The 55,354-nt window shown below is 43.0% G+C and overlaps 3 protein-coding genes across 9 annotated transcripts; 1 reads left to right on the top strand and 2 right to left on the bottom strand.

Moving 5' to 3' along the window:
- The first annotated feature begins 7,508 nt into the window (after positions 1-7,508).
- LOC146191337 (bifunctional peptidase and (3S)-lysyl hydroxylase Jmjd7-like) lies at positions 7,509-8,886 on the top strand. The gene is made up of 2 exons (XM_084601887.1): positions 7,509-8,367; positions 8,619-8,886. The coding sequence occupies exons 1-2, from the start codon at positions 7,686-7,688 to the stop codon at positions 8,879-8,881; spliced, it is 945 nt and encodes a 314-aa protein (XP_084458013.1). The 5' UTR covers positions 7,509-7,685; the 3' UTR covers positions 8,882-8,886.
- A 232-nt stretch (positions 8,887-9,118) lies between these two features.
- Positions 9,119-30,496, bottom strand: Nf-YA (nuclear factor Y-box A). Of its 3 annotated transcripts, none has more exons than XM_084601885.1 (10): positions 30,309-30,496; positions 30,060-30,124; positions 21,098-21,318; positions 18,309-18,446; positions 15,489-15,536; positions 15,087-15,198; positions 14,856-14,977; positions 13,845-14,081; positions 12,230-12,415; positions 9,119-11,050 (listed from the first exon to the last, which is right to left on the bottom strand). In XM_084601885.1, the coding sequence occupies exons 3-10, from the start codon at positions 21,260-21,262 to the stop codon at positions 10,958-10,960; spliced, it is 1,101 nt and encodes a 366-aa protein (XP_084458011.1). In that variant the 5' UTR covers positions 21,263-21,318; positions 30,060-30,124; positions 30,309-30,496; the 3' UTR covers positions 9,119-10,957. The 3 variants fall into 3 exon arrangements, with proteins under 3 accessions (XP_084458011.1, XP_084458010.1, XP_084458012.1); XM_084601884.1 differs by having other exon boundaries at positions 30,206-30,329; XM_084601886.1 differs by lacking the exons at positions 30,060-30,124; positions 30,309-30,496 and adding an exon at positions 22,809-23,620.
- A 722-nt stretch (positions 30,497-31,218) lies between these two features.
- Positions 31,219-54,991, bottom strand: LOC146191335 (choline/ethanolaminephosphotransferase 1-like). 5 transcript variants are annotated; one of them, XM_084601882.1, is made up of 10 exons: positions 54,847-54,991; positions 52,953-53,103; positions 51,890-52,019; positions 46,757-46,901; positions 44,061-44,202; positions 43,227-43,311; positions 39,882-40,022; positions 39,400-39,546; positions 38,393-38,527; positions 31,219-36,473 (listed from the first exon to the last, which is right to left on the bottom strand). In XM_084601882.1, the coding sequence occupies exons 2-10, from the start codon at positions 53,093-53,095 to the stop codon at positions 36,186-36,188; spliced, it is 1,356 nt and encodes a 451-aa protein (XP_084458008.1). In that variant the 5' UTR covers positions 53,096-53,103; positions 54,847-54,991; the 3' UTR covers positions 31,219-36,185. The 5 variants fall into 5 exon arrangements, with proteins under 5 accessions (XP_084458008.1, XP_084458007.1, XP_084458004.1 ...); XM_084601881.1 differs by having other exon boundaries at positions 54,779-54,986; XM_084601878.1 differs by having other exon boundaries at positions 54,700-54,984.
- Between the last annotated feature and the right edge of the window lie 363 nt (positions 54,992-55,354).

Here is a 55,354-nt window from a genome sequence, read left to right as displayed (position 1 = left end):
GTTCCAGAAACCCATCTACTTCTGCTTTATTGATTATGCGAAAGCGTTTGACTGCGTAGATCACAGCAGATTGTGGCAAGCTCTCCAAGAGATGGGTGTTCCAATTCACCTCATCTGTCTCCTCAGGAACCTGTATGAAGGACAAGAGGCCACAGTCAGAACTGGGCATGGTCTTACCGATTGGTTTCCGATTGAGAAAGGAGTGAGGCAAGGCTGAATGCTGTCGCCCTGCCTATTTAACCTATATGCAGAGTGCATCATGAGGAAGGCCGGTCTGGACGAGTCTTCAGCTGGAGTGAAGATTGCTGGAAAACGTATCAACAACATTAGATATGCGGATGATACCACTTTAATGGCAGAAAGTGAAGTGGAACTCAAGAGACTTCTGATCCGCGTACAAGAAGAAAGTGAGAAGTTTGGGCTTAAACTGAACATTAAAAAGACAAAGATCATGGCGTCTTGCCCTATCAAGTCCTGGAGCATCAATGGACAAGAAGTGGAAGCTGTGACAGATTTTCTCTTCTTGGGCTCCAAGATTACCTCGGAAGGAGACTGCAGCCATGAAATTAGGAGACGCCTGCTTCTGGGAAAGAGAGCAATGGTTAGCCTTGACCGCCTAGTAAAGAGCAGAGACATTAGTCTGCCAACCAAGATCCGTATAACTCGTGCTATGGTCTTTCCAGTTGTGATGTATGGATGCGAGAGTTGGACTGTGAAAAAGGCTGACCGCCGAAGAATTGACGCGTTTGAATTGTGGTGCTGGCGAAGACTCTTGAGAGTTCCTTGGACTGCCAGCAGATCAAATCAGTCGATATTGTCGACCATAAACCCTGACTGCTCATTGGAGGGTCAAATTCTAAAGTTAAAACTCAGCTACTTTGGTCATCTGATGAGAAGAGAGGAGTCGCTGGAGAAAGATTTGATGTTGGGAAAGGTTGAGGTTCACCGGAGAAGGGGTAGGCAGCGAACGCGATGGTTAGATGGCATCCTCGAGGCACTGCAGATGAAGTTATATGATGTTAGGAACATAGTGAGAGACCGGAAAGCGTGGCGTGAAATGGTCCATAGGGTCACGAAGAGTCGGACACGATTGAACGACTGAACTGAACTGATATATAGACAAGGGGAGGCCTAATCCAGAGGGAGACCTCCAGGTAAATCTTTCTCTGTAATGCGAAATTCCGATACGAGAGGAGAAAATGTTCTATAGATTCGACTTCTCCGCATGAGTCGTAAGTTCTGCAAACATTGCCGCAGGCCTGCTAAGGTTCTTAATAAATCGGAAGAGTGTCGCCTTCGAAGGCTGCAAACTGTCTCTTAATAATCCGGCTATGCTTCGCACCATTGAGTCGGATTCTTTTTCGGTGTAGTGCAAATTTTGTGGCAGGAAGGCAAACTTATTTCACATGGTATGAGCTTGACATAAAAATAGCAGTATTGGATAATAAATCAGCCAACTTAGGAGGGCTAGGAGGCGGCCCTGTCCAGCTCGGACCTCAAGTAAAGTGCACTAGAAGAGGGCAGTGGGCTCACTGGCGCCCGTTCACTGACGCCATTCATGTCAAGTACGAGAGGTGGCGCCACAAGTGACTTCACTGTAGCTTCTTGCTGGTCAGCCTACGGCGCAGCGCGGTAGCGCGCAGTTAGGTACGCGTTGCTTTAATTCTTGTACCTACTTTGATGGAGCGAATGGTTGACGGTCAGTACATGGTCGATCTGCAATGACATTCTTTGTTTAACGTTACTTGATGTCACAGGCAGGGCGAGATGTGGCGCGACAAGCGATCAGCGATATGTATGGCTTGATGGACGGACCTAGTATCACAATGTTGTTTTCTTGTTTTGTTTTTTTTTAGGTTCTTGCGTCGAATTCTGCTTGCTGCTAACTTCGTGGTTTTAAGTGGGACGATACCGATTACGAAGTTAGCCATAGCTCATCAAGCCTTTAATTTTTAACTTCTTGCACGTCAGTTAGAAATACAACGCGCGAGTAGGATGGTACTTTGAACCATCTACGACACTTTCATTGAAGGTTTTAGCTCTAACTGGATGACAAAACCTATGCTGTTTCTCGTTGTCAACGAAAATTTTTAGCACATGCAGCATTTCTTGAATGTTCTCTTGGATAACAAAATTTAAACAGGCGTCAACTAATCGAGTGTGCAGTGAACCTGAATGTGCATGCTTCTATTTTACCTTCTTTCACGCCCTCCTAGCATTGGTTTACCTGATTAATATGTGCACTGTGAAAAAAAAATGGGCCTAGCAAAAGTAATTCATTGCCAGACATCAAAACATTATTTCAGGCTATATCATGAGCAACGGGTCAGCTTAAGATCGATTTGCTTAACTCCCTTACCCATCTTCTAAGAATTTATCACTTTCACATAAAAGCGCAGCTGAGTGATTATATAAAAGCTGATTATCATGGCACAAAAATAGGTACGCGCGCACAAGCGAGCTAAGTAGCCAACCTCCTGCCCCAATCTTGCTTTCACAACTGTCAGCACATACTGGACGTTGCAGTCAGCAGTTAATGGCAACTCAAGCATTTAGTGAACATGTTTTAAATATTGCTGGTTAAGCCGACAGCAAACTCGACGGGCACAGCAGTCTCCCACTAAAGAAAATGTGTTAACAAAGCGAGTTGGAAGTCATATCCCCTAGTGATGGCATTGTGAGGAGTGCCTACAAACTTTGCTTCCTATTTTCATCACATATAGACATTTTCAAAAGTGATCGGGGGCGCTCCCATATTGAATATTGGGCTATACTGCTAGCACAGGAAAAGTTGAGGATTATTTCTCCCAAGAGAGAGAGAGAGAGCAGGACTTTTTATTTATTCCAGCGGATGAAGAGGCTCCGGCCCTCCGTCGCTTGGGATGGATCCCAAGCGACACCCAAACCTGCACCACAGCCCAGCCAAACCGGTTTCGCCGAGGCTCGTGAAAAGGTGTATTGACGCCCAAAATAATCTGAAATATGAACTATTACCTAGTATTAACTGCTAGCGACATGCTATGGTCAGACATAAATACTCGTGCAGGCAAAGATGTCTTTGCTACCGAGCTGGTTGCACAAAAGCTGGGAGGGTCAGGGTAACGTCAACTTGTATACTATTATTTGAGCCAATTTCTAGCAACTAGGAAAGCGGTGCATATTCTTCTCTCATTCTATCCGCAACTCCTCGTTTCTCAGGACTGCAAAAAATATATTTGGGGCACCCTTACAGTGTTGGCACCCTCAATGTGAACGTAACTCGTCCTCTTCCTTGACGCGTAAAAATGGCTCTTTCGACACTGAGTCATGCTAAACAAATTTGCGTGAAGTTTTCGTAACATTCGCTGCAAGCACCTTTTCTTTATTTTAATGGAAAGCAAAATTTCATAGACAAAACGTGATGACACCACGCGCAGACAGGTTTTAAAGCGGTCGGCATGGCCAAGTGCTACAGTGAACTTGACATCAGCGCCGCGACGCGGCCACTCGGAGAAACAAAATTCGTTAACATTTGTGGCGCCACCGCTAAAGTGGGCTCGACTGGGCAGTAAGCCCACTGCCACCTTCTAGTATACTTTACCTCAAGAAACAACAAGGCCTCGCCGAAAGACCATGGACAGCGGCTTTCACCAACGGTGTCCCGGACTAGAGACACGATCAGCCTTCTCCTAGTCTAAACTGTTGTGACTATAAATAAACGTTTTCATCATCATCATCATCATCCGCACGAGTCGTATAGGTTTTTCAGTGTCCACCCACATCTGCATAGATGTAAATTCAAACTGGGAATCCTGCACCGCAGCAACATCATTGATACCTCGCACAGGCTGGTTTTTCGTGATAGGACGTTCCAATTTTATGATAAGGGCTAAATATTGGTGGTATTTAGTAAGTGATTACGTAGCCTGGCTGATATAAGCTGGAACCGCTGACCTGAAGATCGCCAGCAAACTGAAGTTACAGGGACGGGATATGCCACTTACGCAAGAGCCGACCTTGGAATTGAGCCACCTCATTTGAATGAATACCTGCATGACCAGGGACCCAGTCAAAACGGACCTCTGTCAAAATACTTGGAACAACAAAAAAAAAAAAAGTCGAAGGAAACGGATCGAATAATATTTTTGTGAAGTTTCAAACCAGACTACAACTGACAAAAAATCAGACAAAAACATTGCCGTCACTGGCATATCGTACTGACATCACTAGCAGCAGAAAAGATAGTCCGCGATGCAGGTGTGCCTCGCATGGACCCTATTCTATCAGTCAAGTTTTTTCTCCAAGAAAAATCACATACGCGCTTCCGTACTGCATGCTTACTGTGGCAGGTGGGTAAGAGGCCATCAAGACCATTACAAGAACGGTATACAGAGCCGAAATCGGCCTCCTCTATTACCCCAAAACTGAAGAGGTGCTCAAGATTGGGCTTCATAATACCATGGGTGAGCTCATACAGGCCCATAAAGTTAAAAGCCAAAGAAGAAAACCTCTCCACGACAAATACTAATAGACTTTATCTGACCTCGACCTTCCAATTGGACAAAAGTGTATAAATTCTGCATCATATGAAGCCATCAAAATGAAACGCCTCTCCCAAAATATGCAACAAGGACAGCGTGATAGAAAAAGAGCGGCTATAGGACGAAAGTCATACAAAATTAATATCAAGGGTATCCTGCGGTGGCTTATGTAAATGCTTCTAAAATGCCTCTGTGATGCACGAGTCAGACATCGGGTCCCGGGCCACAGCGGAGGTAAACTCAACCTTAGTCGCAAAAAAAGTGGCAGTAGCACTTGCATCTCCCCAAAATCAATATATACGCAATCACCAGTGACCCAATAGCCATCTCGAATTACAACCAGAGTTCTGCGAGTGTGGCAACAACCCAAATCCTTAAAGGTTGCTAGCTTCATGCTACAGTTTTTTCCATTGCGTCAATCTGCGAATGAAATAAGGAATTTTAACGCAAAATCTTTGTTCTTCATGGCGTCGGCGTTGTCGGCGTTGTAAGCGAAAAATCACGGTCATGGCTTTATCTGATGGTGGCCAATACATTATCGGCCACTTATTTATAGTTTAGGGTTGTGCGACTTCACGCGACCAAGTGAAACGGCTGATTATCAGGATCTGCCAACTCGGGCTTCTAATTTCGGATGGCAGGCTGAAGGGAACCGAACCTTCCAGCACCATTGCATTCCCAGTCAGACATATATGCTCGCGCAAGCTTGTCAAGCGGGACTTTATATCTATGCCGGATGGCTATTCACATAATATGATACTGCATGCTGAGGAGTATGTCACATAAAAGAGGCCCAAATTAAGGGATTAGCGACACGAACGAGCATTCGCAAGGGAAGTCGCGGACGGGAGTATTACGTTACTCATTCATGTCATATCTTTACGGGCGGAGCTTAAGTATCCCCCCTCCCTCTTTTTTTTTTTTTTTATTTTCAATTCAGCTCAGTTCAAATTTTTTGCCGTGTCGTTTCGGTTGCGATACACTCGAAATGACACCAATGTAGTGAGTGCAAATTGAGAACTGCATTTGCTGCATGTGCGAATGCCGTCTCGGGTGGTCTGACAATTAAAAATACTGCCGCAAACTATTGTAATCTTTATTTGTTGATGCCAAATATCCGGAAAGGCGGCCTTATCACTTTTGCTTGTAATGAGCACAATGATCTATAAGCAATGCCTTGAACATTTTGTTCTGTTTGTGCACTCAAAGCCGCCGGGTGCGGCTCCATCTTTATGCGACGATATTTATCTCGAATGATTTCAGTCACTCGACACTGATTCTGCTTTATTTCAGGCTGTTATATAGTCTCATTTTGAGGTCTTATCTAGATGCTTCTTCGCAGACTTTAAATTGAGCACTAACGAGGGAAACGAGCATTCGAAGTTCGATGAGCGCTGAGCGCTGAGTCTGCCTGCAGATGTCGCAACCGCCGAGTTGCTTAGTTCTTTTGCGGGCGCAAGTCGGCAGTAGGATCAGTTGTACGCAACCGCAGTCTCTTCGTTTGTTTCCTTCGACATTGTCACCACCACGTGACAATTAATACTGCGTCAGCGCATATACCGGAGACGTCGCGGCAAGAGGCGGTGCGCGCTGTGGATGCGTGTCTCGATCCGTCTATTTTGCTTTTAACTTGGAAGGAATAGAGAATAATTTTGATAACGAGGAGTAAATAGGCGAGAGTTGACAACTGAAAAGACGTCATAGCCCATTAGAGTCCCATTTCAGATCGATTGATATGATTAAACCAAGCTAATTATGCTGCGTCACTGAAGGAAGAGTTATATTAGTGTTCGCAAACGGTGCTGGCGCGATGATGAATTGTGATGGGGAGGGGAGTAACAGCTGAACTCAAAGCAAAGCGCAGAATCTAAAGACCGGACAGGCCGGCTGCGCATTCTTCAGTAGTCCTAATAATAGGCATGCGTGAGTACGAGAAGGCAAATGAGCTTTATGAGCGACGCGGGTGGCTCGCACGGAAAAACATACGCGAGATTGATGCCAATACGGGCAAGTGCGAATTACACTAGTCCGCAGAACTAGAAATTCATGAATGTCGGCGATGTCAACGCACGGCCGCAAGTCCAAACAGTCCAAGTCGTCCGCGCATAGCGTCAACAGGCCCATATATAACGCACTGGACCCGAATATTACGCTACGATCACATTACCAAACTTAAAAAACTGTCACAAATCTCTCATAAACCGACCGGCTAGCCTCGCTGCTATTGGCCGATTCTGACCGGTAGACCTGTCGACCAATAGGAGCGGGGGCCGATTGACAGAAAGAGGACACCACGGGCGCTGAATACTCTGTTTCTTAATAATACGCCCATCCTTCCGGGCACAGCCTCGACGCTACGTTTTCGAGGAATCTGCCGACATCTTGCACGAGCGAAGAGGCAGCGAGCGAGAAACCGTGTGTATGCTTGCTTGGTGGATGTGGAGCACACTGTGACGTCTGCTGCCAACGACAACCACATGGCGATGGCGGACTATCCAGCATGCATTCCCTTCGTGCAAGCTCCCTTTTAGCAGCCCGAAGAAGAAACCTCAATTCTTGAAAACCATTCACAACACCGCGGCAGTAAAACTTTAGAACTTTCGGTCTCTTGTATTCGCCGGTTCCTCATTTTTTAAGCACCTGGTTAATGAGCTGCTGCGCTGTGCAAAGCGTTGCGCTATGCCAGGGCTGTTGGAAACAAGCGACAAAAAACTAGTTTTTTCTCATGTGTTTCTCATAATTCACTATCAAATAATAAATATCTGATTTAGCCTTCATGTCTCATATGATAGTCAACACAATAAAAAAACATTTGCAACAACCCGCACCTACTGCTACTACTGCTACATTGTCCATGGCCCATCCTTGCATTGTCTTCCATAATATGGCCAAGCGTACGGACGGTACGGACAGCCATAGACAGCCAAGCAAAGTAGCGCCAGTTTTATCGTCATAAGGCGGAGGCGCACGGAACTAGCGTCCTAGTGTTGCTAGCACACGCGTGAGTACACGGCCGGTCTCGAGAGTGGCTAGCGTTAATCAATGGGCATAGCAATGGGCTGGCATGGCGCGCTGGGCATGAGCTAGGTGTTTTTATGATCTACATCACGGTGATCTACATGATGAGCTATGAACTGAGCAAAGTAAGCGAGCGTGTAAAAGTAGATGATGGAGTCAGCAGCTCTATGTGATGCATTTGGACGTTTCAGCGAAAACTGCAAGGACTTATTTCACCAACAGTGGGTACCCGAAATGACTAAAGTTCCGACCCCGTTGGAGTTTCACAGGAGGTGGATTTCGCCGAATGTGCCTGTCATCATCCGCGGTGGTGTGTCTCATTGGGAAGCTGTTAAAAAGTGGACCCATGCCTATTTGAGAAATAAGATTGGAGATCTATCTGTCACCGTCGCTGTCACGCCGAATGGACTCGCAGACGCTGTTCACGAAGGGGTGTTTGTCACGCCTGAGGAACGTGTCATGAAATTCAGCGAGTTCTTAAACATTCTTGAAGGTCATAACCCGTCAAAAGCAGTCTTCTACATCCAGAAGCAGAATTCAAATTTCACCGATGAGTTTGAGGCGCTCACGGAGGACGTTGAGAGAGACGTACACTGGGCGACGGAGGCGTTCGGCAAGATGCCGGACGCTGTCAACTTTTGGATGGGTGATGAGCGTGCCGTTACTTCTATGCATCGCGACCATTACGAAAACATCTACTGTGTGGTTTCCGGTCATAAAGACTTCATCTTACTACCACCGACCGACTTGCCGTGGGTGCCTTACGAGAATTACAGACTGGGCAGATATTGCAAAGGTGCGACCGGCCAGTTCGACGTAATCATGTCAGGTAAGTCTTCATTTTGTTGCTTTACTTCATTTCACTGTGGTTTCCTCGCGAAATGTCGTGCCGGTGTGCATGTGCAATTTTTGTTATTTTTGTTTTTGCTTCCAGGGCTTAAAACAAGTTTAGTTTACTACCTCAGCATATCGCTAGCCAGTTTTCACTTCTTTGCAGCGTTTCAAAATTTCGATTACACCTTGTTTCTTTTTAATGTGCTCCACTATGAAATCCTTACCCGAAATCATCATCTTGCTCAGGGGATGATACATCAGTGCCATGGATTCCCTTGGATCCGGAGAATCCAGACTTCGACAAGTACCCCAGTTATCGACATGCATCACCTGTCAAATGTAGAATTAGTGCCGGTGACGTGCTGTACCTGCCTTCCCTGTGGTTCCACCATGTTCGACAGAGTCATGGATGTATTGCAATGAACTACTGGTATGACATGGAATTTGACATCAAGTACTGCTATTACAAGCTTTTAGAGGACTTAACCAGCTTAAGTAAAGTATATTGATACTTGACTAGTCTCTTCATTTAAAGCAGTTGTCCCTGGTATGCTGTGATTACATGCTGGATTTATGCGAGATGAATATACACTTCAGGGGCCAAATTATGCAATGATAAAATTACGAAAACTGTCGCAAACCTGTCAATTAGCCCCGTCCTATTGGTCGACCCTAACCAGAGGTCATATCGAACGACAGGAGCTGGGCTAACTGATGTTGCATACCTTGACCCCAGCAAAGAACAGTATTCTTAATAAGAAATTTAATTGTAACAAGCACACCATTTCAGGCAACTTCAATAGTATAATACAAATTAGGAGCGCCTCCATGCATCATGACCACTGCAAGGAACACAATTCTGTTTGTACAAAGTAGAAAAGTGCATATGTCATTGGAGGTGGCATTAACTCTGAAAGCTATCCACCATATAAACAGAGGCCACACACACACACACACACACCACGTCTGCAGACCAATTTTTCATGACATTCCGATTGAAACCAAGGCACCTGCCCATTCAGCTAGTGCATGTCCTTATGAAATGCACACTTATCCAGTACTTCGTTGTGTTAAGTACAAGCTTTGCTAGTGGGCTTATTATACATCAATAAGCACTAGCAACAAAAACTGGAAGGTTCCTTTTCTTGGAGAAATAAATTAACACACTGCTATTGAGAAAGCCAACACAAGTGAGCTTATTATGCAAAGCATGGAACAGCAGATTAAATGAAAGATGTTGATGAAGTACATACAATTTTCTGCACTGATGCACGAAGTGCCTTATGATCCGTGAGCTTTAAAAAGATGCAACAATCTGTCTGTTTGGCTCATACCACTTCTGCAAGAACAACGGACAAGCTTACATAGTGTTCTCACCTGAAAGGGGCAGTATCATGCATGTCACACAGGAAGGACAGACAAATAAAATGGACAATTTCCTCTCAATAATATTAATTTGTCTTTACAACTCCATTCTGACCATTCACAGTCACAGACCTCATCTTGAACAAATGTATTGGCCTCCCTTGGAGGATGTAAACATTTAAGCCACCACAGCTATTCCATGCCATAAAGACATCCAAATTACTAACAAACAACCAGCACTAAATTCCTGATATTCTAAACGATTACAAAGCAAAATGTAGATCGCAGGGGAGTAATTGTGTCCCTCTCCTTTCACGTGTCATTCATATGGTACTGCTCCACAAAACACATGAAAAACAAAAAAGATAAGTCGCTTTGGTTCTTGCGAGTTGGTATCATCCAATTGCAAAAAAATAGCCTGAACAACACGGTATACACATGCTGCCATGCGTTCAGGGGAAATGGTGAGGGTGCATGTACTTAGCTTAGTGCTGTAATAAAAAATTATGGCGATGGGCTAGCACATTAAGTGATTGCTTACACGTCCTCTTGTTAATTTTTCTGCTGCTGCTTTCATTCCCGGTCACAAAGATGACAAAGGTTTTGTGGAATAGTATAATTTAAATGACCATTTCAAGCAGACAGCCCTGCTCACAATTCTCAAAAATTACACACAAGACAGGGCATCGTCCTTTGCATGCACATTTACATTTGCAAGATTTCTATGTCAACAGGTTCATTGTGAGCAACAAGACAAAAGTTGCTTGAAAAGCACTGTTTCATTCAATAATGTGTAGTATGAGGTTTGGAGATATGTTTTCTGTGTGCCACAATTTATTTGCAGCATATGATAAAATCACACACATTAAGCAATTGAAACAAGTGTAGCCAGCAGAAAAAAAACCCTACTGTGCTGCACAAAAAAAAAAGAATGCACTTTTAATTAATGTAGAACCATGTCACATTCTTATCAACTGCATTCCACACAGACAATTCAAGAACGCTGGCAGCAAACTGAGCATAAGCAATTGCTGAGGCGTCACACATGCGGCAACATAAAGTGTGTCTTGCACCAGCAATATCTGTAGCTTCTGTCTCTGAGATATGTACATGTGGTTGGAGCACAATGTTCTTCACATTCTCAATGTAGGTGGGGTGTTCTTTGTACAGATGCAACGGGTGATGATGAGGGTTTGATGAGCACAGCTGGTCACAGGCTGTCAGTTTGAGTCGCCACTTGCCACCATAAGTTCTGAAGGCATGACATTGATAAGTCCATTCTGGACTGTGAAGGTGTACTTTGATGTCTGGCTCTGCAAAAAGAAAGATTTCACTTTCAGAAATGCAGCACAGACAGAGACTACTCTATGAAAGTATACCTTCGAAATGATCACTAGTCACATCAACCACCAGTGCAGCCTAAAAGCAATAAATTCCCCTAGAGGAAACGAAGTACTCTACAGAAGAACCGTGCTGTTCAATTCCCGGGTGTGTTTTCCTGGCTGCTACAATTTCATGAGATGGCCCCGCTCTAGCTCCCAGAGAAATGCATGCAGCGAAAGCTCAACCATTATGCCAGAATTATGACGGCATGTATGTCACGAATGTCAAATTGTGGCGGCATTCCCACATATGTATATCGCAACTGTCACTTTGAACTATCGATTTACTTCGTGCCGGCATTTTGGCCACTCTACATTCTATCAGCTTTGAGTGCCACCTCTGGCAGCTTTTGGCATACAGCCATGCCGAAGCTCCACATGCTAGTATATAGGGCAACATAGATTTTGTAGTGGCTGTAGGTGCAGTTCCATACTCCCTGTGACTAGAGGGCAATCAAATGAAAATGTGAAACAAAACCATGTCACAGCAAAAACCATGTCACAACAGACTACATGCAAGCAGCACTGTACGAGACTCTGTTGCGTGGGTTGAGTCCGAGCCTTTGAATTCAGTTGCCTGCTTTTCTTCTCGTCATCTGCAGCTCAAGAGTTGTAATTCTAGTTTTCAGTAAATAAGGATCATGCTGTAGCGAAAAGCACAAACGCATCCATTCCGCAACCTCACTCCACGTGCACACGCTTCCTCTTCCTTACTGTCTTCCTCCTAATCACAGCTATAAAGACAGGGAGTCATAGCAGAGTGCACTGAACACTTTGGGTGTGAGAGCTACAATGCATTACATATTCTAGAGAAAGATGTGTGTGCTCACATACAAAGACAAAAATAAAGTTGTAGGCAATGATGTATACTACAATCTACTACATTTTCCGGCTGGCGCACTTGGATTTCTGTGACGTGAAAAATGTAACAATAGGAATAAACAGCACTGCAAAGTGTTCCCCTAATCAGTGTAATATATTAGTAGTTTTAACTCACTAGTTTTGTCTGAAAACACTATGTCATCCTGCTTGCTTAATTGTTACGAGCAATTTCTGCAGCAGTTACCGTGACTGAATCTGGATCTTAGGAAATAAGTGAGTGATAAGCACCTCCAGGGAGTGCAGTCCATTGGAGACGTCGTCATGTTGAGAGGAACCATCGACCGAGTTGTGGTTGCTGCCAGGGTCAGGAGAGTTTTCTCCATGATCCTTGCGTGAGCTACCTGAGTGGAAGCGTCCACCCTCACCACGGATCCGGTTCATGGCGTGCCGGTGCCGGGACTCGTGCAGGTATTTCTGCAAAGTGTCAACGAGTGCCCCAGCTGTGAGAAAATCAACTCGAGCCACGTCAGCACGAGTTGTACAAACATCTGCACTGAAACTGCTTATAATCCAAAACACCCTGGCTCCTTCAGAATGCATAGGCCTACGCGTACATAAACCAAATCTTAATTCAAATGCCAATCAGTTCCACAACCAATGATTCAAACTGTGCAATGCCATAGCAGCTACTTTCTTAGTCCACTTGCACAGGCACATATTTGCCAGCTGAGTGATAGGTAGCATGACAGCATGCTCCTAGGCAGAGCGGAGTCAATTCCCGAGCACACATTATGTTTGAATCTGAAGGTATCTGAATGGAGGCGCTCTTCTGATTAGTCAAGTTCATTTGCCACAAAAGTTTGCTAATAGCGTTTAGGTTCGCTCGTGTTGTCCTCTGGTTTGGTCATGTTCTCCCCAGTGGCGCGCCAAGAACAGGCGCTAAAAGCATTTTATGCTTAAAAACCTGCCTAAGATGAACTCTTCATACGTGCCAGTCAGCAAGGATGAACTTCTACGGCTGACCACACCCCATCCGTGCTGCATTACTTGAGTGCCCGCACAGCACTTCTCACGAAAGAAACAAAAAGGCAACAAAAATGTAAATTTTTCGACACAGACAATTCAAGGAGACGTAGTCAACACAACATCAGTATCGGAAATATGCTTCTGCAAATGTAGAAGTGCCAATTAGGTTTGTGTTGCCGGCTGAGCAAGGATATTAGAGATTCAAAAGGTAGAATGCCATTAATAGTTCAACAAATTCTTAAACTCCAGTTATTTTTATTTTATTAAGTAAATTTAATTAATTTGTTCTCAATTAGGAGTTATTTGGAGACACTGTACCTGCTGACATCATTTTTGAAAGCACTCCTACGAAAAATGTTCAGGGTCCCTTGGAGTTCATCTTAAAGGCAGTCTACTGTATATTTTCTGGTTCATTTGACCCTTTTGAGCATCCTTGTAAAGTCTGGATTAACAAGCTTTCATTGTAGAAAAGTATGTAAAAAGCTGCTTTCCACCTTCCAAATCTATGTCATTAGGTGACTAATGTAAAAGAAGACCACAATATACAGAGACTGCCATGAATGCTTGTGTCACGATCCATTAATGCAACAAAACATATCTGCCCTCCTTCAAGAAGGGCACAAGCAGAAACAATTAAACCCTTTCAGAAACAATATACACAATCCTCACTGCCAAAGCACAGTGTATAAAAGAATCTTTTGAATAGTATTGAGCAATAAAACAAACTGTCGTGCACTTCCAGTGTAAAATAGACACCCTACTCTGAATGTATTTACAAGCCTATTTCTATCGTAATTTCTGAAATGATCGAGTAAGCTTGGATTTAACACCCAAAAAGTGGAGGACTGTCCTGTGCTCGTGACGGCAGTGAACTCACCCTGCGTTCCTTCGGTATGCGGCCCTCGGCCTCGAGCCGCGCCCTGGCCTGGCGCCTCTTGAGGATACGGTGGTACTGCTTGGCATTGACATACAGGGGTTCTTCCTCCACCATGTCAGCAGGAGCAGCAGTCGTGGTGGCCGCGCCCGGCAGCGGAATGCGCTGAACGGCCTGCAGGGTCGCAGCCCCAGCACTGGCCGCCTGGGCTGCCGCCACAGCGTTGTGATTGGGCACCACCTGTCCCAAGATTTCCCACACGTCATCCAAAGGCCTCCCAAAATGCTGCTCTTGGCTGGTGCAAGCCACTTCAACTGCTCACCGTACTTCCTTTGTAACATACGTATCGTTACAAAAAAAGCGTTTTTCTAGTACCACCTTCGAAACATTTTGAAAGTGCACATTGCTAGAACCACATGGCCTGCTTGTGCTGCATAAGCCTGCCCCCTCGAATACAACACTTTCAAGTACAGTAAGAGCGTTCCTTTGCTTATTGGCACGTCGTCAATTCATGGGATTTCTCAACTTACATAACCAGAATTGCAGACAACAAAAAATGTGCCATACAGCCACGCTATTTTCCTTTCACTTGACTCGTTACCAGATAACACGAATGGCCAGCTACTGCATTCAAAATTCTGCCAAACTGTAGCCGTGCAATATGTTTGGTGACCAACTAAACACATAAGTATGGGCCAAATCTGAGGCACACGAAATGAGCCTGGAATGCTGTGGCAGTCACCCACAACAATAGCTTTGCTGCAGTGCCTTGGTGCAAGGCGACAAAGCATGAAAATTTTTTAAATTCAGTGCATTTACAAACGGGCAGTTTTGCAAGTCACAGTATGCAGAGGAGAAACGCAGCGGTTTCTTTAAAGTGCGCAGAGCTAGGAGGCAATGCATTTGAGAAGTACAAAAAAGGAAAGGGAGGAAGGGGGGGGGGGGGGGGGGGGGGGACAAGCTGCTGCAGTGGCCTCTCCGCAGTATAAATGTCAAGCAAGACACATCACCCACCATGACAATGTTCCCTCCACCAACGGAAGAATTGAGGGTGATGGTCTGCGGTGCTGCTGCCTGTGCTGCCTGCACCATCTGTGGAGCGCCTGCCGATGCCACCTGAGGAATCTGGATTATGCCTGGGAATCAGGAAGAGCACAGTAAATTCAATCTCAGCGTGCCCAAAGAACAACACGGTCCCCACAAAACTTCAACAAAGAGCCACAATGTCCTCAATTTGGTGCATACCTCCTGGTCCTTGCACAAAGTTGGTGCCGTCGACTGTGACAGGCTGGTACACAAGCGTCTGGCCATCCGACGTTTGCAGAATTTGGCCCTGCTGCGGTTGCTGGATAATGATCTGTTGATGAAAAGGGATTTGCATAAGCCACACAACCCGCAAAGCCACATTCACTCTGCGATGCTGCCAAGGCATTTTCATAACTTTTCACAACCCTAAGAGCAAATCTGAAATGTGGGCTTATCTGGAAACTGGCCTTTGACAATAACAGCTAGGGCTGGTGCGATACAAAAATAAAGGCAATCCTTGCGTCACAAGGAATGTTTTAATTTTCTTATGCTCGCTTTCACGTCAATGATGGTGCAATGTAGCATAACCGGTTTAACTTGTAGAGCTATGAGGCAACATACCTGCTGCCCCTGCTGCCCTTGGAGCTGGCTGATGGGTATCACTTGAAGCTGCAAAAAGAAGAATTTATTTGCAGTAGCAAACTACCAGGGACTATGGTTATACAGTTGCACCTCTGCACAAAGTGCCGCATAACAGGCAATGCCCTCGCACTTCACAAAATAAGCTCCAGGAAGAATCCCCTACGGACAAGGCACTTTTCTCTGAGCACAATGATCATGTTCTGCAAGGGGTTAAAAGAAAAATTGTGGACTGTGGCAGAGTAAATGAAGTGCAGTAGAACTCCTCTATATTAAAGTCTCTCGCATCAACGAAAGTATTTAGTTCTATATTGGTTGTTGGTGATGGCAGGGATGTGTATGGATGCTGTCTGATAATGTGGTGATGTACTAGATACATGCAGTGTTGATTTATAAAAGATAGAAGTGCCTTTTATCCTCACCTTATTATCTCTTTATATGATAATTGTTTATTTTCTGTTATGACGCTTTATGTTATCACGTTTTGCCATGTATGTCTTGCGAATACAACGCGGCTCCGAATATAACGACAAATCAATTCTAATTCAAGTGAAAACCAAAGCTTTGTGTGAATATGGCACCATCTTCTGTAGCCTCCACGTCATTTAGGAAGTAATAGTTAGGAAAATTGCAATAAATCAAGTGCTGAAAAGGTTCACCCCTTTTTTATATCTCCTACTCCTCACTGTACTTTTGCTGTAATTACCTTCTCTGCAGTGCATGCCACCTTCTTCCATAGTCAGTTTTTCCCCTTCCCTGCATATAGCACACTTTGCCATGTGACCCCGAGGCCTTCAAAAAGTTCACTTCTCCTCACAGCTAATTAGCCTGGTTGATAAACCACCTCAAAGAACAACATTTTATCATCTTCAGGATCTATTCACCCCCGAATGCTGCTCTCATGATCCTAGATGGCGCAAGTGCCCTGATTCCGCATTCTGCAAGAAGTATGTCGTCACGACAGGACAATTTGTACTGTGACTATATATTTACCTTACCTTTTTTTTTATTGAACATGTCTTTACCACAAAAGAAAAAAAAAAAAAGAAAGAAAGAAAGAAAGAAAAAGGAAGCCAAATGGGACCGCACTTTATCGGTGTTTTCACCAACGTATCTGAGGCACCATAACCCTGGTGCGAACAAATTTGTGTTTTGTTACCCCCAGCCAAAAAACCGCTAAAGCAAAGTACTTTGTGACTGCAAGCTGCATTACCAGACTGATACATAAGAAATAAAAAAACACTGAAACAAAGACAGGTGTAAGCCTAACACAATTCTCTTGGCATCAGTGGAATTGGTAATGTTGTATGCGCTGCTACCAATGTCTGATGCCACCCTTTGAACAGTAAACACGTGTCACGCACCACTTGCTGCTGAAGCATGTGCACATAAAACAAGAAAGCTCAGCAGCAGCGCAAATGACAAGCACGGTTATCAATAGCTGCACCTGGAGAGTCGAACTTATTACGCCAGCTCGAGAAAATTATACTAGTTTTGAGCCTTCTAAACTATCCAGAACATAGGCATGCAGGAAGCCAACAGATCTGCATAACGTAAAAAGCAAGCAAGCACAACTCTTGTTACTATTCATATATACTCTCGCAAATCTTCTTGCAGTCTGCAGGCTACACATATAAAAGTGCAATACTATCGCACAATGCACACTGAGCATGAGCGTATCTGACAAATTGGTGATATATAAAATCGGGTTTTATTCGTGCCAACATAGGAAAAGGGGGGCATGGAAAACCGTGTTTGGTGTCTGGGAGGCAAGGGGAGAGGGCGAAAGAGGCAGAATCCAAACAGTCCGTTTGCAGCAGGGACTTTGCAGTCTATGCCAGCGCCGCGGCAGCTGGTTCAGGAGCCTCATGAGTACCAAGGAGAATGCCTCCTTTTCCACTGCAAAGCCCTCTAGAATGCTGTTACAGCAAACAAGCCGCAACCACTTTGGCTTGATGTGGATTTGATTGGCTGCTTATCACATGGCCTCAGCGCGGTCTTGAGGCTAATGCTGGCGACTGCGCTGTAGCTGCAGGTTCTTTGGCGAGGTTTTCGCAAGAAGTATTCAGCATGCATAGACAATACTTCAGGAGATATAGGCCAGTGTTCATAAAATCATAAACTGCAGTGAAAATTCGGAACCTCCAGAGCGAAGGTATGCAGGAACATTTATTGTGAACAAATAGGCTTACTGTGACTGCTAAAGACGCACTTTCGTATCATATGCAAGCCTGAAGAAGGCACCACACCTATGACCTTTGCCGTGGCAAACCACACAGCAAAATCAGTCTAGCAATGATCTTTCCTTTCCGCAAGCAACATTTTCAGCTGATACTGCTAGTTCCTCTGATATGCAGGATACTCGCAGTGCTGCAAATTTAGGAGCATGGTGTGCAAACATTATCACTCACTAAAAATCTATAAATAATACCGGCATGAGTATGCACTGCAGGAATGATGTAGTCTTGTAAAAAGTTATAAGACAATCAACACGAAAAGCGGTCAGGGAATCTTTTACAGAAGATACATCAAGTACACATCAAGTTGAAACACCCAGCAGCCAAGAAATCTGATGGCCACAGCACGAACAATAAAAAAAAACGAAAAGCACCAGAATAAGGGTCCCAAATAGGTGGTTTAATTGCCACACATAAAACAGCACCTGAAAGTAGTTTTTGCTAGCCGATTATAAACAAAGTGCATAATATCTAAAAAACATATTTTTAAATTACGATTTTCAGCTGGACAATGCCCCCACAGATCATGCAGGCACTTGCTGTTCCTAGTTCTGCATTGACCTACCTGTGGTATCTGCTGGCCTGGCTGTCCTTGTATTTGGATGGCAGCAGTTTGTCCATTTGGCAGTGTCTGTACCATGATCTGTTGGCCACCGGCTTGCAGGATCTGTGCTTGGCCGTTGCCTTGGGAGACTTGTAGCACCTGAGAAGCCAGAAAAGCCACTCATCTAGTGGATGCCTTACAAACAAATGACCAAACACCTCTGGGACACTAGACATGTGGTGTGAGCACAAAACGTGTACAAGACCAGCTCTCCCTCTCCCTATCTCTGGCAACAAACTTGTAGCATCCAAAGGTGCACATCAAATAATGACACTGCATTTAAGTTAGTACAGTCGCTAGCAGACTGGCAAACTGTCAGCAAAACAAGGCTTATGTATGCACATGAAAGCACAAAAGAAATGAAAAAATGCACACAAGAAGAAGATGTGATGCTTTTGTGCTTTCCTTCTGAAGTGGACATTTATTTCAAGACCTTAAAGAATTTTTCCTTGTATTCTGAAGGGACACTAGTGACAATTCCATCACATCTTTGTGTTTCATAAAATTCTATTAACCATTTTTGTGGCTCTCTGCTGACAATTATTTGGTAAGAAGAATATTTGGAAATTAAATATTTTTTCTGCCACTTGATTCAAACTTGTGGCACTGGTGAAGATGATTGCATAACTATTTTTCTGTCATCCCTGTCCAAACATGTGGACGGTAGTGTGGTCTGCCATCCAGATCATCCAGATTAAGGGAAAAAAAAAGCATTGGCATCATCAGAGTATATATGCATGCACAAACAGCCGGTGACGGCAATAACAATGTTTCATTTTTCGTCCATTCCCAGAAAAAAACTATTTATTTCAGCAGGTCATCATCAATTTGTCCATTTTGTCCCTTTTAAATCTTTTATTGCCCAGTGTATTGAATAGTTGTGACACACCATTTTGCATGATATGAACTCATTACCAGGGGTTCCAGAAATATTACTTTATTGAGAGAGAGGAGGGGGGAGGAGAGAACTTGACTGCTTGATTTATTGCTTCTGTTGGATGGCTATGATTTCGTTTTGTTTATATATTTCTTACCTTGAACTGTTCAGAGGTGGCATTTGTTGATCCATGTAAAACTTAAAAACTTAAATGGATAGGTTCACAAAGGTGTCCGAATGCATTAAAAGCATTTGCAGCATGTGTTGATCATGGTAATGAGCAGACGCCAGTGAATAAACAGCTTCTGTTGGGACACAATTAGTACAGGTTACTAAAACAAAGTGACTTACAAAACTAACAAGCTGTAAAGCCAAATTGCTCAGCCTTACTGTGGTTTACATTAAAGGTATACTGAATAAAAAAATTGCCACCGAGATTTCCAGTGCAGATGGTAGCTATCGCATTGGAAGTGATCAAAACAATCCACTTTATGAACAGAAATGAGCGGAAAGTAAGTATTTTAATGAATATTTCTCAAATCGCCACACCTAGCGGGCCCCTGTGAAAGCTCTGACAAAACCGGATATGATGTCACAACTACCCCCATCGTGGCTGGTCCACCTGTTCATTTTTCCTTTTCCCCGCGGCACTCACAAAGCGCAGGGACGGACGTGCTGCTTTTTTTTTTTTTTGCTGCTCGTGTTCCTGCGCACAATTCATCGTTCCCTCCCAGCGCGCAAACAATATGCGTCCCCCTCGATCTCCCTCTTTTGCAGCATTCCACACTTCGCAGCATTGTGCACGGCACGACGTGGGGGAACCGACACTGCGTGTAGCCGGTCAACCAACTTCAGGTGCGGGGGCAGCGGTGACAAGATCGCGGGGCCATGACGTTACTGTGGGTAGTTGTGACGTCACACCCGCCGGCTCACAGTCGGGAGCGCGCTGCCTCTGATCCGGCGGCCGCTCAGAAAACATCAAAAATACAGCCATCCGCTCAAAACTAACCCGAATTATGTGTCTGTACTAGTGTAATCGTGTCTTAAGAATGCAATTGTGGTACTTTCTCAATATTCTTGGATATTTGTTCAGTATACCTTTAATGACATCCTAGAAACTGGAGAGTTAGTGGAAAATTTTAGTGCAACGAACCAGTCACTGCCCCCTCTAAAAAATGTTAGGGGAGCGACCACCCCTCCTCCTCCTTGTTCCAAGATCTCTGCTGATAACAATGGGCTTTCACACAAAGTCTGATGTGAACATGATTCATAGCAAAGGCAAGCAGTGCTTTCCAATAAGAAGGCCGCATTATCAAGCTGTGTGACTGTGTTGAGCAAAAGCGAGACGTGAATGTCCAGCCTCCAGCCAGTGTTCAGCAATTCCTCCCCTCTCATTTTCTGACATACATTGCAAGAAAAATAAGAGCCCATTTGTTCCAGCATAAAGTTGCCTACCGTCTCTGGGCATTCGTGTCTGTTTTAGGCCTGCAATTTAGTATTTCATACAATCTGGGCGAGCTGTACACAACAGACAGACCATACTCTAACTGTTGTCAACTGATTTCTCAAATTTCAAAATAGCAGTGGCGACAATTTTTTTCTTTTGTTTGTAGGTATGCTAACCAATGTCATGTGGCAGTAATCATTTCCTTCTTTGAATTGTCTATAATTTGAACACTAATGAATTTAAGACCCTCCTCCACTAGAGCCAAAATCTAAATGTGCTTAGACTACAGGTCGCATCACCAAGCCACTGCCTTCAGTCAAAAAGGCCAGTTAAGTTAATGCCTGCTTGCACTGACAGTCTGCTGGGGCTAACCTTAGCGCAAGCAGCCACCCAGCATAACCAAGGTGCGGAGCACTGGGTACTCACCTGGGGCTGTGCAGTGGCCACGTGGGTGATGGGCGTCCCCGAGAGCGACTGCATGACGGCCACCTGCTGCTGCTGCTGCTGGTCAGTGGTGGCCACAGCCAGGGGTTGCCCCTGTGAGGGGCTTGCCCCCACCGAGCTCACCACCTGGTACTGTTCCATTTGCATGACTGCCCCTGACTCCCTTCAGACCCGTGTATGGATCTCTACCTCACCCTACAAATCTGGAAGGATGAAAAAAAAGAACTGTAATTGTTCCCCCGTGCCAAACTCGTAACAAAGAAGAAATAAAGTAAGGCACCACTCAAGGTCGCCACTGTCCTATCTGCCCCTAGCATTTCTCCCACACATCACAGAACACTTGTGGCAGCTGGCCCAGTTGTCAATCCTAGCTCTGCCACCATATTTTTCCATTCTGCTTCAGGCAGGAAGCGCTGTTGATATTTTTTCAAACCAAGCAACATTCTGCATTCCAAATTTTTTTAACACAAACTGTAAGAAGGTCCTTGTGTATAGTTTATCCCTCCTTCCATTTCCAGCCAAATCTACAGTGAAGCAATTCCAATGATGCCACACTGATGTCTATAAATTTCTTTCATTTCATTCGTTTCTATGCCAACTACGATTCCTCTCCCTTTTGCATCACGCATTCAATAGTTTTGCCCTCTCTTCCAAATTAGCCTGTTCACTTATAGTGAGAGTGACATAAAAACAAAAGAGACTGCTACCAATCACAAGGCACAATCAATGTTTGTTTACTTCCAAAGGAAAAGTGGCGGTAAAATAGAACCTTTGCACAATGCTCAAACCAAATCTTTATTTTCACACCTTCTAAGGAGCACAATCCATGTGCCTCCAATAAACACGCCTGACACCTGTCTTTCTTTAATGCATCAACCTTTGCAGCACAGACAGTAGCACCACTTGTCCACTCCATACAACCACAAATAGCATGAAGGGACACTTTAGAGGGCTTCATCCATACCCTTGATCTGAAATTTCTATTTTTGCATACAATGAGACTATCTTAGCATGTGCAGCATATAAGCAGTATTATTTAGAAGAATAACTCTTTCTAGAAATGGGGGCCACAAGCCAAAACAGGGCTGTGTTCTATATAGTACCTTTAACATAACTCCATTCTAATGTCAGACATCTCCTGTTGCCATTAAAATATATATATCTCTCTCTCCATTCTAATGCATATTCCCATCTATGCAATTCCATGCTGTTTTGAGTGCTGTTATACTGGATCATGACATAAATATGTTTATGACATTTAGAGCAAACGTCATAGTATGCAAACCCACAATAAAAAGTTCAAGACTGCCAAGCAATATATCTGCACTTTAGAATTCAAGCATAGATTTTATGGACTCGCCATACCCTTTGATATATTTTGAGATACTAAACACGTTTCATGATCTCACTCTTATAACATGTCATGACTACTGTGCTATGTCCTATGGCCTGCCTACCGAGTCATTTAGTGCAGAGCCAGAAACCAATATCAGAAACATTTTCATCCTTTACCAAACCTAGTGTGTGGTATAGATCACTGGCTCCAACATAGCACTTTTACTACCATTAAATTCAGCATTTTTAAGGAATAAAGGTAGAACTGTCCCTTAATATCTCAAACCCTAAGAACCCTTAGGATAGTGTGTCATTTCGATTTCTTAATAAATTCATTTCAAAATGCAAATAGTTTCACCATTTTCTTTTCAGTGAGACGAATTCTTGGGTCTCTTTTTGCAAACTCTGGCAACAATTTCTTCATCGCGACTCGAAACAGCCAATCCGATATAGATTACAAGCATTGAATGGAATCAACATGTCACATAATGGCATAATTGATGAGCAGCAGTTTCCAGCACCAGCACTCAACTCTGTGGCGTGCATCGGTAGTTGAGGGGCTGCTTTGCTGCTAGCGAATGAGAGCTTCGGTAACCTTTTGACTTTTTCAATAAAGCACATTGTGTGAAGAAGCGTTCCTGAAACAGTTCACAATGTTCAATCCATCAGAAATATATCAACGAAATGTGTGACCATAAGTGCGTCCTCTCACGTCAGTCACGAGATGCAAAACCGCCTTTCATAATGTATTTATCGTAGCTGTGTATCCAATGAAAAAGAAACATGCGCTGCCACATGCCGAAGACACGCACACAGCAAGCAGCAGATCACGTCTGCAGAAATAAGCGGCCGAAAGCAGCGCCTGGCAGTCCGCACGGCAATGAAGAGGAGGTTAAAAAAAAAAGAAAAAAAAAGCAACGTTGATTCCGAAAGTTACGTGTCGTGAAACCTACAGGTGCCGGCCGTCTCCGATTATTTATTCGCCACGCCACAGTAACACCAGCCGTTAGCCAAAGGTGTATCGGCGCACTACACGATGCACACCAATTTGTCTCCGACACACAACTGCAGAGGAAAAATAGTACTCGCGAGTTAGCGGGAAGCGTGCCACCTCTGCTCGATTACTTCAAAACTGTGCCATGCCAATCACAGCTGATCGCTTTCCTCCAGCATTTTTTTTTTCTCAGGCAGCGAAATCCAAGGACAAAAAAAAAAAAAAACTATTTTACTATACGAAGTGTCTAAAGGTACGTCCGACGTATCCATTCGATTCTCGTAAAGATACGGCGGACGTCGATATACAGGCTCATGGCTATATGCACGTCGAACGCGGCCACATTCCGCTTGCTACGCGTGAATGATTTTATCCTCTATGATATCAGCTAGCCGGACTCTCGATGAGGTGCTACGAAGAGTGCATCCGTTCTAACATAGAATACGGTCTTCACTTAGGGTTGTGTACGGCAAGCATCGCTGTCACGCGCATAGCTGCAGGCGATGCTACGTACTGCACCAGCTCCACCAGCTGGCATCGAGATACGCACATTCACGAGCAGCTTTCGCTTCGCACTAAACTATCACCTCGATCTGCCCGTAATGCGAGCGAGCTATTCCTAGCATTTACGCTGTCTTAGGTCGTGCATCGACCTCCGAAGATCTAGCGCTGGCACAACACACACGCACCTCGCCGTGCAGAACATTCAGCAGTCCTAAGTATGTATGTGAAATGGCATTATGCTTGTTCCTCACATGCAGACCGAGGAAACAGGATGTTTCTAGCTAAATTCTTCGTTTAAATTCTACCTCAGAGTCGTGGCAGAAGACATGCCGAATCTACTAGAGGCCTGCGCTGCTACTGCGGCGAGCTGCACATCGACTCGTCGAGGCGAAGACCTACTGCACCGCACCACAAGAGTGCACAACCGGAAAGACGGAAGTGCGAATGATCCGATTTCCATGTGAACAGCAATGTTCTTTGTGCTTAGCCTGCATCTTTTTCTTGTCGTTGAATTTTGCGTACATGTAGTTTAAACCTCCGCATGCTCGAGGTTAGCGTGACCCGACTGAACGGCCGCGCAGCTTTGAAACGATCGGGATCGATATGCATGCATCGCCGGACTTAGGTACACGGTAGAAAATGTGCGCTGCACATTTCGTTGCAGAAGCTGACTCTTGGAATTTTGCAGAGTGTGCCATGCAAGTGATCGTTGCTACAACCACGCATCCATGTTCCAACGGCTGGCCTACCCCGAGGCGCATAAATGTTCAACCGTGGACGTATCAATGATCGAAGAGAGGACAGATTTTCACAATATTGGGCGCGAAATCGATAGCTACCAGTGCTCAGTGTTAGAGAAATTCTGCCTTGATCATGTGCAATTCAGTGTTTCAGGTGTGGTCTGTAGCTATAAGTTTGAACAGTTCGCCTGTCAAGTCAGCGGCGCCAGCGATGGACCGGCGGAGCGATTTTCCACGTTACACCGCTGTCTAGCTAGAAAGCCTACCTAGGCGGCGTTTGACATTCAGCTGCTTTTTGTGGTCCCCGTAATTTAAAGCAACGCCTTCAGAAACGCGTTAAATGTTAAAAAATGTATTCTCTTCAACAGTTTCACTCCAGGCTGTCAAAGCAGGCGGACGTTGATAAAACAGTTGAGCACTCGTCTTTAGAAATCTGTAGAATCGCCTTCAGTTTGTAGAATTATTGGAATAGGTCACTTTCCGATCGCTGGGACATAGACCCGCATGACAGCGCTGTCACGTGAATAAGGACCACACCAGACCGAAAGCTTGTCTCATATAACATAGCTAACCAAGGTATACCTTACAGCATTGTATTGATTTTTATGGTACATAAGCAACTAATTCTGCCATGCACCAAGAACAAGGTGTAATGTATTTATTTTGTGTGTAATGACTAAAATGTTCTTTAGGATGTAGCTTGTTTAGGAACATTTTAGGAAACCAAAAATGCAGGAAATTTGCACGTCTCTCCTAGAATCATGCTGGTATGGAAAAGGATCTGTTGCAAAATTGTACAAAATGTTTCCTCTTATTTTCTCGACTCTGGCGCACGTGTAAGATATGGTTTATTGTTAGTTCATCTCCACACTCCTTGCATATTGGTTTGTCCTCTTCCATAAGTACAAAGCTGTGTGTGAGGTGTGGATATGTGTTTTGTGAAGATGACCTAAAATGGCCTCCATGTTGTGTTTTTGATTACTGCATGATTTCCATTCCTTAATGACAGGTTTGACAAGTATAGTTTGTAGTTTATTTCATTGTTTCAAAAATCCTGCCATTTCACTCTCACTTTTCTTCGTACAAGCTTCTTGGTATCTTCATGCAGCATATTCACCCTCTGTAATTTAGCATTGCGTCAAGGTAACCTAGTTATTTCTTTTCATCACCTTTCAAGACAACTGTCCCGATTTCATAAAGTGTAGGGTTTCTGACGACAGGAACTCCTTGGAAGTCGTAGAAATAAATGAGATCCACAATCATGAGCTATCTAGGTAGATAGGTGTGCATATACATGTCCATCGCTCAGTGGAATGGTGTCAGTACGCTGTTAGAACAGGTCTTGTGGTAACAACAACCATTGTCTGAGGTGGTCCTTTAATGGGCATTGAAATGCTATGTAACTACAGGTACTGATAGAACTCTTGATCATGTTATGTGATGGTGCGATCCTTGCATGCATATTAGGTATACATTTCAGAATTTGCAGTGCACCACTTGACCATTTGCCACCAGTTTGTGTGAAAATGTATTTGTCATGCATGTTAACCAGTATTTAACAGATGACCCCTGTGCACAAGCCAAAAGTGCCATGAGCCAAATGTCACGAGGCCACACGACATGGCAGGAGCTGTTAAGTCAAGCTTACAAAGTTATATTTGAAATATGTTCTGCAACGTTTCAGCTCCAATTAAGAAAGGTTGAGGCTTACAGAGGTCTATGCCAGGTTGTCTATCACCTAACAGGGCAGCCTACGACCGTATGCTAATGAGTATATCTGAGATAACAGAGACATGAATTAAGGAATTAGTAATTATGTTTGTAGCAAAGGGCATGTAAATTAACGGGAATCCACAGTGGGATCTGCAGACAAGAACCATTAATGCTGGCACACCATACCCTTAAAGGTGGAGATTAGGAGTCTCCCTAATTTTTTTTCTGCTCAACGCTTGTCATTTCCTTCGTTCTTCCAGATGAGGAAGATGTGAAAATGATAGCATCGAAAATTCCAGAGACCATCGTTAACAAGGATGCTGATCCCAACAGCGTAAAAAAGGAATTTCAGAAAAGATGGGTAACTAGTAATGCTGGCAACAGTTGAAGCAAAGTGGAAAGGCATGAAATTGAAATGTAACATATGCAGAGATATGTTGCGAGACGACCAGTCTGTGGTGTGCGACATCTGTCTCCGTTAGTTTCATCAAGTGATTGGCCAAAGCAGATGGGGCTTGTGGTTTTGTAATAAGTGCAGTGTAGTAGCATAGATGCAACCTTGCCCATTAATAATTGGAGTTGAGTAAGTGCATTGTTTTGTTTTTGTAAGATGTTCATGGTTTCCATGCAAACATTATGAGAAATTTTTTCCTAGAGAATGTTTGCTGAAATGTGAATATAATGTGCAATAAAACTAATGTTTTATTGCTATTTACTTTTTCTTGTATACATTAATTCTGTGAAGAAAACCACAGGCTAGAAGGAAATGTAATGGCATGCATTTTGATACTTGGCCCCGTTGTGCTGGCTCAGTAGTTAGAGTGCTTGGCTGCTGAACCCAAAGATGCAGATTTGGTTCCAGCCACAGCAGAGGCATTTCAATAGAGGCGAAACAATAGGCTGTCATGCACCGTGCGGTGTCAGTGCATGTAAAAGAACCCCAGGTGGTCGAAATTATACCGGAGCCCTCAACTATTGTGTTCCTCATAGCCGTAGTTATTTTGGGATGCTAAACCAGATATATAACACATCATACTCTGAGTAAGATGCTATTCATGGTCAGTTAATCATACACTAAATGATCAATTTTTTTCTGCATGGTACAGCAGCTGTTGTACAATTTTACTTTAGCCTTCATGAAGAATATCACACTGGCTCCACATGGCTTTCTGTTGACCCTTGATATGCGTCACAATCACACACCCGAGTATGTATTTGTCTAAAGGCACCTATGCATGCAAGGAGGGGACCATTACTTTCCACTTGTCAGAACTGAAATGCATGATCCACATCATTTCTGTAATTCAACTGCTTGCTTTTTGAACTGTCCAGCATTGATGCAAGTTTCAAAGAACTGCAATTAGAAAATTAATCTAAGCAGCAAACCATGCCATGAACTGCTTCGGTTTCATCTTTAGCAACTGTTTGGGAACTAAAATTAGCCAAATGTTGCAAAACATAGATGAGAGGTTACAAAACCTAAAAAACAATGCAGCCTACCTGTGGCATGTAGCGTTTCACATCCTAAAGTGACATATGTAGCTATGAAGAATACCGTAGTGGAGAGCTCCAGACTAATTTGACTGCCCAGGCTTTCTACTTTGCATTGACATCTTGCAGAAAACAGAAGCATTTGCATTTCACCTGCACCAAAGTGCGACTGCCATCACTGGTATTAAACATCACGACCTTGGGGCAAGTAGCCGAACGTGCCACTAAGATGTCGCAGCGTGTACATACATGCTATACATGTCAACCTTTCTAGCATTAAAGCTGTCACATGCATGGCAGATATTCATGTTCAGCTTTGGACTGACAAGTTTAAAAGTGTACTATTTGTGTTTTTCTAGCATGAAAAACAAAGGAAATTAAGGAAAAGCGAAAAAAAATGAACATAATATGTTGAAAAAACACTAGTCATTAACACATAAAGCATATTCGTTCCTTTATTAATGATAAAGTGGCCTTCAACAATAGTATAAAGCCTGAAAATTTCGAAAGGTGCTGTGCCAGGCACCTATTTTACAGAAACCTGAACCATTTCACCTGTAGGAATGCGCATCCCGGCGGTGTGGGCTGGGCACTTATTTTTCGGTCCACTCCAACATGCGAAAACTGCATCATGTGCATTCCCATTTTCCGAGTTTTGAGCTCTGTAGTACAGGCTAACAAATTGTCGATGACTTATTTTCGTCTGATTGTTGCACAGCGCGTGTAAATAAATTACTACTGCACCTAATAAACACTGACATGCACGTGCAACATCGCCGATCATAAACGGACACACTGATGTCCGTCCGGGCATCGGCGCACTCATCACAGCACTCTTCGTAGTCTCACACAGCACTCTAGTAGGACGTAATCCGTAATCACAGCATCTCACGGTAAGCACAAACCACACCTCCAGTTGTACAACAAACACGAATGACGCGATGCTTGGGCTAGAGACACGCCGGCGGTGCCCAGCTTTTTCAGCGCCGCTTGTACTACGTAGAACTTGCAGCACCAAACCTCAATGCGAGCAGAAAGCGATGCGTTACGTGACGCATCTCATCACATATGGAAGTGAGGAAACTTTGAAGAATCAAAACTACATAATTACATAACGACCGTCGTAGACGTTAATCCACATGATAACGAGGACCAAATGAGCGGGCGTGAGGGCCGCGGGCTGGCAGTCAACACCGCGATTACATGCGCTTGCGCTCTGGTCGTGCTTGCCACCCTGCCGCGGTCCAACTCACGTAAACCTATCATCATGCCATCACGTAGTATATCACCCATTCTAGGCACTATTCTTGCCACTGTACTATTCTTTGTGATTTCACATTTCACGCATGCAGTATGTATACATACTTCTTGCACCTCGTACGTATGTACACCATGCGTACACCTCATACCAACTTCGATTTGGCTACATATGGCTGCCATGTTGTTGCTACAACCACATCTGGGGATCTCGGACTCGGATCCGTCCGGCTTTCCCGACGGATCCCAAGGCCCATATCGGAGAAAAATGCGTTGGGTCCGTCGGAAGAACCCTACCGATCGGGTCCGTCCGCCGTACCTCTGAAAAATATTTCCCGGATCCGTCCGACGGATCCCGAAGAAAAACGCACCGGGTCCGTCGGACGTACCTTTAAGACCACTGATCGGGTCCGTCGGACGTACCTTTAGCCACAGCCTTTACTATAGGCTAAACGACAGCTGCTCAAGGAAGCACAGAAGGATTCACTTGTCACGAAGAGGAAATATCCAAAGGCGCGGTAGGCCTAACATGCAAATGGATAAAACCTCAGGCGACGACGGAGTTCGCAGCGATAACCTTTCGCACAAATGTGGTGGCAGGTGCTGCACGCTTGCAACTCTTTGGCCCCCGCCAACCTTCACATGTGCACTCAAGAAGTCACAAGATCGCGCAAGCAATAAGTAGGAGGATGAGACGAAGTGTCTGCAGAAAGTGAATTCCTCGCATGCTTTGTCCCGAAGGGGAAAACAACGCGCCAACGCCATTGCCTCGGCAGCCACCTCCATTCGAATTTTCTGGGTGCAAAATATTCGTCCAGACAGAAAAACACGGGCCAAAAGGCAGACACCGCGCCAGCGAATCCCGAGCGAAGTACCCGCGGTCTAAATCGAAGATAATTTGCCAACTTACATTCGCAGAAGCGCACTGGTTCAGCAGGAGGTTCTCTTGATTGGCTCCGCTTGACTATGGAAAACCTGCGCCAATGGACAACGAAATCATTCGTCATAAAAACAAGAAGCTTCGTCTTTATTGGCGACCAACTTGCCGGCCCTTACCATTTGTGTTCGACGTAGTAAACTACTTCTGTGTTAAAAATGCAACGTGAGATGCTGCTTTTAAAGCGAAAGTGCTAAATAACGTGTTTGAAGTATAACTTACAGTCGCATTAGAGGGGTGAACAACGCGTCTGAGAAGAGCCATAAAGATGGCGGCGCGCACGGCGGCGGTACACTGTAGCTACAGTGTACTGTAGCGGCGGGGTCAACGTTATTAGATTTTAGTTTACACCACACGGCCGTCATTTGCCTGGTAGCCTCCGTCGAAACGCGGGCCGCCTCCGCGTTCACGATTTGATATTTGATCCCGATGCCACCATAGCTCCCGGAACCGCTCGGTCTGCAGGAAGCCGGGAATCCGGTGCCTCTGCCTGCCTCTTCGCTGTTTACAAGACGGGCATACTTACGTACAAAGCCAGCAAAACAGAGGAAAGCAGAGGAATTTGTTTAATTGGCGATTTTGATCGATGTAAAATTTTGTGGCTGAAAATAACTGAATAGAAGCTTGAAAAATAAATGAAACCTTCGCCTCCGGTAGGATTCGAACCTACGATCGGATCACAGAAGATGTCAAATATGCTAACGGCGGCGTGTGGTTTTCAGCCATAAAATCATTCAACTATGATTTCACTTTGGCCAACACCACACATTAAGTTCCCCCTTGCTTTCTTCTCTAAGTGGTTGTTGGCTTCCATCTTATGTGCTTAGCATTCAGGTTATAATGCTTTATGTCGGCACAGCACAGCGTAGGCAAAGATAACTGTGGAATGATGGGATGCGACGCTGGAGTGAAAATTAAAAATGTGCCCACCAAGGTAGTTCAAGGTCATCTGGCTCGGGGTCTTCCGGCTTGGACCCTGAAGACATCCTCCTCCATGTTGTTTCGAAACGTTACACCCCAGAATTCACAGTAGTGCAATGTATATAGTGCGTAACAAAGGAACAGTCGCACCAATATTTCTTGGCAAAAGTGGTGGTCCAGGGCTCGCTGGCAAAGGAAAATCAAACAGCAGTAAACAGTAATATATGTAATTTTATTGAAACAAGTAACAAACGCATTTTGCCCCGTGGTGGTCGTGTTGAATGCTTGATACAACAGTACACGTTGATATGAAAGAAAAACTACACATTCGTACACACATAAGCAATGTAAAAAAGGATAGCATGGTGCTCATTTGAATTCTTATCATACAAAATATGCACAATATCGCTAGGTGTCCATCCGGCATCTATCACAATACTTCTCTTCTTTATTTGCATATCACACATGAGCAACGTCCTGGTGTAACATATCTCAGGCGCATAACCAGGCTAACATCTCCAAAGCACTCAAGAGTGCCTTTTTTGAATCAGTTCACAAGTTTAGTACACACACCTAAACTAGAAAATGTGACCAGGTTCTATGATGAACATTAAGTGTGTTTATACTGGCACTAAAGTTTGCTTTTTCAACATCAAACTTCAGCGGTTTGGTCACTGCAATGAAGAAATACTAAAAAGAATATATATTTAATGGCATTTGGCACTTACTGGTTATGAGCAAAAAGTAACCATTATTTTATTTGTATGGTGCCACAGTACTTCGTTCAAGTGAAAATACAGCTCATTCATTTGGATGCTGGGCTAAATAAATATTGCTAAAACAGCAAACACTATTTTTGTTAGCAACTTGTGCATCAGAAAATGTGGCGGCTCAGGTACCTTGGATATCACCATTTTCATCATTTCAAACTGAGCGCTTGTATGAATGGTCTTTTCTTGGCTAATGAGACAAACTAGCATGTATTAAAGACACTACAAGCACATCTTGATACTGGCCACCGTCACGAGGTTTTGAGATGATAAGAAAATTACATAAATAAGATTAGCCTGATCAGAGTTGCAAGCATAAGCTAAAACACTTGAGCAAGAGTGAAAAGCATAACTTGTGATATGTCAACTCAGAGTGCCACCATGAAAGAAAGACCAAAATGAATTATGCACACTTCTGCCTTGAAGGTCACTCAAGAGAAATAATGATACTGTAAATTACACAGTTCTCACTGCCATCACTTATCTATAGATGTTGCAGCAGAGCATTGGGCGCTTTCTCTCTACATAGCAACCTTGATTTGCTTCCCACAAGTTTATCACTTCTCCGTACTGGTGACAAATAACTGGTGACAAATACCAACTCACTGTACCAAGTCCTCATATAAGAATCTCCCGATCTTTAATGTTATGACACATCTATTGAGCCTACAAAGATCTTGCTTTTGTTGCTTCTACAGCTGCATGCCAGAAATTCTAGGGGGCATCTTGGACCCCTAAAGGGTGATGAGGCAAAAGCTTTTATAGCACAGTGGTTCCCAGCCCCCCACTACGGCACCTCTTTCTTCTTTCACTCCCACCTTCCTCGCTTCCCTTACCTCAGTTAAGGTGTCCGCGGAGAATTGCAACAGATACTGCGCCTTTTCTTTCCTGTAAACCAATTTGAAATGCCCCTGATTCCTGTTTGACTGCGTCTGCTTCTGTATACTGTGTGGTGCGGTGTTCAAGGAAGCGCCAAATGAAAGGCGCCGCACGGACGCCTGAACTGGGTACCCAGCAGGGTCAGCTTTGTATCTATGTGAATCGGAATCTCATGGTATCCCGCGGAATCTTGCGAAGGAGTGTGACACTTCTCGTGGACACACGCACGGATAGACACACATGAGCCTATAAAGGCTTTTGCCTTAAAACTAACGATGCAGAATATACTCATTCTAGTACAATTTAGAAACTGAACTATGCCCACTTGGGAACTTGTGAAATTCAAGGTCAGTTGGTTAAAAGCTCAGTGTTTTAACTTAGTATAGCAAGCAAAAATGATGAGACCACTTAAAAACAAACTTATGAGGGGATGCAACAATATTCAAGTTCTGAGCTGCATTTCTTTTCTGCATTTGAATTGATATCATTGCTGCATTTGTCTGCACATCACCTTACACTCACTGCTCGTTGAGGTCGGACCTCAAATTTTTCAGGTGGGCCAAAGGGGCCGTTTTTGAATTTGGCACCTGTGATTGGTCCTTCCTGTGACCTCTGCAACATTATCACCATCTCTGCCAATTAAAATTAGGAGCCATTTTTTAATTTGACTTCCTGCAGGTGGTGCTCTGTGATTGGTCTTCCATGGTCGCTTGACCTCTATGATGTCACCACTGCCTCAACCAATGAGGGAATTTCGTCTTTCTCAGCAGCAGGGTTTTGATGTAATCAAAACTCGAAAGTTGTGGCAAAAGAATGGAACCGATTCTATACTTGTCACACTGCTCTTTTTCTCATATCATAAGAGAAATTTAATCCATAATCTTATATAGTTGCACAATCTATGTCTCTGGTTAGCTTTTTGCATTTTACTATGACTTTCTCGGTGATCCCTTCACTGGCATTCAAACACATCTTGAGGCCCATTCACACTTGCAAGTCGCGAAAAGCATGCGACTGGCTGTCGCATGCAACCAGGATGCCACTCAACACAATATATGTTGACACTTGGCAAGGCAGCCCCCGGGTCGCTTTGCTGTATTGTTCCAATTCGGAACGAGAATTGTCGTTCTTGATTGTTCACCGGTAATAAGAATCTGGATGTATAACCAACATCCGTTCTCTTCAGCTATGCTGCTCCACCAGAATTCACAAAGCTGGAAAATCGAGCAGTGCTCAAATGCTTAAATGGCCTGCGACTGTCGCTTTTCGACCAAAACAGTCGCAAAATCTCTTAGTCGCAAGTGTGAACAGGCCTTGACACGTTCAGAGTTGGCAGCCAGCCACTGGTCCATACACTCAGTACTAACCAACTGCAATTGATGGCTTCAAACTACTAAAAATTTTTGGGCAGAGGACAAATAAAACATGACAGCAAAACTACAGAATTAAAATTTCTCAGCACTCAATCACCAATTTAAATTTAAGCCTGTGCATCCTGCAATCGTGGCAATCTTTTTACTTGACCCATATTATTTTCCTCATTTAAAATTAAAAAAGTAAGAACAATGCAGTACACATGCATGTTAAAACACAAAAAGCCATGCTTAATAAAAAATATAGCAGCCTTTCCTTGGGAAAGAAAACAGAACTGACGCTCCTACCAGGCTGATGGAATGAAACATTGTACACAAAAGCACTGTTTGCAAACAAGCCAGCATATCTAAAAACTACACTGCTGCAACCTCCTGACTAGTATGTCTAACGCACCTTCCGACCAGTTTGAATTTTTCAACAGCAAAATTCCATAACTGGTAAAAACAAACAAAAAGCCCACTATCAAAGCAGCCCTTAGTTACAACACTATCTACCTCACGCCTGGTTCAATGGTGCATAGACAACAAGCACAGGTTATGTTGATCTTGTCCGCAGCTTGACAGCTGCAGTCTGTACCAAACTGCAGCTCATTCAGCTGCTGCTCAACTGTGGCTAGCATCATGCTACAGCCATCCAAGGCATATTGCTAATCCAATCCAAGCTATCCAGCAATCCAAGGCTAAGTCAAGGATTATTGGGCTACCGTCACAATGATTATTCCGAAGAATTGGGAAAATAACCTTCAAAGATAACCTTCAAAAGCCATTCAAAACACAGCATTAGCAACAAAATGTGCCAAAAGAAAAAATAAACACAATGGCAACTGACAACACATTCAGAGTGTGGTTCACAATGCACGGCATAACTCAAGCATTGCTTGTTTTGCACGTGTGTGGAGAACATAGTAAAATTCCAAACGCTGGACCTGCACATATGCCAACAGATCTGATTACCTGAGGGCAATGAGATCCACAGATTTATACAGACACCATCGAAAATTACATATACGACACCGTAGTGCAGCTGGCTTTACACACAACTTCAAGTGTTCGAAAATAAGGCTGCATACCTGCACGGAATCGAGGCCCACTGTATGAAAAAAAATTACAAAAACTCTCAAAAAAAAGATAGAATGGTAAAAAAAGCATAATCACTACACTATTATGCATAGGTGCGGTAGACTGAATGGGCTGAGTCTCTTTCAATGCTGAAACAAAAAAGCAGAAAGAAAGCAAGAACATATGCAAATGATGCAAAGTTCTGGGGCAGTGTGCACAGTCCAATGAAGCAATAATTCAGCTTTCGCTGACAGCTGCATTGCAAATCCAAGTGGCAGCATGTTTCCATTTCCTGCGGCCCATCTTTGTGGGTACCTTCCGACTCATCCAAAACTGATGCTCAATGCACCTTTTGTTGGTGCAGCCTCGGGCAATTTTTCTGACAAAAAACACCCTTTTCAGTAAATGCACTCCTGTTGCATAATATGTACTTTTTAACATTTCTCTGCATTTCAATTCAAGGGCCTCCAAACTAGACATGTGAGCCTCCTTTTATGCTAGTATATAAAACTCCCGCATGCACACTTAACGCTGATGCAAATACTTTTCAAAACATTGCCTTTAGTATTTGGATTGAACTTGGATGAGCCAGGCTCGTCTTTAATTAAATTGACTGTCATTTCCAGCTCGTTGTGTGTTTTCCAGCACTCTTGAGTACGGTAAAGGGCTCATCTAAAGCATTTTGTTTGGTTTGGCAACAGATGGCAGCATAGGCAGTGAATGATTACTTGCTACCCTTTTTAAAAGGAATATTGCCAGTAGGGGGGTGAAAAACTGGTAGTCTTTGACTGGTCTAAACCTGCCACTGGCTCTGCCTGTACATTAACTGCAAAGCACTGCAATAATTTTCGTATCCCGAAAACACAGATGTCAGTGTGATTTCTTCCACTTGCTTTTACAAAGCGTCTTCAACCTCTTATTTCGCTTGTCCAGTGAGCAGCTGCTTTTGCCTGGCGACTGGCTACTTGATGCCTTGCTGTTCCCACGTCGCCATAGCAGCTAGCTACGCAGCACGAGGCTTCTAGGCACCCAATAACTGCAGCAATGGACTTCCATTCTCACCCTTGGCTCTTCTCCAGCAAATCTGAGGTCCCACATTAGTTAAGGCATCCTTCGCCCAGGTCATGTTTGAGATACTTTTGGAGCCTCGTCTTTCCATCCTGCTTTGTGCTGGACGGAGCAACACTGGCACAAGAAGCAGACGACGAGAGGGCCTTAATCAGCTCTTCATTGTTCAAGCCAGTGAGATACACACCATCCTGGCCACTGCGGCATCGCGGATCTCCGACAGGATATTTGAGGGAAAACACCCAAACATCCAATGCGTCTCGCATGTCCCAGCTGGCGTAAGTGAAGTAACGTGCGAAGTCCATCATGCTATACACCTGTAAGAGGCAGAGAGTAAAGTAAAGGTGAGAGGAAAGTACCTTGACGACTTGTATTACTAAAGACTTGTAAAGCGTGAAAGGCGTTAGCGATTAGTCTGTGTTACAAAAGAAAGATTCGATTTGTTTCACATTTACTTAGTGATAAACTTTGCAATTTTCTGGCCTTTAAATGCGAAACTAACAACTCGTCCGGTATACAATGGTAAAATGATTTAAAAAGCCACCATCATCATCAGCACTGGGAACATGACCTCATCAGCAATTTGCAACCGCTAGCACCGAGGCTGTAGCTCGCTAAGAAAAAAAAAAAAAAGAAAGAAAGAAAGAACAATGCCACACTACATTTTAAATCATCACTTTCTGGCCAAGGTGGCATTTTTCATGGCAAACAGCAGCCAAGGGCTTGGTGTGCTCTATTAGTGTGAACATATATATTTAGACATGCAGCACTGCATGTGTGTGTGTCGCTAAAATGCAAGATGGCAATAAGCAGGACTCAACGCCAGGTTCAATTTAGGCTGCATTTTACATGAGATCTTGATAGCAACATAGCAATTCAATGCTTTATCTAGCCTACAGATCAGTGTGACAAGCAAAGTACTAGCGAAACCTGACTTGAGAGCACATATGCGTCGGTGATGGATTTTAAATGACAGGTTAATAATAAAGGTACACCAACCAGCAATCACTTGCCATAACTGTTCAGCTGAGATGTTTGGGAGACTGCACTTATATTTTAGAGCTCCTGTATCATGCAGGTTTTTAGCTTCATCATACCTGTACCTCACTTAAGCTGTTACTCTTGTATTACGAGTGGCAGTTAGCGCCTATGAGGTACTTTGACTAATCGCATTTCAAGTGAATGCTGAATGACCATAGCGATCGGCGCAGCATCTTTGCCTTTCGTGCACTGTGATTTTGTTTCTCTCTCTGATTAATGTTGCTAAGCATTGCTATCACCTCAAAAAATACAACTAAAAACAGCTCAACTCTTGAACAAGCACAACAAATAGTGCATCAGAAAAAAAAAGGCAGAATAATTGAAATCGCTAAGCGAAACATTTCTTTTCATGTGCACGATGCACCTACCTAGCTAGGAAGAGGCCCAGCCATCTCACTCTGGCTTTGTGACGTTCTAGTAAAAGAGAGCCCTCAGTGCTCATGTCCAAAGTAGCATCTGCGCCACTGAGGTGGTGCAGTCTTTAGGCCGCTTGACTGCTGTGCCCAAGGATAAGGGATTGAATCCTGGCTGCAGCAGCTGCTTTTCGATGAAAGCGAAAAGCAAAGTGCCTGTGAGCTGTGTGACATCAGTGCACATTAAATAACCCTGAGAAGTCTAAATTTCCAGAGCCCTTCACTACGACGTCTCTCATAGCCTGATTCGCTTTGGGACGTTAAACCCCATACACCTAACCAAACCAAAGTGCCACCTGATCGAGTGTGAGCTGCGTATAGACATATAGTGAAGAGTAAAACACAAGCTGAGGTATGTAGGGCTCCCTGCCCTAAAGCTCCACAAAGGACGGGTCAGTAGAGAATTCCCAAATCAATGTTAACCACCAGGTGTTCTTTAACATGCAATCGTGCATTAACATTGCACAGCAAATGGGCATTTTTTCATCCATTAAAATGACTCGTTATGTGAGGGTAACCAATACATAAAAACGAGATCCCAAGCCTAATAATCAGGTAGCCCACTGTTTGCATGATCCTGATAATCTCCACCTTAGTGCACGCTCATGCAACTTTGTTTAGTTGGCACAAAGGACATTGTGCAGCCTTAGAAATTTGTTGCCAGCAGCATGATAATGCACACACCACTCACGAAGCTGTATGAATTTCCTTCCTTTTTTTTTTTAAACATAATCCGCACACCTTTCTGGCCTACTTTTGCAAGGGGAGTACATCACGCTCACCATGGAACACATAAGTGCCGACGAGATGGGCAGAGAGAGAGGAGTCGCGCTGAGAAGAGCGTTGAGGCAGAGGAAGAGTGGTGCCACAAGGCTGCTGTCCCAGAGATCCAGTTCACCATAGGACACTGTTGTCATCTGCACACATCGTCAAGGAACAACGAACGGCTCAATGCCTCATAGGCTAACACCACAGAACGCGAAGCACAGCAATCAGCAGATAAAAATACACAGCCTAATTTTCAGAAGCCACACAGCAATGAAGAAGTATATAGGAAGGCCTCCAAATGGCTCGTACATGCATGGCAAAAATATCAAACACCGATACAAAGGGGATTTAGAAAAAACAAGGGCTAATGAAGGTGTGTGTGTTCAGGCAGCTGCTAGAGGTAGAGACACATTTTCTGCATCATGCTAAATATAGCATTATACTTTGTTTTTCAGCAGCAAAGCAGACCAGTGAGTGTGTGGACTTAATATGTATGAGCACAAATCAAATGTCTTCACAAAAAAATTAGCACTGAATAAAAAAAAAGAGAAATTAACTACAATAGATATATTTTAATTCCAGCCAATAGAAGCCACCAGTATGCTAGCAGCTTCGTGCCAATTCAAGCATTCATGACAGTACTGCATCATAAACAACTGGCGTTTCTACAGCTGAACAAGAGAGAAAATAGAATAGAAAGGCAGGGAGGTTAGCCAGGCGATGCCCAGTAGGGTACCCTACAAATTTTTCCACTATGGAAGCCACCGACCAAGCACCTTCAGCCACAATTTCTGTAAGCCAAAGACAACACAATTCGGAACTGTGCAGCATCCTGAACAATAACAAATGAAAAATATTGACAAAATTTCACGCAGCATTCCCACAAAAACTGAATTGCAACTAACATACGCGCATAGCACATTATTCTAGCCCAAATCAGACATGCTCCCTACATGAAGCCACTCCGATGAAAAGTCACTGATACATAAAGAAAAAAAAATATGTCAGCAAGTAGGCTTACCACTAGCCTGATAGTAATCTTTGCATAAGCAAAGCCGTATGTGAGTAGAAACATCACTGGATGGGCAACCATGAGACCAGCATTGAAGGTGGCCCACAAGCAGGCGGAGAGGCTCAGAAGGGCTGCCAATGGGTATAGTGTACGCTCCTGAAGCAAATACAGACGCAACAAGATTACACAACGAATACAACAGATGGAGAGATTGCATTCACAAACAGCGCTGTATTATGATAATTCCCTACTTCCAAAAGGAGAGCATACAACTGTAGCAGAACCAACATGCTTGCAAAAAAAGAAAATGTTTTAGGCAAATGCAAAGAGTACATGAAGTGGCTGTTGACACAAACAGTGCACCACGTGGGAGACGATTCTCGTAGTCAATGTTTCATACACTCCTAAAGCAAGTTGGCTAATTGCATAGTAAACATGGTAGATGTAATCCTCTTTCAGTAGTATATGAACATAGAATTGAAACTACATACTGTACGACGTGGAATCTTGACAAATCTGTCAAGGGGGGTCTTGCCGCCAAGGACAATGCGAATGTTACCCAGGATTGCGAAGGCCAAGCAACAGAAAGACAGCAGCATCATGATTTCTCGCAGCTGGATGCCATAAAATATCTGTGCAAATAACAAAAGAAAAGCAAGGGTTAAGAATTAGCACAGCTAGCTTGTAACCATACAGCACTATCCAAAAAGAGAAAAAGAGGCTTGTACAGACACTATCTGCCACTCTTCTTAGTAGTAGTTCGGAGTTTTGATGGTACCTGCCAGAGGATTTGATCACCAAATAGAGTCCATTATCTATCATTTTACAACTACAACTACTTACTAAAGCCCTTTATTATAGAGCAAATGACTACTTAAATGTGTGTCTCATGACAGACAATTTTTCTTCAGAATTTTTTCTAAGCCAGCGAAGTAGTCAAGTACCTGTCACACAAAATTTTTCCTAGTGTAATATTACTTTCGCACAATGCGCATGCCATTAGTAAACATGGATCACTACATGGACTTTGCCAGCACTGAATAGTTTATTACTGAATATTTTTATCTTCCAGATAAAATATAAATGTATACTGATTTATACAAAAGAAGTAGTGATTGTCAACACTCCTCTGTGGACACCCGAATCGCATCGAAGGGAAGAGAGGAAGGTGGGAGTGAAGGAAGAAATAGAGAAAGAGGTGCCATGATGGAGTTCCAGTTTTGGTTTCGGGTTGCTGAACGAAGGTCGACATCGTAACTGAGCATGAGATCAAGTGATGCATATAAAAACTGCTATATACATTCATTGCTTTGTAGTTTTAATTTGAGCAAACTCTTACTGTTGCGTAAGCCAGAATGACAGCAACAGCGCAGAAAGCTATTATACTGCAGTTTTTGTAAGCCTCACACGATCTCATACTCACTTGTTACTGAAACTGAAAATGTGCGGTAGGAGAAATTCTACTGCATATTATTCACTGAGCATTGGCAAATTTCGCGCAGTGATTAATTCTTACTTACGTCATGCGCATAATTCCAAAGCAGAAATGTACTAAGGGAAAGTCAGAGTCTCTACCCCTTTAAGAAGGGGCAGAAAGTGTCTTTCAGACATTCATGCTGTGAGAAAGAGGGCAGAAGGCAGATCACACAAAGGCGCTAGGCTGAATGTGACAGACCAGATTTAGTGCTTTATCTTGCAGCTTAAGTAAAAAACTGCTTTATCCAAATGCAAGCCTTCTTATGGATGATATTTTTTGTTGCACAGGTTCTTTTTGGCAAGGCTATTCATTAATTTCATGTGATATATATATTTGCACAGCCATCCAGTAATTTTAAGGGGAACCAAGCAAAAGCTTCAACTTACATAATTGTGCAGTTTTGCTGTATTTATGTCACAGAGCAAACAAAAGAAATAGAGTGCTTATAGTACAAGAGTTGATTAGCGAAGTATATAGTCACAAACACTGATGATGATGATGATGAAAACGTTTATTGAAAGCCACATTGGCTTAGAAAAGTTTGCCCATTGTTTAACGTCTGGATGCACTTTCTGTGTGTAAAATGGCTACTAATGGAAAAAAGCAAGCAGTATGAATGTAGTGTAATGTTGAGCACGGATTTCCTAATGCGACATGCTTGACAAGGCATAGCTACCATGTAAAAGATTTCGACTGAATGTCATGGAAATGTACTCCAATGAAGAAAACTTCGTTTCTTCCTAGTGTCAAGTCTTGTTTAGCGAAAAGTTTTCTTCGTAACGCTGATTCACCACATGGCCCAACAATCTACACGGCTAAGTTCTAATGAAAGAAACGCTAAGCACCAGGGTTGTTTACCAAGTCAAACTAGGGAATTGGTACTTTGCTGAGGCAAAGAACAGGACCTATCACTTAAAAAAAGAAATTTAAAAGGGCTGTCGCTCTTCTGGGCTGTATTACTCCCGAGCTACAAAACCAAATTGATGCTGTCTTAACTCAAGTTTCTCAGTACATTTTGAGGGTAGCTTAGCTCGGCTCAAAGTACATAGAGTGAAGTGTATCACATAGAGACCTTGCGAGATGCTTCATTTCCGACACTTTTGACAGACAGACTAACATTCGTGGCAACGAATTGGTCATGGCTACATGAAAACCATTAATCTACCGGTCAGTGAAAATGGGCTTGAACTGTCACACTGTGATTTATAGAGCCAATAAGGTAGTGGCATTAGTTATGGAAAACACAAGACCAGCGACATATAAGCAGCCTTTGGTACTGTCGCAAGTAATTTGTGCATATCATATGCACTGGATATGCAACTCACGGTCTCAGCTTGCTAATGCATAATCTAGTAAACCTAAGTTATTATTGATATTTGTGCTTTTTAGAATTCAAAATAACCCACACTCTAGCCGCATGTTTAGTTTTTGCCAAAATTTCAAATTTTTCATAAAGACAGCTGAAAAAAAATATATATTGAAAGTATCCAGATATTTTGCATCTCTACGGCTCAGGTTGCTACTCTTCTGCGCATTTTGTGAGTTGTCTTGTTGCGGCAGTTCCTTACCTCACCATTAATCAACCATGGACGCCAGTCCTCCAGTAAGGAAAGATCCATCTTACAATGCTTCGTGACGGCATTCAGTGAACTCCCTTTTTCATATGTGCAACAGTCAAGCTATAATATTAGACTTGTTTTTTTTTTCCACTAGCATCAATCATTATCAAACAGTTGAAAAACAAGATATTACTGCAATATTCCTGCCTGGTGGGCCTTGCAGGCATAAATAATGCTGATAACGGACACAAACAGTTCCTTCATAATATTTTTTTTTTCACAGCTGTAATTTGCGTAAAGGCACTCCTTTTTATTTTCAACCAACTGCAAAAATTTTGGTATTATTCAGAAATTTTGTATTTGTGTCTGTTTTATTCGCATTTGCTTTGCACCCAAATATATGTTATTGGCACCCACTAATGAATTTGTCCTTTCTTTTTTTTTTGCCTTGGTTCATAGAAGAGTTTCTATGTATAGTCTAACTTGGCAGCATTGAAGAATATGTGAAGATTGTTTGATTCGATTCGCACTTATGCATTGCTTAAGAATGCTGCAGAGGACAAATGTGCATTATGCGGGGTGAGGCAAATATGTGCAGCAGCGTGCCATGAGAGACGCAATTCTACAAGGAATACCAAAGGTGTCCCTTCATTCGCGGGAGGAAGAATTTGCCCGAATTTCGCATCTAGTCTCCAAGAAGTACACAATAGAGTTTAACTCTGTGAAATAGATGAAATCGTAAAGCATGAACACTCTCATGCCACAGTTATGCACATAATGCAGACAAAGCGCTCCCTTACATTTTGCATCCATAGACTCTGGCCATAGATTGCTGTTAACAGATGTGTAGCCATCATGGAACATTGGCATTCGGAGACGTCAACCCTAGCAGGAGAGAGAAAAAGCACAATGTCAGCACTGCACAAAGATCTGCTTAGCCCACAATTTTTATAATGAAGTGTCAAAAAAATGCTTCACACATACACAGTTGATTCTCATTAATCAGATGTCGCTGTAGGCCCATAGCCAAAGTATCATCTAACGTATGCAGATATCCTGCTTGTTGCTCATACAGGACGCTGGGCCTTTGAGACTCTTGAGCTGATGCAAAGTAAAGTTTATCCATGCTAACATCTCCACATTCCCACAATGGTGCAGATTGGCGTCTTCATTTCTGGTTGCACACATCCAGCACCGTTGCCACTCGTACAGATTGGATTTGTGCCGACCGTTACACAACCAAAAGATGTAGCATTTGTTTTGCTTGTACTAGCACAAACAGTGGTTTGCACACTCGAAGTATGTGCACCGAGCGCCAATTATCGCCCCGTTATGGGCAAAGGGAGGACATAAAAAAAGCAGTAAGGCTAGTCCCTGCTTGAGTCACACTTGTGCGACCATGTTAACTTAAATTTGCCCTGTTACAACCAATAGCGGATCAAAACACACTGTAGTACCCGCGATGCTGAACCTACAAGAAAGTTTTGTGACACGTCGGACTTTGAAAACCGATATACTAGAGCAAACAAAAATGCGCCATCTGACGTACCTTCAGACACCGCCTTACTAGCTACAATGAAAAACTAAGCAAAAGTGAATGTTGGAAAGAATCTGAGAACATGAAAGCAACTCACTTGCCAAAGACCATAACATGAGTAATGTAGTCCTGCCAGTGAGTGGAGTAAAATGCCACAGCAGATAGAAAAAAGAAAGTGACCAGGAGGACAGGAGAATCACCCAACTGCATGGCTATTGAGATGGATGTGGTGACAAAGACTGGAGAGACAGAAAAGAAAAAAATAACGCTATATCAGAGTCACAACACATACTATATCACCACCTTAACAACCAAGCAGCAAGCAGTGTGAGCCAAATTCTGAATGCTGTGTAGCTTAAAAGACACTGATGCAGCTGACGCAATTCCTCTGTGACCTTCCTGACATGCATCCAAACAGAGAAACTAAGAGGTCAGCTTCAGGTCACTGATTGAAAACAAACATTAAAATGTAATGTTAAATTATCTCCCACCCTCATGAGTAAAAGACACTTCTTTATTCTTTGAGACTGCAAAAGTTTAACCTTATGTGTAATGCTTCCAGTTAACTATTACTCCTGTTACTCCTTGCAGGTATTGGCAGTGCCTTCGTGTGAACAGTGAGAGGTTTGCACAACTATTATAACAAAAAACTAGTATTGAATTTACACATATACAGGTTAACAGTCCATTTTAAGTAAGCATAATAGCATAATGCTTCCAAGATAACGCAATCCAAAGTGTATTACTTTGAGCTGAAAATTGAGAACTATGGATTTGCAATGGCCTGAACTAGGCAAAATAGACACATTCCAGAAGAAAGGGGGGACTATTCACCTCAGCCTTGTGGAGGAACAAGCTCAGAAAAGCCTTTTTGCCAGACTGAAAATGCCACGCAGCCAAGTGAGGCACATGCAAGGCAACAGCAATAATAAATGTGCAAAGGAGCTTCCCAACAGCTTACGTGCTTCAATGGTAGACCCTAAACAGTGGGCTAATCTTCATCCTAAAGCTGCCAATACGGTACCACATTCCCCACATGGCAGCACAGAGGCAGCAGATGGCCACTGTTAAAAGGTCCATACCTCATTTTTCATTCTCTACATTCTTCAGAAGGAAGCAATCCTAGCTGCTACACTATATCATTATAAGATGCAAAAATGAGCAATGTAATCTGTTTTCAATTCACAAACACTCAGCTCAAAAACAAATAATTTCTTATTGCAGGGAGACGTTAAGGAAGCTTTACTAAAAATGCTTACTCTTATTTCAGGCCAAATGATAATAATTGAAGTGCCACATTGGGTAAGATCAAAAGCTGTATGAAAAACATGATTTAAATTAAATAAGCACAAAAAATAAGTTAGCTGTTTAAGATCACACACAAAATAGGGCAAGGTGAACATATTTTATGAATATAAGCTTAAGAAAAACAAATATCTGATCTAACAATGTTTAACCACAAAATTATGTGAAGGCACATGAGACAAAATATGCCCGGCCTTTTCAAACTCTCATGTTGCACTGTATTCTCACAAGTCTCATTACAATTATGACATCTTTTTGTGCTTCTGCAACCGTAAGAGTTTCTTTTTAATATAGTAAATAATACCCTGCACAAAATCAAATGCAACTGTCTAATGCAAAGAGTATATATATATATACCAGATGTTTCAGCGAACATTTTCAATAAGTCCTGAACATAAAGAGTTCAAAATAGAAAATAATGGTACTTGCAGGAAGAAACTCAGCCGGGGTGGGCACAATATGGTGCAAAACCCTTAATTATAGAGAAAATTAACAAAATCCTAGTAATTAACCTTTTATTACTGCATTTGGGTGGTTAGTCCAAAAGAGGAGCTTGAAGCTGTGAACAAGACGATGGCATATCAGTTTTTGGTTGGTTTGTTTTATGTAGTTAAACGTCCCACAAAGACTCAAATTATGAAAGACGCCGTAAAGAGGACTTCAGAAATTTTAACCACATGAGGTTCTTTTTAACATGCACTGACATCGCACAACATATGAGCGCCTTGCTTTCCACCTCCACTTAACAGCGGCCACCGTGGCCGGGATTTGATCCCGCGTCCTTGGGTACAGCAGTCAAGCGTCCTAACTACTGCGCCACTGAACAGGCTCCATATCAGTGCTTGAAACAAAGAAAAAGCCAATTTGTGGTAATTTTTTTAAGTGTTCACTGAAACACACGATATATTTATTTCCTTGTTTTCACCAATATATTCACATATGCACTGTCTCATATAATGTAGAAGGAAACTGATTTGTGGCAAAAATTATTTTCATTAATGCAACCAGTATCACAAAAAAACAGTGAAAGGTTAAAGGAGATGCGGTAAATTATCAAAAGGAGTGCTTTACGGATCCATAAAGCAAGAATATAGCAAGTGAAAACTCCCTACTGGTGCAAGCACAAAGCACTGACCAAATAACACCACATGTATGAGAGATTCCAATAAAAGAATGATGCAAGAGCCACACTGTGCTTGGAAATAGGAGCTTTTAATACAGCCCTGCACCCTGAAACCAAGAACACACCAAAGTATGCAATGCAAATGTATTCACATGGAATTAAATATCAAAAACTCTGCGAAAAAAAATATTAAGCACCTTCAGAAATGCCAACAAGGATGGCAGCACGGCTATTTTTTTTTCACCAATAGATAGTTTCATTTGTATATTCTTACTGAACGGTCGATAATTTCCCCTCCACCTCCAACACAGGGTAAAAGCAAAAAGAAAAAGAAAAGCATGTTAAGGGCACAGGTTCACACTCACAAGTAGATAGGGCATCACAACCATGGTCATACACTTCCTCCAAGGGGGTGTTCTGCACTTTAATGGCCTGTTTGCCATCTAGTGCGTCCAGCAGTTGGTACAGGAACAACGACAATGCACACAGCACAAAGGTCCACCATGGCGCCTGGTTACCGGAGTGACGGCAAGGGGAAAGAGAAAGAGAAAGAACATGGGGCAGCCCTTGGCCCGTTAGTCCAATGTGTTCATCCATTTCCACACGGCCCGTGTGCCGCCATTTTCAGATGAGGAGAAGTAGTGGCAAGTCTTTCCACAGTGTACGAAAAAACATGACTCTTTTATTTGCACCTCAAACCATACAAAAAGCAGTAGACAAATATATTAACCAAGCTTTCTATCAAGTCCATGCGTTCATTAAAGCAAAAAGACCATTTTAAAAACTTCAACAATCCCTTGAACTATGCAGTCAAACCAGTCACAGCTGTCCAGAGCACGTAAATAAATGGCATGCCATCAAGAAAACTCCCACAGCTGCTGGGTTCAGGGGCACAAATGCCACAGTTCCCAAGTGGCTCGTGTTTTTATGTGGCCGCAACAGCACACAAAAATTTTCCAGACCACTGTGATCAGGTATTGCTTCCTTTGCGCAATTGTGCACATGCTCATAGTGTGAACAAATGTGGCTGGTCCGTGCTCCCAAAAGAGAAAATATATGAACTAGAGCAGCATAAATTACAAATTTATGAATGCTATGAAATGAATAACCAACATTCCGCACTCTTTACTGTCATGGCATCTATTAACAAGACCCTAGACAAGAGCACCTTAGAGAGAAGTGAATAGCCTTCCCATCCCATGTACACTGATATGAAACATCAATGGAATGTGCTGTCGCAGCTACATCATTTAATAGAGTTATTAGCAGAGGAAATGAGGAACTCACTAACAATGAAAACGAATGTCAATACCATTGCAGATTCAGGCACAAATGCAGTTCAAAATAGCAGGCAGTTTTTTTTACACTTTAGGCATACGTGGTAGGGGTGTGCAAATGGTACTTTTTTGCCAACTGAATCGAATTCAAATAGTGCAGCAAAATAATCAAATATGAATACAGAATCTGTAGTAATGTTCGTGACTCAAGGAAATATTCATAAAAAGCAGCTGTGCAAAAACCCGAAGCTCCAGCAGTAATAAGCTGCTGTTCTCTACAGAGTTGAAGCTAGAGCCATTATAAAATGCAACACTAATCCCCACTAATAGGTCCCGATAAGAGGTCGGTGCGTCAACTCTATGACCGTCAAGCTATACATATTGGAATATTAGCTCTCCTTACTGATAATAAAAAATAACTAGAGCCACGTCTCAGGACTTGAGATGGGTGACAGATCTATTTTTGAGCAATGACCTCCACGGTCAGGCATTGAGGCAAGGTTTTGTGAAATCGACTGAGCTCTGTCGAATCGTCCTGTCTTAGTGACCATGTATGAGCATTTTGAACGCCATCATGCAAACCGACCGAGTTGTGAACATTTCATCTCGAACATGGTGATCGCAGTGGGATTGTATACAGCGTCCGTGTAGGCACAGTTTTTGAAGCAGTTGTCAAAGAAAAATACGGTGGGGCGTATTATAGTCTCCCGCCAATATTTGAAAAATTTTTACCGGTTGGAAACATGCTTGATTTGTTTGAAGTAATTTTGAGTTTACATTGCTTTGTTCACTCGAATAATTGAATAGGAGAGTATCTTTATTTGTGGATGCACTCTGATGAACTGGCGAGGTGTGTTTTGCTATCAAAGCCATAAAAAAACAACTTATGCCAAAACATGCTGATCAGTTACGTGTTTTGGAGATTTTGATGGCAACCAAGTTTGTTCATTTGAGCCCGAACAATGCTAGACAAGTCTAACCAAACAAAAAAGCTATGCGATCTCTGGAAGAATTCATGCATGGAATGTTTCCATTGCAGCAAACAGACATTTATTAAAATTAGGCAGTCACTATGAATATTTCATCACAGCCCCTATTTGGTCAGGTAAGTACTCAATGTACCTGTCTCATTTTAATATCCAGTTAAATTTATTGCCTTAAGTCACACCATTAAACTGTATCAATAAAAACGATAGCAGTTAAAGACTAAGCCACCTTACAAAATGCGGAATCAAAGTTAGTCCGAATCTACATAGACAATAAGGCACAGCATGTGTGACCAAAATGGCATACCAGCTACTTACATATTTCCGTATTCTGCTTTTTGGAATATAATTACTACAAAAAGTATTTAAATGCTAACATGTTGTTAATCTTCTAGACAGAGCATGTGTGTAAGACACATGTGTCTAGAAGATTAACAACATGTTAGCATTTAAATACTTCACGTAATTATATCCCAAAAAGCAGAATACGGAAATATGTAAGTAGCTGGTATGTCATTTTGGTCACACTGCCATGGGGCAGTACAGAAAGCTGAGCTCTCGTGACTGTCCAATGAGGAAGATTCAGTGGCAATGAACATTCCAGTGATCACATTGTGTTATTAAGCTCACACAATGTGGAGCTTCGCTCACATCCACACAGACACAGCTAACAAAGCACCGACTTTATTCGATGAATACAAAATAAATCCTAAGTCTAATTCTAGACATTTTCACGACTTCCACTGTGCCATGGAAAAAGATGCATTCATACATTAAACAACAAAATATTCCTCACACCTAGTGCAACAAAGCCCCATAGAGAAGACTATCCTAAACACACAGCATCGAAGTTAGCAAGCAACAATACTTTTTTACGATTAATAAAGCAGACATGTAACAGAAGTCAAAATGTTTGCTTTGAAGAGTTTCTGAGCAATAGAAAAAGCAGAAATTCCACACCTAATAATATGTTATTACATTATGAACAGCAATATAAGCAGTACAAGAATGAGAGAATTCCTACGCATTGCTTTTCTGCAATGAAAACTTCCAAAGTCATTCAAAGCTGCAGAGCAGATTATTTGCACAATCCCTGTTGAAAGCACTGACACACTACTCATGAAGCACTTGCTGTTCAACGTTTAGCGTACAGATACAAGTAGGCAGTGGATCATGCAATAGACATAGACTGTCAGCACTTTCACATTAATCATAAAGATTGTGCACAAATGATGAGTTTACTCTGTTTCATAGGAAAGGCACTGATAATTAAACCTGTGACAGTATATCTCTTTGATGCATATAAGAGTGGATCTATCAGCCATAGAAAACTAGATCTTTACAGCTTTGCATTTTTACAAAGATTTAGGAAAGACAACCACGAAAGATGCTCTGATAGGCATGTCTTTCTCTAAACCAGCATTGCAAAGCTCACTGGCACCATTATGACCTCATAAAACTTACTATTCTGATGTTTGCTGTACATTAACATCTCATCAGTATTTGGCCCTAACATGCAGAAACAAAAGAAAGTTAGTTCCCATTGTTTAATTTTGCTTTTCCAGCTATTAGCATGCTGAAGAATGCCAATGAGCTGAGCTTGCAGGTTAAAAACAAACTCGACTAAATTGCTAAGGGTTGCACAGCCTCACTATTCTTCCTCAAGCAAGCTCCTGTACTACCTAGCAACGGTCGCTCCATAAGCTAAGCAAAAAAAAAGCCCCATGTTGCTGTCCCAAACACAAACTGCTCAGCTAGCCGATAGGCAAGAAGGACACTTAGGCTATAAATATACCGCACGGAAATAACGAGCAACGAGCACACCCTGGCAAGTGGAGCAAGAACGACAGCAGCATGCGCAAGCAAGAGTGCAACAGAACACAAAAATGCAAAAAAAAAAAAAAAAAAAACAGTTTATTTGCAACAAAAGCTAAAGACTTCTCGAAATGTCTCCCTGTCCATTCACACCAGCTTAGTATAATCGGTTTTCAATCATGAATGCCCTGTTGCTAAAAATTCTAGCTTCCAACAGTTCATTCAAGCAGCTGCATTATATTTTTTGAATACACCTTGTCTGTGCAAAAATACTGGATTTCCTTGTCGTTGATGCAAACATACACCATGAAGTCAAGGTGTGCACCCAGCACTTAACAGATCACATGCATTAGTTTGAGGTATACCTCACAGTGGGTACAAGGTGCTAGATATTATGCATCCAGTTGAGAGCATCAAGTTAAGACTGCACGAGCCATAGCCTTCGAGGTTGGCAGTGGTTTAACAAACCTGTGTGCACTCCATTGAGTAACCTTTTTTCACTTCATAACTTGGAAAACTGCTGCATCATGTCATGCAACACAAAACCACAAATGGTGTGCATAAATTTTTATTGATTCATAATTTTGTCTGTACAGAAGACAATATGCTCTGTACAAGGTTTATTTCTTCAGCCAGAAAACCTGAACAAGTCATACCATGAAAGATGATCAATGAATTTATATGCAGATGGTCAGCCCGAATTTTCCCATTCTTTTTTTTTTCCCCAGCCCCGTTAAAAAATTCCTTAAAAGTTACTGAATGCACTTTTTATTTCTTGTACCATAAGTGCGCTCTGTCCCCCCCCCCCCCCCCTTTTTTTCCTCACAAACAAAACTAATGTTTCTATTAAAGGTTGCCACCAGGATACAACAGAACAAAAGGAGCTGCTGGTTAAACTGTAAGCTCCTACATATTGTATAAGCTAGCAGAAGTCCTTAATTGTTATGTGACAATAAAAGTATGATTAATATTGAAGCTGGCATAAGCTCCCAAGTGAACACAGTACAAGGGCACTCAGCTGTTAATTTATTTCCACTGCATAGCTTTCTTAATCTCAGCAACATATTTTGCCAGGCTAGTTAGGCACCTGTTCGCCATCCTCTTTTCTTTGAGTGCATGTGTACATGTAATACTTTGTCTCTTTTAATTTAAAATTATTTTTATCAGTATATTGCAACCAGAGTATCTGCTACTTTGACCTCAGAATTTGAAAGAAAATTCATGCCCTTCCAATGTTATGCTGCTTCCTCACTTTATCTGAGTTAACCTCTAAAAGCAGAGCTCAACTTAAAGTCCCGCTCTAGCGATCTGAAGAACCATCACAAAAAACATGTTCCGTTTTTGAGACGAGCAAATATGTGACAATGGTTTTAAATATGCTCTAGATGCACTTACAAGCTTGAAGAAAAATAAAGCTCACCTCCGAGCGAAGATCAGTGCTGTAGCTTAGAAGAAGTAAACAGCAAAACACGTTTATTAATAGTCCTGAACATGTGAGAACACATGGGGCTACTCTTTCAGGCACAAACTGCAGGCACCACATCCAAAACCTGCGAGACAAAAAAAAAATTTTTATTGTTACATGCAAGTCAGCACTATAATAAATTAAACCAACATTCACTCCTAATGAAAAGCTGTATTTCTTACTAGTGACTAGTTAATGTTTTTGTTTAATTTAAAAACCTCCCCAAGATTCTGCTCATCTTCTGACATAACAGCAGAGCTGTGATCTACATGCATGCCTCGATAACACAAACCTTGTTATTATGAATGACTTCAATTATAGTTAATTTTTTTCCAATGCATTTTTGCGTATTAAATAAGAAAATGAGGTTTGTGGACAACGAACAGAGCAACAATGCCGAGAACCCATTGGGCCCCTTGCATTTATTGCTGCATTCAATTGAAATGGGAATTGCACCTGGGACCCTTGGATTCCAAGTTAGACACACTAGCTCTAGAATAAGCAGGCACATTATTATTGCTTGGTTAGAGCGGAACTTCATACCTGCACCAGTTGGCCTTTCACATAATGTAGTAGCTTATGATAGTATGCTGAGATAATCAAATCAAGAGATGAATGATTACGCAAGTAACTGAGTGAATTTAAGTGAACAAAGATCTGCAAAAGGAGCTGCAGCCATTTCTTTTCCGTAAAAGTTCATAAATAATTTTCATATCTCTATAAAACATACCTTTGTACACAAATGACACATGATGAGACAGACCTCCTTGTGCATAATGTTGCCAGGCTTGCAGCATAGTCACTGCATGTGTTTTAGTACTCCCATCGAATACACTTTCATGTCCATTTAATTTCTGCGGCACGCTCTTTAAGCATAAAACTCATTATGATATGTCAGACTGGTCACGCTAACGTGAGAAACTGCATGTGAGACATGTTACACAGGACACCAGAAATGTAATGGATTATTGTTGCAATCGCATCACACATGTAGACACCATCACTTAGTGCTACTTACCTCTGCAGGAAAAGGAGCTCCAAGATTGAGCCTGCACTTGCATTGTATGTGTATGGCTTCTTTCGGAGATTGTCCATCTGCTCCACAGGAAGCACCCATCCACCAAAGTTCTCACGCGTCTTGGTTGTTTTACCGGGATGCATCCTGAAGCCTGTAGTGAAGATTGAGCACAAGGTCACAGGATGCTGTCAGCCAGAGTACACATGTACTGAAGAAGGGCTGTACAGTGACCGGAGATAGACACACATTCAATTCATTGTTTACTTATCAGTTACAACAAGGCATATTGTTTAATGATCTGAATAGATATGAATGAACATGATAACGCCACATACTGTTCCCATAAGGTACAATGCTTTCAAAAAAGCAATGAATCAACCACGTACATTGCGCATGAATGATTCATTACAATTAAGCAACATGGGGCACTTTACATTCTGCGACAAAACGGAGAGGTGTTCCTGCGTTTGCGCACAGTAGACACCCGCAGGTGGTCGAAATTACTCTGTAGCCCTCCACTACGGCACCCCTTTCTCTCTATCCGCTTTCGCTCCCGCCTTCCTCCCTTTCATTCTGGCTCGGTTCAGGTGCCCACAGAGAAAGTGTGACAGATCCTGCGCCTTTCCTTTTATGTAAACCCATCTAAAATTTTTTAAAAGCGCAACAATTAAATACGGTCATGTGGTTCTCGCCATCTGGGACGCCAGACAACAAACTGTGCACACAGACCAAAGCACGTAAAAGACTGTCGTAACGTAACTGAAACCGCGAAAGAACAACAGACGGAGTGCAGCACTTCTAGGATATGACGCTTGCTTGCTATCAGATACGGCAGGCCCCGCGGCGAGTCGAGGCACGGAGATTTCTCTTCGCTTATCTAGCACGCACTCGAGAGATCACGGTTTCACGTCCGCCCGTTAAGGGCCCAGTCGCGAGCGCGCACTGCGCAACTATAACTGCTATCTGACATCTCATGGCCACACCGTCGAGCTTCCTGGCTAGACATCACGCAGAACGAGCAAGAAGAAATATCGCGAAGGCGCTATAGGGCTGCAGTCTCTTGGGTATTTCTGTTTGCATCTCGCCAGCAAATACAGCGCACGTGGGGCGCATGCATATGATCTGACGATCAGACGGCGAGGAGGTCGCAGCTGCCCAGCGTGACGCGGGACGGAAAGTTTTCAAAACATTTGCGCAACGCTAAGCAACGAGACTTGGCTACCGACATGAGAAAAACATCTCTCAAGGACGTCAAAGCACTGCACAGTTGTAAATAACTGTTTCGGCCTTGGCAGCAAGAATTTATCGCTCCAAATTTCAGACTACAGATCGGCGCAGACCTAGAACGCTTTCCTCCGTACTCTTCACGAGTGCGTTTTCAGTTTTATTCCACATTTCGCGGAGTCAAAGTAGCTATACTTCCATGGAATAGAACGATCGCTGGATGCGCACAAAAACAAACGAAACGCATCCAAACGAAACGCATTCAAACGAAACGCATCCTGAACTGGCAAGAATTGACGAAATTTGGCAGGGAACGTTGCGAATAATACTCACACAAAAGGAAAAACGTTTTAAACTCTAGCGGATAGGGGTCCAAAAGAAGTTCTGCTACTGCGCAGTGGTTTTTAACAGGTTGGAGAGGTGGGCATGCAGTATGCAAACTAATTATTAGTCGGCGTATTAGTGAGTTACCAAGACCACACGAAAGCCTGCAGAGGTAAGGTGCGCTCCGGCGGCCACTCACACTTTTCACGACGACAAGTGACAGACTGGTACCAACCGTGAACAGAGCTTGTAAACAACCTAACAAACTGCGTGGTTACCGGTATCACAGCTTTTCTTCACAGAAACTTGCAAAAGAAGCACGAAAGGCGAGGACGTGTTACCACACCGAAAGCGCACGACTGCTTCTCAATCCGGCGCGCAGCACATTTGCAGCAGCACAGCTGGCTCAGCGATCATATAGATGAGGATGGAGAGAGGCGAGACGACGAGAGAGGCGGAGAGTGAGAGCGGAAAGAACCCTCATGATGAAACATAGCAGAGCAGCGTGACGTAAAATAGAGAAACCAGAACAAAAAAAAAAGGGGGGGGGGGGGGGGGGGGGGGGGGGGGGGGAGCGGTCGCAGTTATCAGGAGGGCGCTTTTGTCGCGTTTATGGTAGGCTCCCTAGTTGAGACGAAACTAGAGTGTACTAGGATAGTATTCTAGTACACTGTAACGAAAGACAGCTACTGGCGTTGTTCTTATGGTGCCTAGATTAGTAGCTACGGTGTTGCATCTGTCATATATAGGTATCTAACAATTCTAGGAGGCACTTTGGTCCACTAAAGTGCGATGAGGCGAAAGCCTCAGCAGCGCGGTGTTTCTGGGACTTTGGCGCGGTGTTTGCTGAACTA

The sequence above is a fragment of the Amblyomma maculatum genome, chromosome 4 (assembly GCF_055883805.1).
Source record: "Amblyomma maculatum isolate TAMU_Amacu chromosome 4, ASM5588380v1, whole genome shotgun sequence".
NCBI classification, from domain to species: Eukaryota; Metazoa; Arthropoda; class Arachnida; order Ixodida; family Ixodidae; genus Amblyomma; species Amblyomma maculatum.
This window is presented reverse-complemented; position numbering and strand designations above follow the sequence as displayed.

Coding starts and splice junctions, on each gene's coding strand:
- LOC146191337 (XM_084601887.1), top strand. CDS start 7,686: ATGATGGAGTCAGCAGCTCTATGTGATGCATTTGGACGTTTCAGCGAA. Junction 8,368..8,618: donor GTTCGACGTAATCATGTCAG/GTAAGTCTTCAT, acceptor CATCTTGCTCAG/GGGATGATACATCAGTGCCA.
- Nf-YA (XM_084601885.1), bottom strand. CDS start 21,262: ATGCAAATGGAACAGTACCAGGTGGTGAGCTCGGTGGGGGCAAGCCCC. Junction 15,537..18,308: donor CAGGCCAGCAGATACCACAG/GTAGGTCAATGC, acceptor TTCTTTTTGCAG/CTTCAAGTGATACCCATCAG. Junction 12,416..13,844: donor GCATACCGAAGGAACGCAGG/GTGAGTTCACTG, acceptor GACACTTTGCAG/AAATACCTGCACGAGTCCCG.
- LOC146191335 (XM_084601882.1), bottom strand. CDS start 53,095: ATGCATCCCGGTAAAACAACCAAGACGCGTGAGAACTTTGGTGGATGG. Junction 46,902..51,889: donor GCACTGATCTTCGCTCGGAG/GTGAGCTTTATT, acceptor TCCGGTAACCAG/GCGCCATGGTGGACCTTTGT. Junction 40,023..43,226: donor AGAGTCTATGGATGCAAAAT/GTAAGGGAGCGC, acceptor TTATTTGCACAG/ATATTTTATGGCATCCAGCT.